Below are 70,489 nucleotides of genomic sequence, written 5' to 3' on the forward strand. Positions count from 1 at the left end.
TGTCTTTCTTTTCACTGATTGGCAGAAATGGAAAGCACAATCATGGATGGCATCACACTTTGATTCAGAAGCTTACCTGAGACATGGGTAAGCTGGCCACGACTTGGGTACTGCCTGTTTTCCCTATTTAGTTTATGTTCAAGGTAAAACACATCAAAAAATGAGTATGGATTTCTGTATCCTGGGATACGGAAAGTGGCGGGATCCCAGATCCCTTGGTGGTGATGGAGGCTGCACATTGCAGTGGTTTGGGAGCTGGTGAGCAAGCTCTGCTTGTAAAGCATGACTTGACTGAGGCGGTAAGTGACCACTGTTCAGCGGAGCAGCGGTGGCCAGAGACCCATCAGCCGCACGTACAGGAGCAAACTGCTCCTTCTCCATGAGGCCGTGTCTCACTAAGTGTAAGCACAGCAGCTTCAGCGGCCATTAAAATGGTGGAATGTGCAAATTAATCACAATATTTAGAAGACAGTGTTCAGCTAATCAATCACAGCCTCTTTATTTTGCATACTGTAATTGTCTTTTTGAGAAGAGTTAGAGCGACTACAAAATCAAATCACTGCAGCCCTGGTTGTAACTGTACTGTGTGGTATTTTGATAACTCTTTCAAGGGAATTCCATCTCAGAGATTCTTCTTGTGCTTTTTGATGGCACATTAGTATATACCACCCCTATTATTTGCTAGAAGATCAATCCCATTGGTATTCCACCCACAGATCACCTCTGAATTTTGGTAAAAAAGCATAGCAAATTCCCAGCGTCAGTAACCTGGTGGCAACTAAACCCGCACCAAAGACTGAAGGTTACTCATGGCCCAAGTTTTGGGATCAAAATAACATGTTAGCATTACTGCTGTCCTGGCACTGGCAGTGCAAATGCATGTAATGTCTAGAGGGTCATTACATAGACAGTTGTCTGCTTTTGAGGACATTAATTCCTCTCACAAATGCTGGAGGTCCATTTGTTCTTATTCCTTGTTTCTTTCCTACCATTGTAGGTAGAGATACACATCCACTTCAGTGAAAAAAGCACCATGTTTGCCTCTACACTCAAAGCTACCAGTCCTGGGGCTTCTTAGAGGCTCTGTGTCACTGTGAAGATCTGTAATACCTGCTGCACACCCTCTCATAGAATCACAGAATGGTTCGGGTTGGAAGGGACCTTAAAGATCATCTTGTTTCATCCCCCCTGCCCTGGGCAGGAACACCTCCCACCAGCCCAGGCTGCTCCAAGCCCCATCCAACCTGGCCTTGAACCCCTCCAGGGATGGGGCAGCCACAGCTTCTCTGGGCAACCTGGGCCAGGGGCTCACCACCCTCACAGTAAAAAATTTCTTCCTATTTTTCTTTCCTATTTCTTCCTAAAGAGTTTCTTCATGACCCTGCTTCTACAGAAACATCTAGAGATGTAGCTTAGCGGCACCCACAAACACTCCTGTCCAAGCAGCTTTTGACAGGAGCTGCAAGAGGCTGTTCCTGACCATGGTCCCCAGGTCCACCTCCCACGTCTCACTGGCACACAGGCCAGAGAGACACAATGGAGTCAAGAGGACAGGTCTTTCCTTACATCTGCATCCTGTAGCGTATCCCAAGACTTCCTTTTGCTGTCCTCAGAAAAGGAACTGGTATTCCAAAGGCAGCAGGTTTTCCTGTCATCACCACAGGCAATTTTTGAAGGTTGGTTAGCAAGACCGCGAGGTCGCTGCTGCACATATTGCCTCTGTAGGAAGAGCAACCCATGGATCCCAAGCTTTTGTTACCCTGTGGAGTGGAAGGGGAGTCAGGACCAGGAGCCAGACCCACGGTGCTATCTAGCTGGAAAGGATTCATAATGGAATAAAGACGGAATAAAGTTCTTCCTGCCAGGAAGATCATAATGAATGTACCCCTTTCCAGGCGCTGCACCCAATACTAACAATATCTCAATTCTGAGTAGCTGATTCTCCTCTGAAGTGTGCTGCCTCAGCCTTCAATATCTCTCCTCGCTGTGCCACCACTGGGAGAAACTCAGGTATCCAGTGGGCTATGTGGCTGGTGGCTGCCGCAAATGGAGTTGCTGTGTTTTCTTTCACAGTAACTGTGATGACGGACTTTTGTCCCAGCACCTTCCAGCCTGTTGCACACTTCATCCCCTGTCCGTTGTGGTCTTGTCTTACTGCTTAATGAGGTCATGCCTTAATGGAGAGGCCTTGATAGCCTAACTCCAGCCTGGTGGCTGCCGTGGTAGGGAGGGAGCTGGTCACCACCGGGTGCTCCACAGCTGCCCAGCAGGTAAAGGTGCCATGCTTGCTCGCTCTCTCACACAGACCCAATCCCTCCATCACCCCCGAGACACGTATGTAGAGCCCTGTGCTAGGGCAGGGTGGACACGGAGCCAGCAGATAATGGATGAGCTGTAAATGGGACAGTTCCTATCGGAGTGGAAATGCAAATGACCAGCTGGCACTGATTGCTTGTAGTCCTGAGGAGGTGACAAAGGCATAGTTTAGTCCGAAAAACCACAATGAGATTTAGCAGTTGGGGTCTTGAGCAGCTGCAGCAGTGGAGCACAGGAGCATTAACCTGAAGCAGTGCAAAAACCCCACGTCTCCAGTGGGGTGAGGATACTGGTGACAGCTATCGCCTGGTCCCCTGCACTGCTCCCGTCACCCACTGCTTTGGCAGCTCTCCTGCAGAAACCGACCACGCTGCCGCAAACCAGGCACAAGCCTCAAAGCGAACATGTTCCAGCCACAGGAGACAGAGGAGAAGGATTAAACTGCATCCGTAGCTTGTCTCCCTTTCAGGAGAAACCACATGGATGCCAGTGTATGGAATTTCCCTTCCTTAGCTCTTGGCATCAAAGCAACACTTTCATCTCCCAGAGGCAGAGTCCATTCAGGGTGTAGCTGCACACAGTTTGTGACCCACCTTCAGCTTTCAAGCAATTTTCTTTGCCTCCATGAAAACCTTTCAGAAAGGTGTGGATCTGCCACAGAGGGAGCCTGGGGAACACTGGGTGAGATCATGTCCCACATCACCCGCTGGTCCACAAGGGTCCCTATCTTGCACAGCCCTTTGGCCACTGTGGCAAGTTGTGCACGTGGCAGACGGTTCCAGTGGCCACCTTGTCCCACGCTGAGCTCCAAGTCCAACTGTGTCCCATGGACTCCTGACTTTTTATTTTATATCAAATGACTTCTTTATATCTCTCCACTGTCACACCAGTTTTACAGCTGGTGTCTATATTAACCTGCTAACTTTCTCTCTCATAATGATTTTTATAAGTATTTATATATGTCCCGTTTATTGGTTAATATTAATACAAATGCTATAAAGCATCATCATTGACATTTCGATATAACCCCTTACATACATTCCTCCTAACGGTTTGAGAGTGCACCAAGGCGCAGAGGGCATCTGTAAACCTCTCCCAGAGCATGGAGGGGTGCAGCACCGGGAGTGGGCCAGTGTTGGTTTTCACCTCTCCTCCCTGGGCTCCCTCTGGGGTCAGATCATCCTTTAGTCAGGTCAGCAGCAGATGCAGGTAAACCTTCTGCCTTTTTTTCCCCTGTGAAGACCAGGGGAGTGCTTTTTGCACAGCCCATGCAGGATGGGCACAGCGATGTCCGTGACCCGCTCTCCTCTGTGCCGGTGTGGCGGCAGCACGGCTGCTCGGCAACGCTGCGGGTGGCGGAGGGGGACCGGCTGCCTCTGCCCTGTGTTGCCACAGGAGGTTGCCCAGACCACGTGTTCTGGTGAGTGATGACAGGGTACGTCTCGGACTGCAGCCGCGTGCGTGGGGCTGGCGTGCTCCTTTGCTGTTCCCGTGGCTGCCTGTTACGGTTTGAGAATACCTATAACTATTTATTGTCATTCAGACAGTTATTCTGTCACCCTGTGATCCCTCCTCACCTGGGAAGGGGAATCAGGGAACACAAGAAAACATGAGGGTTGAAATATAAATACATTTAATAGGATAAGGATCCCAACACCAATGTAAAATACCCCAGGACTATACCCGGCCCATTACGCCTTCAGGAGCCGTGCGCTCCCCGCAGGGACAGCCGGTGTGGGACCCTGCCAGCGCTGCAGCTGCGGGAGGAAGGGAAGGGCTCAGGGCTCCGGCACCGGGGAGAGGAGTGCGCAGGACGGCAGCCAGCACGGGAGAGAGGGAGGGAGAGGGGGCTCCTCAGCAAACTTTCTAATTTCTGTTGGATGTGCCGTTCATGGTAGGAAATAACCCAGTTGGCAGCCTGGATCGAGTGCCCGGGTCTCGCTCCTCCTCATCCCCGCACCTGGGGAGCTCGGAAACACGGAGACCTTGAATCCCACATAGCCTCGCTGTCTATAAAGTGAATATTTTCCCAAATTCAGATATTAGAGCCTTCCAAAAATGGAGTTTTCCCCAGCATTAGAAGATAAATTAGTCCTGTGTTGCTCAACCCAGGACACTGCCCCGAGCTGCAGGTCCTATGTGGGGCTCACAGCTGCGAACCGCAGCATGGCAGCGTCCCTGCGCCCACCGTCTCTGCGCCTGGCGGAGAATCGGTGCATTGCTGTCCCTTCGTGACACTGAGACTCCACTGCGCTGGAACAGGGACCTGTTTTAAAGGTGTCAGGGCTTGGGCCGGGTTGGCCGATGCTGTCCCCCACCTCCGTCTCCAAGCAGAGGAGACAGAGAGAGATATAAAGACATTTATGAGCTTAGAAAAAACTAAACTATTTCAATGAAAATATTAATAAATTAATAAAATAATATCTATTTTTTTTAATTAAATATATACAATACATACGAAACGGTATCAAGCTCCCAGAATGACGATCCCATCACCGGCAGCACTGGGTAAGTCCCAGACTGGACTCAGCGATGGACGGGAGCTGGATTCTGCATCTGGATTCAGGAATGCATGGATTGGGATTGAAGGCAGATGAACAGACAGAGTCCTCCTCAGACACAGGCCATTGAAGAAAGAGGCCGACCCTCTGATCCCTCAGCTTTTACACGGAGGATGGGGCAGATGGGATGGAAAACCCCCTTGGTCAGTTTGGGGTCCCCTCTCCTGTCCCCTCCTCCCTGCAGGTGAGACCCCTCTGTGCTTTTCTGCTTCCAGCCCTCCAACGGGGCAAATAATTATGTGACCTTGGTTGTTACAGCAATAAATATAAGCAGGAGCCTCTCTTCTTACCATCCCTTGGTATAATCGGGTCTTACCACTCTGACAGCGAGCAGTTTCTGCACCATACACTGTTAATTTCAGAGAGTTTAGTTGGTTAGAAGAGACTTAGCTAAAAAGTAAAATTACAAATCAGAAATTTGGTTCTGTTTTACCACAAACTAGGACAATGGGAAAGTTATGCTCTGTATCCTGCTAATCTGGCCTTGCACAGCTTGGATCCTGAAAGGAACCGAGCCTTCCACAGCAGACAGGTTTGCAAAATTTATTTCCAAAGCCAGTGTTTTCAGGGACGGGGAGAGGAGTTTTCATCTTTCAGTGCTGCTGTATGCAGGTCCCGGGGAAGAAGCTTGTCATTGTGTTGGGTTGCTGGTTTTGCTGAGCATGGACATGAATTTTTGCAAAAGTTTCAGCTTCCTTCAAGCCCACTGGCATTGCTGGCATTTTATTAGAAGAGCGTGTGGTGACCCCAGTCAGGACAGGAATGGCAGATGCCATGGCCGAGCGCAGGTGCCAGGCCGAAGCTTCAGAGGAAAACAGAAACGCCCCTTCGTGCTTGGCCTGTCCAAGGCAGCTGGGAGACGATGCTGGCCTGCTCTGGGGAACCAGGCATGTCCAGGTGCTGCAGAGGCAGAACAAAGTGAAAGACTTCTGCTGGCGGCGATTAGTGAAGTCTTTTTCCCCTCTGCAGCTGATAAGCTGGGCTGGAGCAGGGGGGAGCAGGGGGGAGGAGAGGGAAAGGCTGGGACGGGAAGGGGGTCTCATGGGTGTGTTGGATCCTCCGCTGTGTGCTGGGAACAGCTTGTGGCACTCAGTGTCGGAGTAAAGGTTCCAGTCTTCGGCCCTGAGGTTACGCAGGCAGCTCAGCGCTCAGCGCACAGTGCCAGGCAAACACTTGCCAAGACTCGTAGCTGAAAAGCAATACGCACAAGTGTTTCTTCCCTTGCTATAATGTCGATCAGGAACAGACCTTAACCCCTTCTCTTTCCTCACCTATGCTGAAAATCAAACCGTAGCTGGATTAAAGCTGACGGATATTCTTTGCCAAGTCCCTTGGGAATGGAAGAGGTCTCTGCCACATCATTTTCAGTGCTTGTGTTCACAGGTTTTTCCCCGGGAGAAAGCGGAAATCTGCCTGTCGATGCCACCAGTGATGCAGATGGGTACCTGCAGACCTCATGGCTGTCAGCTTGGTGTCACCCAGTTCCCTTCTGTCCTTCCTCTTCTTATAGGGTGCTCGGGGCTCACCACCTGCCCCGGGGGTTGCCCAGGCACAAGGGACCGCTGGGTCTCTGCCGTGGGCTCCACCATGCTGGGATGCTTGGCAGGGCAGCCCCAAGTGCGTGCTTTAACTCGTCTTGTACAGCCTTTCTGCCCCCCTCCCAAATTAACAACATACCCCCATTAACTCTTTCCATGTTGGTCCCTGGTTTGCTGATTTTACACCCTAGCTTAGCCATTTTGGCCCAAATGTCTCTGGCACACCGCAATTCCCACAAGACCCCTAACCAGGTATATGTTATTTAACGTAAATATTCATGTTTTATAAATACGTAATGTCTGATATTATAATATCGAATATATAAATATATATTTCTAAAAATGTGTATATGTTAGTATTTGTGTGTGTGTGTTTTCCAACACGCAGACAAAGCACATTCTCCTCCTGTTAATATTATTTTGACAATCGATAGCCTATGCTGTTCTTGTTTCATACAACAAAACTTTCCGATGCTCTCCCTGCTGTCTGAGAATCCCTGGAGCCGTCAGCACATGTTGCCTTTCCCTACCTACCGCTCCTCCTGTCCCTCACCAGAGAAGTCACACACGGAGCAGCTCTTAGAGGGACTCCACAGCATCCTCCAGGCAGCTCCGGAGGGAGTCCAGACCCGTGCTACAGCTGGGAAAAAGGCTCTTCGGTGCCTAGACCTGACTGTCTGCTCTGTTCATCCATGATGACAAACCCTGGTCCAGCCACAGCTCCGTGATGGGGCTGAACCTGATGGGGAAGGGCAGCCCAGCACATGGGAGAGATTTTGCTGTTAATGAGAGCTGACGAGGTTGTTCTCACGGGATGCTGATGGGAGAAGAGCTCTCACAGCAGACAGGGTCGCTGGGCAAATTGCTTCTGGGGGACAAAACGCGGGGTCACCACAAGCAGCCTCCATCCCCCCGGAGCCTCTCTTCCCGAGCCATCTCCATTCCCTGCCTCCCTCCCTGTCCTTCCCTCCTTCCGCCACCCCCGGGTGGGTCCCAGGAGCCTGAGGCACATGTGGAGGCTCCCGGATCTGGTCACCCCGCGGGGGCCCTGCATGGTGGTCCATCACGGACCCTCCATGCTGGGAAGCTGCTGGCCTCCAGGGAGCTACCTACCGCCTGCAGGTCTGGCGCTTTTATCATGCACACTAAGAGGAGACATAATCAATTCCCCAGTTGGCACTTTGCACTGAATACCCACTTTTTCAGTCTGATAGCAAGACTAAATTAGTTATTTAGCAATGAGACCCTAATTTAAAGTGAGCAACTGCCCTGACAAGGATCATTGTTCAAGGCCGTCCCCCCTTTGCTTTCAGATGAGAGGCCCACCAATCCCTGGAAGGTGATAAATAGACAATTAGAAAATAGATATATTTTGTTAGTTCTACAAAGCTCCCTGGTGCTGTCAGGCTCACAATAAAGGGGGCTCCGGTAAATTGGTGGGCAATGAAAGCCAGCTGTACGGTCATCACTCCTACAGACACAAAGCCATATGTGGCCATTTACAGGACATCCCTGAGAATAGATGGAGCCAATAAGACCAGAGGGAACTAAAAATACTTGACAAAGTTGGCTGCTCTTCATTTAACAAGAATAAAATATCTAATGGAGTGTAATGGAAGCCATCAATCACCCCTGCGTAAAGCACAGCTTTAATACTCTACTTTTAACTATTAATGCAAGTTTTTATTCATCTGTAATAAGTCAGAAATGAGTATCTCCTGTGTGCAGCATGATGATGTTGTGCAAGGGCTAACAAATGGCATGGGCCCAGCACCACTGCCGTGAAACAAACCCAGACCTGAAAACTTGGCAGGGAGAACACAAAGAAAGAGGACTGAAGGCGAAAGCAACCACGGCGTCAAAGATAATGAGAGATCTGTGAGCCCTGCCAAGGAAATATTCCATTTCATCTTGCGAGCCAGCTGCCGCTTCTTCTTTTTACTTATCAGGCTCTTTCTAGGCAAGGAGATAGGAGTAGGTGTCAGGGGAAGTCCTTCAATTATCTGCTTATTAGGGAAAAATATTTGAAGTGCTTCTCCTGGAAGCAAGAATCAGAAAGTCGGAAAACTGCTGGCGCACCCTCAGTTCTGCGAAGCGGGATTTCAGTGCGGAGCTCAGCACTGGACCTGCGCGACCTCATGCGGACGTTGGGCGTGAAATGGAGCCAGGTCCCACCACAGCCTTCAAGGCGTTCACAGCACGTGCATGGCACAGTCCAGTAATCACGGCAATTTGAAGAAGCTACTCCTTAATGTAAGCAACCGGCCAATGAAAAGCCAAATTTCATGAAAATAAAACAAAAAAAATTTAGCATTGTGTTACCATGGCTATAAAAGAAGACTGATTGCTCCATCTCTTGTTTGTGGCCAAGAGGCAGGCAGGCGAAGCTGCTATGATGTGTGGAAACCCGTATTTACTGACCCCAGAGCCCTGTCACTTTCACGAGCTAAAACCATGCATCAGCAACTCAAAAAGTGGTGGCCACACACAGGAGTGTTCAGACTCCCACCCCCATGAAGCCGGTGTCTTCACCTGCATTTAGAGATGGCATATGCTGCAAGGTAACTGCCTGCTCTCTCTTGCCTATTTTTAGCTGCTCTCACAGGACAAGAACCATAATTTATTTTGCAGAACACCAAATGTCACATCCTATGAGTACTTTGTTGTACAAAATGCAATATAGTAGCTGGAGAAAAGTGACCTTCCATAATGGAAGTGTCCTATAGAACTAATAGAAAATGATAACCAATAGGTTTTACCAGATAATTATATCCCTCTTCTAGAACAGTTTTTAAAGCCAAGGACATCTCTCTCCATAACATTGTGCAGTTCAGGCTTGTTTGGTGTGGGTTTTTTTTTTCGCTCTCTGAATTCCATTAGAACTAAATTCATTTAATCTCTGGCCGTGTCTAAGAAAATTCCCGTTGGTGTTATCAGGGACTCAGACGCAAGGCTGAACCCTTTGACTCCGATCGACCAGCCTGTCCTTTCTGCACTTACCACAAGCTTACGAGATCTACGCAGTCTTCCAAATCTAGCTTAACTCATCTTAAATCTATTATGTTTAATTTTCACAGGATTTGCTGACTGGGTAACAAGTACAGACTTCTTTATATATGGCTACAGCCACACATGAATGCAGACTTTATATCTCTTCTACCACTGTAGGGTGCCATCCTGAACCCAAGCCTCTTTTGTGAGGCCTTTTTGGTCTTTTTCTGAAAGGTTTTAGCAGCCATATGTGGTAACGATATTGACTGAAGAGCACTCTTGATGCACAATTATCCATGTCAGCACAGACTAGTAATTTACTCACCGTGAAGGTGCCAAACACTTTTAGGGAAAAAAAAGCACTGTTTAATACACAGCCAATGTTGGACCCCGCTGCATCTACTGAAATAGTAAACGTGCCTTCGTGCTGCACCAGAAGGAGGACGGAAAAACCAACACGCTCACAGCATCATGACAGAAATGGGCACTCTGGATTCGGCAAGCTTAGCCAGGGCTTATAAACAAATTCCCATCTAGACTTCACTCAAAGTGTTTGAACAGCTTCCAAGTAAGGGCCATAATAATAATTAAAGATAACATGTGTCAGCAGGCCCATTTTTCCAGCACAAATGTGTGCATGTATAAGACACGGAGTGGCTCCCGATTTCTGCCTCACATTTTCACTTTTTGCATGATACTTGGTCATACTTTGTTTTGGAGGAAAGAACATTGTTCTCGTAGAGCTACCAAGTACCACACGTACACATCGGCTTTCTGTCCACAGCCTCAGTTAGCCACAAGCTGCCCCGTTCCTGCCTGAATCAAGGTTTTTCCATCGCCTCAGAAATCCCATTCCTGTTATGGCCTCTCTTGTAGGATAAGGTAAAACTTTCCCTAAAGCTTTTTCCGTGAAAATCCAGGCCAGGACCTCAGAATGCTGGAGGTTGGAGAGGACCCCTGGAGATGGCCCAGTCCAACCCTCCGGCTCAACCTATGTCACCTAGAGGTGATAACCAGTTGGGTTTTGGACATCTCCAAGGATGGAGACTTCACAGCGTCCCTGGGCCACTGCTTGGTCACCCTCATTGTGAAAAAGTGTTTTCTGGTGTTCAGGAGGAACCTCCTGTCTTTCCATGTGTGCCCAGTGCCTCTGGTCCTGTCACTGGGCACAACTGAAGGAAGCCTGACTCCCTCATTTCATTTCTCCCATCAGGTATTTATACCCATGGATAAGATCCCCCCTGAGCCTTCTCTTCTCCACCCAGAGCAGTCCAAGCTCCCTCAGCCTGTCCTTGTAGGAGAGATGCTCCAGCCCTTCATCACCTCTGTGATTCTGGGAGGCTCAGCACTGGACACGACACTCCAGATGTATCTCACCAGCACTGAGTGAGGAAGGCTCACCTCCATTGACCTTCTGGAGACACTCTGCCCAGGATGACGACCTTCTTTGCTGGCTCCCAGTCAACCTGGTGTCCATAAGGGCCCCAGGGCTATTTGTGCCATCTGTTTTACAGACAGGTGGTCCCCAGCATATACTGGTGCCTGGGGCTGTTCCTCCCCAGGAGCAGTGCTTGGCTTTTCCCGTTGCTGAACTTTAAAAGGTTCCTCTCCACCCATTTGTCCAGCTTCTTGAGAGCTAAACAGAGTTTAAAAAAAATCTCTACAGAAGGATTTAACAACAGGAACTTGTGTTTGCAGCAGCCAGCCATGCAGAGATTGTCTTACCTGAGGTGCAGCTCCCTGAGGATGGGACAAGAAGTGTCAGTTTGCACACTCAGGAAAACACACTCTGAGCACGTGCCTGTGTGTGCTCCTGTGTGGACAGTGTATGGTCAGCGCCTTGTCACAGCCTCTCACAGGCCTGTTGTGATACACGCTCCACGTGTGTCCTCTCTCCTCCATCAATGCTGAAGAGCAGACGAGCCTGCCCAGCTCCACAGGAAGGAGTAGGGAGGTGCTGGTGCCGTCGTCTGGGTGGGAAGCCAAGACAGAGGGCGGTTGAGAAGGGTGCCTCCGACCACTCAGGAAGCAGAGGAGAAACCAGACCTCCTCTTCTACCAGCAAGGTGTGAAACAGGCAGCTTCAGCATTTTCCTACCATTTATACCAAGAGGGGTCCCAAACATATGTGTTTCCCAACAATTGACACATGTGGAGAAGTGTCCTCTCCCAGACGGACCTTGACTGTGGTCTCCATCCATCGGCCTGTGCCCAAATCCTCTCTACTTTGCATGTTCAGAGCTAAAACTGGAGGCAGTTCCTGGTGCCAGAAATGTTAAGAACCAACCTAACACTTGGCACAGTTAGGTTTACTGTTGGACTCGATGACCTTAAAGGTCTTTTCCAACCTAAATGATTCTATGATTCTAAGAAGGCTGGTTGTTCAGCTGTGGTGCAAGAGAAGCCCATACCAGCCCCTGGTGAGCATCATAGGAACAGAGAAATATTAAAAAAAAAAAAAAAAGAAAAAGTTATGGTCCAGGAGAAGAGATTGCAAAGGACGTAGGAGTTGCATTGCCTTTTGGATTCTGGCACAGATACAGCTTCTAGAGATGAAAGACCATTGCAAACGATTTGTATGGAGAAAAACTGCAAATTCTAGCCTTCAGGAATCTGGACTTTTGCCGACCTGTCCCAGCAACCTCCAAGTGATGCACAGGACGGACAAGGAGTGAGAAGAGCTGCCTCGCCCCAGGTTAAGGGTGAGATGGGTGGGAAGAATGGAAAGGTTCGCACAAGCAGTCATTGCCTGCGGAGAGCTTCATGCAGCACCGGGAGAGAGAGATGTCGTTGCGGGGGAACACTGAGATGAAAGGTAAAAGGAAGGAAAAAAGCAAGAATTAATACAGGCAGGAGAAAATTTCTGAAAGGGAATCTTGGCAGGTGTGGTCCTGCTCTTGCAGCCCTAACAGCCCCCCTGATGCCCACCCCAAACCCTGCCCATGGCACAGGACCCAGTCTCAGCCCCCCAGGGGCCATCAGCCCCTTCCCCAGCGAGCCCCTGGGATGCTCCGTGGTGCTGCACCCTCAGTCTCAGGAGAAATCACCAGCCATGGGCTGCTGTGAGAGGTTAGAAAAGAGCCAGTGGTGATGGAGGTGCTTCTGGGAGAACCACAGCCAACAGAGCAGTGGAGGCCTCTCAGAGAAGCAGGAGGTGCCCATGGTGGTCCCTTGCCCCCCTGCCCACCACGGTGGTCCCCAGCTGACCAGGAGCCTCTCCAGCCTCAAGGGTCCCCAAGCGCGTGCATGGTCTGACTGGCCAGGGAGGGACAGAGCACCTGGAAATGCTGATTTTCTCTTGTTGAAAAACCTGACCAAAAAAATGTAAATCCATCGTAACTTCAGATGTGACAAAATCCTGGTTGGCTGCTTTCAGCAGTGGGCTCAACGCTGAGATTAGAGAAGCTGCATCCAAAGCAATATTCAGATAGCTGGTTGCAGAAAATACAACATCTTCCTCGGCATCCTTTGGGGGAAAGGTTTGGCGCACTGCTGTTAAATGGAGTTCTACTAATTATTTACAAGGCATATCCTTAAAGATCCATTCTATGATTAAATTAACATGAGATGTATTAATACATGAAAATCACCAAACAGGATGTATTTGCAAGGGATTTTTTTTTATTTTGTTTACATTTGATAGGACATAATGAGGCCATCTTGGTGCTAATTGTGTCTCTGCTAGAGACATGATTCAAGAGCACAGCCTACCATTGTTGAATGAAATTGCCCAGAAAAGTAATTGCTTTTCAGGATGAGCTTGTGCTCATTTATATGATTATGATTTGTTGATTAACCTTTTTTTCTTTCTCTCTGTTCTGTGCATAGTAAGCAGGATCTTCTCCTTTTGTAACTTTATCATTTTAATAAACCTTGGCATGCCAGCAGCAACCCAGAGATCATCGTGACCTGCCCATGACCACCTGAGCCCTACTTAATCAATTTAATTAATTTACCTTACACAATCCTTGATATCAAGTTTAATCAATTCCATTTGATATACGAAAAACTCACTGGCCACTCTTGTTACTCTTTGTGTGGGGCTTGTAAAAGCTCTTAACTTTGTCTTTTCAAGAAGAAATTAGCTTTTTCTTTAAAACCATTGCTAAATGAAACTGTATACTTGAAAAGTAGTTAAAATAACTTCTCCCAGCAAAGGAAGAAAGGAAGAGCAGCCATACGGGTCCGTTCAGCCCATCTGGCTGTGATCACTATGGAAGTCCAAGGAAGAGTATAACAAGATAGCAATCAGTTCATTAAGATTTTATCTGAATATTCCCACTAAGTAATGATTGACAGTTCATGAGCTTCAGCCACTTTATTTTCAATGAGAGCTCCAAGTCAGGAACACGAGACAGGGATGGGGATACCCCGGTGATCCTCGAGTTTATAAACTGGTTGCAGAAAAATCATAGGAAAAAAGGAAAAAAAAAACCCCCAAGCTTAACATCTGATCAAAATTGCGAAGTCATAGCACGTTAGAAAAGGGGGATATGAGACGTGACAGCCACTCAGGCGATGGAGGCCCCGTCCCCAGCAATGTGGTGCGTTGGTCCCACGGTGTCACAGCAGCATCCGCAGGAGGGAGACAAACTGCCCCCCACCCTTCCCAGAACCAACCCAGGTCTGCAAGGCGCTCTGTGGCAGAGGAGCTTTCTTTTAAATGTTTTCATGGTCTGACTTGTTTGTTTTTTTTTTAAATCGCCCTCTGTAGGTACGTTGAAGTGATTTCTCTCCACTACTACCACGCCAGCTCCTTGCGGAGGGGAAATCCGTCTGAAAGCCAAGATACACATTTTGCTTCAGGTTGAACAAACCATCTCCTCTGACCCTGAAAACAAAGTCAATAAGAATCATGTTCTGCTTCCACCCAGAATGATCTACAGTGGCTCCTGTCTAGCTTTTCACGGGTTATGGAGACCAGCAGACCCAGCAATGGAATTACCTGACTGGAGCTGCTCCTGCGCCGGGGAGGACGGGCTCCGTCCACACCTGGGAAAACCCTGCCAGGGAGCCACTGCCGACACTGGGGGAGCCCAGTGACCTGCAAACCCCCTCACCACTGCTTGCCACACTGCATGGTCACCCTCCGTCCCACCGCAGCCCGAGCGACCAGCGTGCAGGATGCGTCCCCTGCCACTACCACCATCCCCAGGCTCAGCAGGGACAGGTGTGAGCTCAGCATTGATGACCACCTCCCTGAACCCTGTCCTCACGCCAGCTGTTGGTGGCTTCGATGGCTGCAGGCCATGCATCAGCAGGGCTGGGTGGCCACGAGCTGCCAGCATTAGGGGCCACGTATTTGGGGTTGAGGGATACCGAAACTTGCCACTCTGCACCTCGATGGCTTTGGCACAGCCTGCCCCATCTCCTCGTGCACGCTCAGGTGCTGAGCTCATGTGGGACCCCGTTGTCCCCAAGCACCGTCGCCACTGGAGGAGCCACCGGCCCCTTCCCCGTGCCCAGGGACAGCTCGCCCAGGGCCAACAGCACCTGTCTCCCTTTGTGGAATTTGGGTAATGAGGTGAAGTCTCTGTGCTCAAATAACAATTCAGACTGGCTTTGCTATCTCTTGTACAGCCAGAGGAGTGAAGGTTCGTCTGGCCATTGCAGGACATACAGAGAAGCAGGAGGCCTTGTGGAGCCAGGACAGCCCTGCTTTTCATCAACAAAGACAGTAAAATCAAGATAACAGGAACTTGTGTAGCTCTTTGTTTCCTCGAGAGTCTCCCATGCCCGATGACAGACCTTTGCCTCATTACCTGTGAAAGGCATATTAAAGTTGACACCCCTGTGTATGCTAATGAACATTTTAGAGATCATGCTAAACTTCTATGACTACAGCACTCATGTCTCCACCGAAATCATACTACACGTCATCTAGGGGAGGGTGACCTTGTAATTTTGGGGATAAAAAGACGGAGAAAATGACTTAAATTGGGAGAGAAGGTACTCGATACCTTGACGGAGCAGCTGAGGGGCTGTGTCCTGTCCCTCCGCCCCAGGCAGGCACGCCATGCTGCGTCAGTGCTGCGCCTTCACCCTCTGGGGAGTGTTACCCCAGGGCTGTTGTATTGTTATTAGTTTCGCTAGCAATATTAACCTTAATTAGTAGCACTATTGTCATTAGTGAATTTATCAGCAGCAAACTCGAATCTGTTCTGCCACTCTCAATAAATACATAACTTCCCTTTTTGTGAATCTGACTCAAAGTCCTTTGCTGGGACTCTGACAGACAAATCAGTGAAAGTCCTGGGACGCTGACAGACAAATATTGAAACTACATTCCTTTTTAATGCGACACTCCCGCCCCAGGGCCCTCACCAGCACGGCCGTCCCCAGCCCTTCCCTCCGGTGCCTGCGATGGGCAGAGCAGAGGGACCGCGTGTGGCACTGGGCAGCAGAAAAGCAGGGGTCTGCTCCCAGCTGCGGGGCACCCCCTTCTCCTCCCAAATTTCCTAAAATGGCTGTGACCCCCAGGCAAGGGGAAGCCTCCACAAACCCCCTCTCTAGCACAATCTCCTGTGGGGGGTCCTCACTGCTGCTCCTGGGTCCAGCAACCCCCACCCCAGCGCGTCCCGCCATCCTTCGGGGATGCTGCCTCCGAGCCTGCATTGGCTCGGGATGCCCCGACACACCGTCCCCTTCCCTTCCTTACACACCCAGAAATCACCTCTTGTAGAACCATTTCTCTAAAATCGATAGGTCTCTGTGGCGGCTTTCTAGTTGGCGTTTTTTTGCTTTACAGATTTATTGTGTAGGATTTTATCTAAGCAGCCCAGATCCTAACATTAAACCTCTTTTTATCCCACAAGTTAAACAAACCTGAAAATCTACTACTACACAATTAATTAAAAATAGATGAGTTTCTTACTGCTGAGCTTTGAATTAAAAGAAAACCTGTATTACCCTGAACAATTGCATTAGGAGGCTGTGAAGTACCACTGTGCAGTGATACTGAGAGAGTTTGGGAGATTTGACTGCAGATGTCCACGTTTCAAAATGAAGATGCTACTACCAACAGCAGGAAGGCGCTTTACTGTTCTCCATTTGGGAGCTTTGCTTTATCTTAGCTGAATTTCCCTTTGCTAGCACTCAAAGCCCACACATCCAGCAACTCAGTTATATTTTCCCAGCCTGGCTGTGAAGCTCAAACCCTGAAGATGACGGCGGGAGCAAGGCTGAATGTTTTCCATTACTTCCTCCTTTGCCAGATAGCTAAAAGTTTTCAAGAATACAAGCTTTGATGGGGAATTTCAAGTTAAAATTTAATTTTCACAATTGCTAGCAGCATTTTGCAAGGCAAATCTTGATTATCAGTCTACCCTGAGAAAAGGTATATTCCCTTTCCTTCTGCTGCAGGGGCATCTTCACATGCTTATGCCGGTTTCTGTGCTTACTCCTGTACTCCTCAAACTCGTGAAGCTCCTCAGAACTTTCCTAATGTTTCCCAAGCCCCGTGAGCTCCCTGCCCAGTGCTGACAGGCACCTTCTGTGAGCTTGAACGAGGGGCACCCTCCCTCTGGCCAGACCTTCACAGGGAGACACAGATCCTTCGCTCCAGGAAAAGGCCTGGTAGAGGTCAGGAGAGGTCCCAGTCCTGGAGGTCCCAAACCTGCTGCTGTACCTCACCAGTTCCACTGACATTCATCTCCCATGTGTATAAGCAAGACGCAACACACCATGGCATAGACAGGGCTGTTGACACGTGGTTTTATGAGCATGGTGGTGCATGCCACAAAATAAAGCTGTAATACTGCCAGACAACAGCAGTGTGACATAGGAATCGTCTCCTGTAGGGAATCTTGGAGTAGCTGGTTTTATTTTTACAGCTTCTTATGACTCACAGTTCTTCCTTGGGATTGTGATGTCTTCTGATGATCTGAAGGTTCAACGTCATCTTGCAGTTGAATGCAACAGTCTGTCTGACTCAGCAAATTCTCTTCCTGTCAGCAGAAAAAACTGAGATTTTTGCTCCGGGAAGGGTGGTCATTATGTCACTTTTTTTGTGTTGTCTTCAGGAAAAGTGGCAATTAATACAGAAGATTCAAGCCTGGACCAGGGGGATGGGCAAGGGGAAACTGAAATCCATGAGAAGTGGCAGAGGACACAGAGGGGATGTAGGATGTCAGCAGCACCCAGAGAAGGGAGGTCAAGAATGTATTCCATGGGAAGGCTTTGGGTCACAGAATCACAGAATGGTTTGGGTTGGAAGGGACCTTAAAGCCCATCCAGTGCCACCCCCTGCCCTGGGCAGGGACACCTCCCACAAGACCAGGTTGCTCCAAGCCCCGGCCAACCTGGCCTTGAACCCCTCCAGGGATGGGGCAGCCACAGCTTCTCTGGGCAACCTGGGCCAGGGTCTCACCACCCTCACAGCAAACAACTTCTGCCTCAGATCTCATCTGAATCTACCCTCTTCCAGTTTGAGGCCATTACACCGTGTCCTATCATTACAGTCCCTGCTCCAGAGTCCCTCCCCAGCTTTCCTGGAGCCCCTTGAGGGACTGGAAGGGGCTGGAAGGTCTCCCCGGAGCCTTCTCTTCTCCAGGCTGAACCCCCCCCAACTCTCTCAGCCTGTCCTCACAGCATATGTCCTCAAAGACTTGTGGAAGAAAGGGCAAGCTGATGGAGCAGGCAGGGAGGAGGAGGAAGGCCATACAGGTCTTCAAGGTTTCAAGGGTCTCAAGGCTGCAGGGTTGGCTTTGTTTGGAAGGAAAACTTTCTGTGGGTGAAAAAAACCTAAGGGTGGAGGGTGCTAAGGGTGGAGAAAGGCAGACTGTGGCCTCTCCAGGGCTGCAATCAGTGACATTACCTCAAACCCTGCTGAGGACAGGGCTTTGCAGGGCTATCTGTCTCGGATGGATTTTGAAAACCAAGATAATCCCATGTGAAGCAGGGGAAAAAAAGAGCTTCCCTTGGGGGTCTTGAGCTGGGACGGGCGCTGTTTCTTTTTTCACCGTCCCCTGGGGCAGCCCAAACCAAATCAGGATGGGGGTGGTCCAAGAGAAGAATGACTCAATTTCTTTTTGGGGGGTTGTTGGGTAAAGCTTTATTTTATGTCACAATGACTGAAGGTGGAAGGGCGAGCTAAAGAAGGACTGCTCATTAAAGCATGACTTTTTCTCCTCTGCTATGGAAACACAATGAAATCTACCCATTACTCTTAGTAAGAGATTTTTTTCCTTCCCTTTCCTTCCGCAAAAAGAAGTTCCTTGAATTAAAGTCATCTCAAAATATAAACACATTTTATTTTCCCAACACTTGAATAGGCTTATTGTTTCCACCATTTATATTTAACATTAAAGTTTAATCATGAAGTTGTTAACCATAAAAAACTATTAAATGAGTACAGAACATTAAAAAAATTAGTAAGTATTTCAGAATGAGCACTTGAAAAGAAAATTTATGCATAGAAACAATGGAGAATTACAATTAAGAGCTCTAGGGATCTGAGAATGATTTGTCCAGCCATTACACAGTCATTTCAATTTAAATTAAAATTGTAACTATTTTCTAGTCTACTAAAAATATGTGGTGTCACATTAAGAGTTTTAATGGAGCTTTCTCTAGGGAATGCAGAAAAGCTAGTTAGTAGCACATAAATAACTATATATTGGAAACTGAATAAATTCTCTGCCAAAACCCTAATATGATAAAAACAAAAATGACAGTGGATTATTCTATTTTCTCTAACAAAGCGCAGACCTCATATTAAACCAAAAAAACAGTTCACGAGGTGTCTGAGTCTACGTGGTTTTGCTGAAGCTGACCGACAAAAATAAATAAAAGTCTGCCTGACTCATTTTTTTTAACTTGGTGAACCCCTGTGTGAATTTCTTCACAAACTACAACAGTGTTATCTAACAGTACAATCCCGTCTCCTTCTTCTCCTGCAACACGCAGAATAAGTTGCTGTGCTCTATCCAACACCTCTGACGTCAGGAAAATTGGCTCAAAGTTTTGACTGCTGCAAAACATTCTCAGGAATAAAGTGTTTTAGTGAGTGGTTTTATTCAAGTCTTCTTAAAGACAAAGTTCTGACTGAACAAAATGCACACATGGACCAAGTCAAAACCAGCTTTCATGTGGACCTGGGTGGCTTTTGCATTTCAGAAGGTACTTGAGATCTGGGAGCGGCATGCCGCTCTGCTGGAAGTGAAAGCCAGGTTTAAGAACAAAGAGGACAATTTGTTTTGCCTGCTTTGCTCACCAGCACGCTGCTTAGATTTCAGAGGAACACAGGGAATCTGGATCTCACCGCGTCTGACCCACAGCAATCCAGGAGGGGCCTCGGGGTGCTCAGGGATGGGAAAAGTACCTGCCTTGACCCGCTCTGCGGAGCACAGCCCTGAGAGAGATGCTGCCCACCTGTGCTCCCAAAGAGAAGGATCTGCCTCCTGCTCCTCTGCTCAAAACATAAAGGAATGCACCCAACTATCAGGTCTGTAGGTGCCTCCGTACCCGTCAGACCAAGCTCAAGACTGGTTAGGGGGGTGTCTCTTCTTGTACCATCATGGGTGGATCGGTGTGGGCCACAAACAAGCACCCTGCAGCCCCGTGTAATGCCCACGCCCGCATGAGGATGCGATGCACCGTGTGGGACGGATGGCAAAACCCACCTGTGGATGTACGGAGGTATTTTGAGGTCATGGAAAACATCTCACAGGTGCTAGGCAAGCTTTGGGGACAGGACAGTATAATGCAAAGCTTTTTTGAAGTCAGTTTACTGTTAGAGCTCTCAAGCACCCAGAAGTTAAAGCTTTAGGGACCGGCAGCTACTGCCAAACGTCTTACTATAAAGCAAATAAAATTTTCTTATCTGTCTCTCCCAAGAAAGGTTGGTGGCATTTAGACATTTGAGAAGCTTTCCATATGGCATTCCTAGTTGTTTTTTCAACTCTTCACTATTTTCAAAAATTAAAGATGTCAGAACAGTAATTCTCTTAGTTAATATATTGACTTTAATTAAGTAAAACAAAGGGCAAGCAATTAGACTAATAGCCTCAACCCTGACCGAGTCTGGAAAACAAGGCTGTGCGTTTTTCCCTTGTGTTACGTCTATACCAAATCTCACTCTATAGACTTAATAACTAGCTTAGTTTCTATATGTAAACATATTTTGATTTCCCCTTCTCCCCAAAACTTAATTCCATTTTTGTTTGCTTGAATTACACAGATCTGTTTTAATCTTAACACAGGCCAGTTAAAGTTTGGGTTTCCTATTACCGTTGCACCCAAACCGGCCACCTGCCTGCTCCTCCGCAAAACCATCCCGCAGGACAAGTACTGAAGAAAAGAGGCAGGGAGAAGAAAAGCAATGAGGGGGTGATATTCATTAGGAAAAATATCTTCCATGTTACAATATTAAAGCAGCAGCTTTATAGAGAGTGTTTACATCAAGCTTTGAATGGAAAAATAATTTAAACACGTGAACAGATGTGCTGTAGGGATAAAGCAGGAAAGGTTCGCTGCTGTCTGTCCTGCAAAATAAAATCAACATGCAACACAGCTTTGACAAAATACCAAAACTAGTCCAGCCTATGGTTTTCTAAACAATGCATAGCAGAACTGATCTGCACTCCTGAAGGGCACTTGATACTACAACAGATAGGAAATACGATTGCACTGCGAAGGATGGGGATCACTCCATGAATTACAAAGATAAGGGAGCCAAGGAGATGGAGGGTGATCTGCTGAAGAGTGGAGAGCTTCTAGTTGGTTTTTCAAGCATTGGCCTGGGACTGCTCTTGTTAAGTATCATTATTCGTGGCCTGGACACAAATTGTAAAAGGTGTTACGGAAATTTGCTGATAGCACTAAGTTGGAGCTGACCGAAGAAGGAGGAACTGAGAACAGGTGCAGTGGAAAGAACGTGAAGATCCATAGCACCAAGTGCGAGGAACAGTAGTTCTGGTGGAAAGAGGACAAAGAGTGTTGCTATTGCATGAGGCCCTTGCAGGGACTTACAAGAAAAGGGACCATTTGACCAGCTGCTTTAAAAGGAAGACGAGCCGAGATCAGACGGGGGAGTCCTCGACACCAGGATGATGAAATGGAGAGCCAAGAGGAGGCCACAAGAGCTCGGCTAATTCAATCTCAGAAAACACATGTGGGTAAGTCATGGTTACTCGTATACTTGGAAAAACATGGAGCCATGGAGAGGGAAAACAGAAGCTTACATGAGAGCACACTCATGTACAAGGAACATAAATTAACTTTAGACTCTAGAAGAGGTTCCCAGCCAAGGGAATCGAGTTCAACCAGGCCAAGTGCAAGGTCCTGCACCTGGGCCACAGCAATCCCAGGCACAAATACAGGTTGGGCGGAGAATGCCTTGAGAGCAACCCTGAGGAGAAGGACTTGGGGGTGCTGGTGGACGAGAAGCTCAACATGAGCAGGCAATGCGCACTTGCAGCCCAGAAAGCCAACGCATCCTGGGCTGCATCAGAAGAAGCACGGCCAGCAGGGTGAGGGAGGTGATTCTGCCCCTCTGCTCCGCTCCGGTGAGATCCCAGCTGGAGTACTGTGTCCAGCTCTGGAGCCCTCAGCACAAGAAGGAAATGGACCTGTTGGAATGGGTCCAGCAGAGGGACACAAAGATGGTCAAAGGGCTGGAGCCCCTCTGCTGTGAGGACAGGCTGAGAGAGTTGGGGGGGTTCAGCCTGGGGAAGAGAAGGCTCCGGGGAGACCTTGGAGCCCCTTCCAGTCCCTAAAGGGGCTCCAGGAAAGCTGGGGAGGGACTCTGGAGCAGGGAGGGGAGCCATGGGACAAGGGGGAATAGTTTTACACTGAAGGAGGGGAGATTTAGGTGAGATATTGGGAAGAAATTCTTTGCTGTGAGGGTGGTGAGCCCCTGGCCCAGGTTGCCCAGAGAAGCTGTGGCTGCCCCATCCCTGGAGGGGTTCAAGGCCAGGTTGGACGGGGCTTGGAGCAACCTGGTCTGGTGGGAAGTGTCCCTGCCCAGGGCAGGGGGTTAGAACTAGATGATCTTTAAGATGATTTTCTAACCCAAACTATTCTATGATTTTATGACAGCCTCCTAAATGCAGCATACCATCTGATGTCACAACTGACTGATACACATGACTTTATAAAACCTGGCTGTTGCAAGAAGAGTAGTCTGAGTGCAGTAGTCTGAAACTCCCTGGCCCTACATCCTCTGCTTGGAACAACAACCCATGCTCCCTGTTATCCACACAGCTCCTTTCCCTGTTAACCCTTCGTTTTGCCTCGCTCAGAGTTCCACCTGAGATCAGCTGAAATAGACTTCCAGCAATCTCAGTAAAAAGAACTGCTGATAGTGTAGCAGCAGTTTGGTTTCAGAAAAGGCACAAATGAATCTTTCTTCTTGCCCGTTCTCTGATTCCTATCACCAGATGTCATTCATTCACAACAAGGAATGTTGAACAATTAGCAAAAAAAGTCAGGACGGTAGCCTACAAAGAGGAACCCTATTTCACACATCAGAGCCTGTAAGACAACTTGAATCAATTATCTCCCAGTTGTTTTTAGCTTAAAAAGAGGGAAGGAACAAGACATTTTAATTACCGTTTGTCCTTTCATAACATCAGTCCTGTGACCACAGGGAGGAGACAGTTACTCACAGAGAATGTGCTTCTCAACAGCGGCAGTTCGGGTATTTCAGGATACTTCTGTAGTCACTCCTGAAATTAAAGCTCAAAGAATGCCAACGCAAGCCAGCGTTCCAATTCTTCAGCCCTTGGGCTTTGCAGTTGTGATTGGTGATCTAAAACACACATCATGGTACTCATTAGCTAGACTGTTATCAATATGCCTCGTTCAATCAGCCCTTCCATCTTCTACCTTTATTTTAATTCAGACCAAGTTCCAGGCAGAAGCCAAATTCTCAGGGAAAAGTTTGTATTCAAACAACAAGCAAGTGAGCAAAAAGCCAGAGCTCGCACAACCCTGCAGCGCTGCTGATACGCATCAGCTACAGCCCTTGGCGGCACTGCCGGCAGGCTTAGACGATTTACAGCTGATGTTTAGCAGACTCAAATTTCAACATGCAAAAACCAAACTGGAGTCTAATATTGCAGCTAGAGGAGTCAGGCACAGGAAGTACTTAAGTGCAGATAGGAGGATTTAAGCACTAATTTGTTAGAACAATAGGTCAGGTGTGCCTTTCTCAACCCAAACCCTTAATTCATGTGCCGTCACACACACTTTTAACACCTCCTGCAGTGTCTGCACATCACCATTTACATTTCTACATTGTCCGTGAAGGGATGTCAGGAGCGTGGCTGCCTCCTCCAGCACACACAGTTGTGGGTCCCCCTGGCATCCCGACCCGGAGCAGACAGCCTTCCCAAAACGAACGTTAGCACGTTCCATGCACCCTCATCAATTAGCGTGACCAACCAGGTCTGCCTCTCATACCATCCGTCAGCCACGTTTGTGTCATTCTATGTTCCCGATCATGTTGTCCCTCTTTTCTCACTATCCTGTTCTGCATCTGAAAGGTTCTTGACCAGCCACTTAAAGGAGCAGCAGCCCTCTCCTTCCACATACCCCCGCAAACACTTCTGCCATTTCTTGACATTCACTAAAAATTTCCCAATTCCTTTACCTGCCTAGAGAGCAGCAAAGGGACAACTTGGCACTGGCAAAAAACAAGGGACGTGTCTACCTTGACCAGTAACTGCTTTAACAAAGAAATCCTAGTTACGTTATCCCTCTAGTTAAATTAAGGGATAGTGAGCAAACAGTTTTAACTAGCAGAGGTGGGGGTCGGGCTCTTCTCCCAAGGAACAGGCGACAGGACAAGAGGAAACAGCCTCAAGCTGCACCACGGGAGGTTTAGGACAGATATTAGGAAAAGTTTCTTCATGGAAAGAGTTGTCAAGGATTGGAAGAGGCTGCCCAGGGCAGTGGTGGAGTCGCCATCCCTGGAGGGGCAAACGTGGTGCTGAGGGACATGGCTTAGTGGTAACTTGGCAGTGATGGGTCAATGGTTGGACTCGATGATCTAAAGGTCTCTTCCAACCAAAACGATTCTATGACTGCCACTGGAAGCTTCCAACACCCCACTGTCCACCTACCCAGCCCTCCCATGGGTGAGCTTTAGGCTTTAGTTAAGGGGCAATAATGTGGGGTTTTCACACAGCCTACGTCATAGTTGCCTTCATGTACCTTAAGATGAACGTGCAGCACATTATCAACTTATCTAGGTATTACTGGACACCTTTGCACAGAGAAAGACTTCAACATATCTTCCCACTGCCGCTGCTTGGATTTATCCCAGTATCCCCGGCTACTGAAGCACGGCTAAAGGCATGAATAGGACAGACACCACCAGCGCTTGGCAGACACATACCTCTTCCCAAGGGGAAACCCTAACACCCCAAACAACTCTTACGTGCACTTACTAGTCCTGTATATTTCAAATTGTACTTTTTGTTCTGCGCCCGGTACCGTAAAGGTATCCCTCCGAGCTCCTTGTAGACAGCCGGGGTTACAAATGGCTTCTCCACTGACAACAGTTCAAAGGTGCTCTGGTTCCTAACACGACGTTCTGATGATCACTTAACACAAGAGCATCAGAAAGTACACACACTTGTTAAGCATCAGTGAGGCTTTGTAATGAGACACAGTAACGCTTTATATGGGATCATAGTTTAAATCCTAGCCCTCTTGACTTCACATTTATTGAAGACAGTCCCATTTTGTACAACACTGAGCATATAGTGTAACTCTGGGAACCACAGCTGTGACTTAGTTAATGATCTCAATAAATCCTACTTAAGCAGAGACAAGAAGAGAATTATGCAAATGACTATTTCTGTACCACACGTACTTGATAACTGAAGACATACCAAAATAAGCTGGTTCAGCATACAAACACCAATACTTTTTTAACCCGCATATGTGAAAAATACGCAAGAGGGGGAACAGCTTACAGAATTTTATTTCATAAGAGTTGCACAACATTATTACAAAGTAATGTAAACATACAAAAGCCTCAAGTACAAAACTGCTGCTTCCTCAGCACATGCATCAGCCAGTCACAGCTGGCAGCTGGACAAAACGTCTTCCACCAGTCTCTTGTAGGCCCAGGCATCACCTTTAAGCCGTTGTCGCCTGATACCCACCAGTTCAGTTTTACTGAGCTGACACACTTCTAACTCAAACTTCATAGTGACTTCGCCAAAATCCGACCGCATTTGACATTTCAGGGTATAACTGTACAAAACAAAGGGAAAACAGAGTAATCGCTTAACTGTTTAATGTTTCTTTTGCAATGCAATTCTGAATTAATAAAAGCACTTTACAGACATTATCCCATTGCTATTCAGAATATTGGGAAACAACACAGAATTTAGTGAACCAAGGCTTTGAGTTTTCAGTCAATATATTCACCAATGACATGGATGAGGGTACAGTGTCCCCTCGGCACGTTTGCTGATGACACAAAGCTGGGAGGAGTGACTGACACAGCAGAAGGCCGTGCTGCCATTCAGCGAGACCTGGACAGGCCAGAGAGTTGGGCGCAGAGGAACCTCATGGAGTTCAAAAAGGGCAAGTGCAGGGTCCTGCCCCTGGGGAGGAATAACCCCCCGCACCAGGACAGGTTGGGGCTGACCTGCCTGAGGAAAAGCTGAGGGATTTGGGTCTTGTCAGTCTGGAAAAAAGACAGCTGAGGGGGATCTCATCAACGCTTATAAATACTGAAAGGGGGGGTGTCAGGAGGATGGGGCCAGGCTCTTTTCAGTGGTGCCCGGGGACAGGACAAGGGGTAACGGGCACAAACTTGAGCGTAGGAAGTTCCACCTAAACGTGAGGAGGAACTTCTTCACTTTGAGGGTGGCAGAGCCCTGGCACAGGCTGCCCAGAGAGGTGGGGGAGTCTCCGTCTCTGGAGACATTCCAAACCCGCCTGGACGCGTTCCTGTGCCACCTGCTGTGGGTGACCCTGCTCTGGCAGGGGTTGGACTGGGTGATCTCCAGAGGTCCCTGCCAACCCCCATCATTCTGTGATTCTGTGACATGTAGCACCAACGTCCCACCCAGCCACAGGCCCTCATTCTCCGAGTGCAGAGCTGGAAGTCTGGAGACGTTCCCACAATTTTTCGTAGACAAAACTGCTCTCCTCTCTGCAGAGTCACGGCTGCCAAGAGGCTGGTTACAGCTCAGCTGGTGTGACGAGTGGAGAAACTGAATCTGAAGTTTAAATCATTACAATGGGAGGAGGCGCCTCTGTGGAGTTCACTATCCTTCCAGATTTTGAGCTTGGAAATGCATCAGAGGTTAAAGTGTACTCTGACATTCTACAATGCCTATCACTCACATATTCAAGAACTTTAGAAAATGCATATTCGTAAGTGAGCACAAGAAGATCAGAACTAGGAACCAATCCTAGTCTCAGTACCTTACTCTAGTTAGTAGATGCTACAAGTTACAATAAGGTTAGACAAAGGTGTAGATTCTGTGCAGCTTTTAAAATATACTGATCTCTTGGCTAAATGTTTATGTGTTTTACCTGCCAAGAATGAAGGTTAGAGGTACTCGCATTATCTCCCAAAATCATCTGTTTTGGTCATGTGACTGTACCATAACAAACCTTTTGTATTTACAATTTCACAAGAGACAGATAAAATTGACATCAGCCTTTCAGAGCCACCTCACTATTCCCAGCTGTCAGCTGCCAAGCTCTATTAGAGCTCACTTAACATTGCTTTGCATCGGGTGGAGAAGTCTTACGGCATACCTTCATTTAGCGCTTTGTACACTTTCTATAAAATTATTATATTTTACACTGCGAGGCTGAGAAAGTTTAAATACTTCACTTTATCAAGGATTGGAGTACTGATTATTTAGACAAATACAAGTTGAAGTCATCGTCTTTTACACTTACCCCTTCTGAACATATTCCACATGCTTCCTTGAAAGAATAGCAATTATTTCGTTCAACAGTTGGTCTGGATTCAGCAGCTGAGTGGTGGTAACATTATAGTGAGCCTAAAAGTAGTCAGATCATTAAAATAAGAGTCAAGGGGGAAAAAAAAAAATCTTTCTCCTAAAACTGAAGAAATTACAAAAAATTTTCATAAAGCAAGCTTTGGAGTAGCAAACTTGTGAAAAATGCTTCAACTTCCCAATATTATCATAACTAACACATTGCAGTAGCAGCAAGAACACCAAACAATTAATATTAAATCATGCCCAAACTACAATCCACCATAAAATCCGAAGTGGCAGCGGAGGGCCGGGGCAGACTGAGAAGGCAGACACACGACTGTGCCTCGGGCGCCCTCCTGCACGCTCCACAGCCAGGAGATTGCTGATGGTGCATCACCGAGCCGAGACCGAGCACTTCTGATGTGCAAGGAACAGGCATGGCGCCACGAGGCTTTTGCAGGACTAAACCATCGCCATATTTAAAGAGAAAAATGTAACTTACTACTCATAACTTTACTGTTAATTCTTTTTAAGTAAGATTTTTTCCAGCAACCTTACCTTAAGTTTCCTTGGACAATCTCTAGCGCATCGTTTCTTTTTGCTTGGTGTAAGCATTGTGATCACTTTATCTAGGCCTCTTTCAAGACTTCCGAATACTTTGGCTTTTCTCTTCTTTTGGCTGCGACTCACATGAGCAACGTTGAGATCTAATTCCCCTGAGTGACACCTGTTACATGAACAAAATTAATTAGCTATTTTTCCTCGGTGTTCAGAAATTAGTCATTTTGGATACATCACTAAAATATTACCAGACCTGTTGGAATGAAGAAAACCAAAGCAAGTGCAGTGTATTATGAGAGTTTCTGTTCGAAAGTCAGTTGAGATTTAAACCCAGAGATGTATATAGAAACTGCAGCTCTCTGGGGAACTAGAATAAGAAGGAACTTATATTATGGAAAATAATATATTCTGAAGATAATTGAGACATAGTTTTAAAACTTTTCTCTGCCTTCAGTGTTTTCCAGTGAATGTAGAAAGGGTTTTAGGAAGGTTCGTACCAAGAGAATGGAAATAACTACTTGCTGTTGTAACAAGGCTCCCTAGGCAGTACATGGATTAAGGTAGTCCTGCTTTAAATCAGAAGTGTACACAAATAACTGGACATTTACCTCCTTTTGGGAAGAACCTCAGCTGCTGTCAATTCATCTGTGTTTGTTGGGTTTGTGGGTTTCTTAATTGGGGTGACTGCAGTGAACTGTCTCTCTGAAAGAAAGAATCCAAGCCAAAGCAGGTATGTTTTTGCATAAAGGATTTTCTTTTCTTCAGCAAGGATTTCTCATGATTAATAATTTATTTCTAAAATCGCCCCCCCTTTTCTATCTCAGGTCTGTATCTTCAGAATGATAAAATACGTTTTTAATATAACAATACTACCCCTACTTTACAAAGAAAAACTGTGACTGATTTCCCCAGGGCTCTACAAGTCAAGCCTTAGAGCGACCAATGCAGTTCAATATCAGAAATTTGGAAAGGAAGAGGATTAGAATTTCTTTCTTGCTCTGCCACTAGTCCCAGAATAAATAGTGAGCAATTCACTGCGTCAAATAGTTATGTTCTTCACCAAGCCATTTCCCTTATAGGAAGGGTGTGAGCTTGTACAGCCACGTTTAATAATACACTCTACGTAACAGCCTAACAAGTTCTACTAATCACACATTGAGAGTTCTGCAGAGCATGGTTTTGAATGTGCAGAAGCAAACACCAAGTGAAACAGTGAGTTGCTAAAATTAAATTCAACTTCAGCATTTAAAGTTTCAGCTCTCTGGAGAATTGCACCTGGCCCCAGACAATGATGATGTCAAAATTTCCAACAGATACTTCCACTTTTCCACCTCTAAGAAAATATTAATACTACCTTTCCTGACCCAAAAGTCTTTCAATGAAACAAAGAATTAGCTTTTCATTGTTTAATCCTCAGAAATATCTCACTAAAATGAGCAGAAACAGTGTTTCTGCATTTCCCACTTCAGAAAGAGCATCTACTTTTGTGAAGTCAAACTTCACAAGTTCTTCACATACAACCTTAAGAGAAAAGAAATAAAACTCATATAAACAACTAGTCTTTGCAGCGCACTTGCTTAAATGCTTTACAAAGGATGTCACTGAACAGCAGCATGTCCAAGATCCCTTGTAACTTGAATCAGCCTACAAGTACTTACTGTTTCTGAACAATGTTCCTTAGCATCTGGAACAGAAGAGTCTCCTACTGGAAAGAGTCCTTGGCATTTCAAGGACAGAGTTAGCATTTACAGTATCAACACCAAAACTTTTATGTTAATGGTTGAAAGGAACGGTAATGTGTATACAGGATCCATCCATTTTCATAAGAATGGACTAGACAGGCTGAGGACAGAAATTTCTGGTAACTCGGAAAAGCTAACACAATTTAGCCAGATTTCTGTGGTCCATCACGTAACTGTAAGATCTATACATTGTTAACGCAAGTGTTTTCACTGCCACAGCGGACTGTTACTATGAAAACACTGATATGCAAACACACAAAAAATTCTCTAAGCAGCAGTAAAAGCAGATTTGACTAAAAGTACGCCTTTATTTTCCACTCAAAGTAATATCAAAGAAAAAACAGAGTATTGAGGAAATTGTGTTCTCAGCCTTCGTGGAAGAGTGGAACCAGATACAAGTTTTAGGAACACATCACTTGGCTCCCTGTCAGAGCGCACCAAAAGGCATGCGCGTGTGTTACCGTAAGCAGCAGTGACTTCTGTAATTAACATACAAGTAACCTGCCCCGATGTATGGTTAAACCTCCTTCAGCACCTTACCGATGTACTAGAAGAACCAGGCTGGTGAATACAGCAAAAAAGGTTAAGTCTTCCAGAAACAGATGTTTTGGATACACAAGTATTGTGATCGTATTTTAATTTACAATAATTTCTAAGCGACATGTGTGTTCTAAGTTTTCATTAGTTACATTCAACGTACCTTTGAAGACAGGTGCCTGAAAGGGTATGGTTTGTACTTGCGTCTCAATCTGACTCTTCGCAGAAGAAGTCGTTGGAGCAGGAAGCGCAAAGGGCATTTCATTTCTTAAAGCTGACTCTGTATCAACATTCTCTTTGTTTTCATGCTTCTCTGATGCCACTTTTCTTGTCACTGGAGTTGACAGTGTGAATTCTGTATCGTACAGTTGAGCATCATGCCTTGAATGCTACAAGAGATGTAACAAAAAGAAGACATCCTTTGCTGTATTCTGATCACATTCAGGAGTGTTACAGACAAGGAAATTATAAAATTGAAGCAGCTTAAAAATACCATACAATGCTTGCCTATCGAGCGAAATAGTTAAAAACTCTTCAATACTCCTGATTCCATCTATAACTTGCTAATAAACATCTCAAGTCATTTGCCAGTTCTTTATCTGCTCTTCCACATTCTTCAGCTTGCACGTTTAAGACTATTCCTCACCAGCTCATCTAAACACAGCTAAGAATTTTCATTTGGTTTGATTGTGTAATTGTAATTGCTTCATTGGATTTTCTCGTCCGATACAGACAGGTGGAACTTCTTCAAAGACTTGTCCAGCTCTAGCCTGGCTCTGAGGTCTTGTTTGCTGTACCTTATTGTTTTCCTCTCCATTTTAAAATCCTCACTGCCTCATTTACTCATTCTCAGTTGAGATTCCACTGCACTACTAATAGCAAGATTTCATCAGAGAATTGTCACAAAATCTTACTTCTTTCTAAGTTCTTAATTATGGCTAATAGCTCATGGAAGTTCGCATGACCGAGACCTAAGTTTTATATGACTTTAACATTGTCATTATGGATTTATCATTTGTATCAAAAGCAGATGGGAAATTATTCTCAAGCGTTACAAAGTCATCTTTCATGATCTGCATCAAGAAGAGAAGTGAGTCACAAAAAATACCTTCCTTTGATTTCAACACAAGCTCTTTGTAACAAAAGTCAAATAATAAGCTGGAAAGAAACCCAAGAAAAGAATGCAGTAAAATCTGAAAGGGGGATGGATAAAGGTAAACACATGACAACCAAAACCTGTGATTATGTAATCTGCAACAGTACTTGAACTGGCATTCAGAAGCCTTCATGTAATTGCTAGCTCCAAAAAAAGATGTCGTTTCTTAAATCACAGGATTCATAACTTCAGCCAAGACTGCTACCCTTCATGGCTCACACCACATACAATCAGATGCGTACCACAGTACCCTTAGTTTCTAACACCTTTTGCTATTTTCAGGAAACTCTTCCCAAGGACCTGTTTCATACCACTTCAGCGAAATTGCAGGTATTCCAAATTATCAGTCCTCGGTTGGAATGGATCCCATTTTAGGAAGCTTTGCTCTGCTGGCAGGTAAGTTTCTCTTGCTCTATGATGAAGGATATTGAAATGATCAGATCTCTCATTACTACTGGAAAAGAAACAGAACTTCCTGGTATGCTACCAGACCTACTACGATGACTTACTAAAAAGGCCTTACCGGGGGCTCCTAGTACAGCAAGCAAGCTAGCAGCCCAATACTGTAGGTGAAATCACGTCCCATTACAATACGAATACCTGAACAGGATTCCTTGGCTACCCTGCTCCAGATGAAATTCAGGCCATGGTGAATTTTTTTGGAATATCCTTCTACATCAAATTGCTTGAAACAAGGCAGTACCACGTACAAGCTTGTGCCACCAAATTCAGAAACTGGCTAAGTTAAAGGTTATGTTTGCTTGGTTGTCTTCACATTAGACCAGCTCTAGCTAGAGAACTTTGCCAGTTGGGCATTTCAGCAAATTGAAGTGATACTCACTCACAGTATCTACACGCAGGTAAGTTAAATATGTCCTGAGAGCTGTAGGAGGACTACTGGATTGTTGTATTGTGTGGACATGGTTTTCACAATCATCTGTGAAGGCATAATGCGTATGTTAAATAGTAGCATTAGCCAGATGAATTTACCTAGGGCACCACTAAAGATGAAGTAACTTCACAGCATCAGCGCTACTGAACCTAGAGAACCTCCGACTTCAAATCATCTGAGTGTGGAAGACTAACCCACCATGATCATGGAAAGCACATTATGCATATTCATCAACACTTATGATTCATGATTTGTTATGCAGCCCTGGTAATCTTAGAATTCTCATCTGCGTTTCAAAGCAGTTGTATGAGTGAACTGAAACGATTTACATGCAATTGAATCGGGTGCATAAGAAAGTATTTATTCTGAGTGCTTGTCTCTATGTAGAGAATAGCACATTCAGATAGCTAGTTAACAATTTTACACCAATGTCTACAGTTCAAGGGGGAACGGTTAATAGGAAGTCTGCAATTTTATTGAATGTTTTTGAGTTTGTCAAATACAGACGAGCATCACTGACATCACATATAGCTGCATATTATATATGACATTGCAAGCAATTTAGCAACTGTAGAGTGGTTATGAAGTGCCCTATCTGCAATTTGCTACCAAACCACAGGAACTGAAATTACTGTAAGATATACAAGCCCACATGAGAATGCAATTAATCAGAAAAACATCAGCAACATTTTTCCTTTATTAAAAATAAACAGAATCCTCTCTGGGATTGTGTTCTGAAAGGAAACAGATGAGGAAGGAATGGGTCTCTCTCCTTTGATCATCATCAGCTCATGTAGTGTTCGTGTCATCTCAAAGTAGGCTGCCCAGATGACACACCAGGATATTTCAAAAGACCTTCCTTGCTAAGCCATGCTAAACGCAACTAGCAAGGTACAAAAATATTTACACACAAGTGTGAAAAAGCAGAGTAAGAAGTTAGGCATCACAGAGGAAAATCTGGAATGATCACGTAGGCCAGACACTGGGCAACTTTAGTCCATTTCTGTGAGTAGCCAAGGGGACGTTCTGTGCAGTACACGTAACACACCACGTCCCCGCAGACAGTTATTCCAGTAATACCAATTCAAGAAGCAGCCCTGCTTTCAAAAACATGTTAATGAGGAGATTGAGCTGTTTAATGACCAAGACTTTGGCTGACTGCACACATGGTCTCTTACTGACATTGTCATGGTTTAACCCAAGCTGGCGACTAGGACCATGCAGCCACTTGCTCACCCCTCCTTCCCCCAAAAATGTTGCAGGGAGAAGAGAGAGAAAAGGAGGGGAAAGGGAAAAGGAAGGCAAAAAAAACCAAAACAAAACCCACACTCGTGAGTTGAAGTAGAGTTAAATAGAACAATATCAGAAAAGAAAAAAAAATACCAAAAAGGATAATAATAATAATAACAACAACAACAACAGAAGTCACTCTCACACCCTGGTAAACTGGTACCACCCCGCGCAGTGATCGCGGATCCCCCCTCCCACCCAACCCCCACTTATACACTGAGCATGCCGTCTGTGGTAGAGAATATTCCATCAGCCATTCCCTTGTCCTGTCTGTATTCCCTTCTCAGCTTCCATGGGAAGCTGAAGAGAGTCCTTGAAAAGCATAAACATCGCCTAGCAACAACTAAAACAATATGTATTGTTGACGTTCCCTTCACAGCAATCACTAGAAAGGAAATTAACTCTTTCCTGGCTAAAACCAGGGTGTAAGTTTAGGGCACCAGTCTGTTTTTCTAGGCACAGCTTTGTTAATGCAGAGCAGCATTTTAATCAGTACTTTGTCCTGTTGAATTCAAAAAACTTACCTCGAGGCCTGCGGCTTGTGATGTACTAACATATTCTGTTAGACATGGAACACTTAAGCGAATACTCTTGCCACGAGCCTTCTTGGACTGAAGCATGAGATACGTTGCTGACAACTGGTCATATTTCCACTAGGGGGGGAAAAAAAAAAAAATTAATCTCCTCTTTGGAAACATTAGGAGAACAAAGCAAGCTCAGCCTTCTGAAAATTTCTGCAAGATTTTCTACCTGATGTGCACCCTAATGTTTGATGACATAAGTGTACTTTCAGACTTCAGTTGGTTCACAACACATGTCTGAGATCAAGAAACAGGCTATGGTTGTCGTTCTTTGCACGTTACTCTGTAGTATGCTCACTAGCATGAAAACCAGTCCTGGGGCCAGAATCTATCTACTGAATAAATGGCAAAGCTATTAATTCAGTTTAGCCAATATTTCAAGCAGAGTCTCAATTTTTTGGAAGTCCCTCCTCATTCTTCCTCCACGAGTGGCACCAACTTTTTGCATGATTTTTGGCAACTCTGCTTGTGTGAGAAACACGGGTACAAAGCTTGACAGGTTTGCAGCATAGCACAACTAGTTTGAATTAGTTATAAGGGATTAGAAGTACTGCCATAAAGGACTGTGCAAATAACACAAACCTACTTGGAAGGACTTTTCCCCTTGTAGACAGATTATTTCCTATAACTGAAGAACAAGTAGCATTAACTCCACAAATGCATCTTAAGTATCACACATATTTTAAGTCCGTTTCTACTACAGTTATGTGGAAACCCTGACAGTTTTTCCAAAATGAAGAACTATGTCACTGTTACCGTGTATAAAAAAGGAAAAAATTTAACTTCCAGGACGAATTTTCCGATTCAGGGTAAAGCTGGAGTATGCATCACGTTTTAAGTCCCTTCTACAGCTTGCCATGTCATTGCATCTGAACATTTGTGCAGTTCTTCTAGAACTCAGTTCAACATTTGTCATTTTTATTCCACTTTTAAAAACTGCGAATAGTAACTCTCAAAAATGTATTTTATAGTCTGTCTGGGTGATGCTCTGATATTTTTTTTTCTTTCTTTTTTTTTTTTTTTTCTCCTCTTACTTATTGAACCATTTCAAAGCAAAAGCTAGCCCAGGAAATGGCATCTGTTTTTCAACTACGAATTTCTTTAAGTCTATTTTGACTTTAAAAGATTATGAAGGATTTTACCATGCGTAGAAATAACAGTAAGGTTTAGGAACTATCACGAGCACAATTAGAGGAAAAGGAAAAAAAAAAAGTTTGAACTTCAGAACTGTAATTATAAGCTACAGTTAGATTCTGGAGTTCGGCACGGGCTCCTCAATTCTGGAAAGTATTAAAAATTTCATAACTGAGAATGAGTGAGCATTAGCCTGTTAATACAGTAAGTTTATTTACTGTATTACTGTGTTTAATTACTGTAAATTACCAATATATACTTCTTACCTCTGATATTAATTTTGATATAGTCTCCCTGCTCTGTTTATGAAACACAGAAAGCTCTGTTACGCAGTCTTCATCAAGATGTCTCAGCTGCAAGAACATGACAGATATTGAAGCATGAGGCTTTCAAGTCGTCTCATAATCCATATCCGACTGTGATACTGTCGTGAAACTCAGTGGGCAGCTCAATAATCAACTATGATTTTAGACCTTGTATTTTAAATAGGTAGCATCACAGCTAAATACTGTAGGGAATGGACTGAAAAAGTCATACAAGTTCAACAACTTCACAGTCTGGCCCCTCCTTGGTGAGAGGTTGTGAATTCAAATAAGCCTGACAGCAGATGAGATTTTTACTTGAATGGAAGCTACACTTTCATCTCTCCTTAAATATTCAAAGCTATCAGACATGCACATCTTTTCTACAGCCCTTCAGAACTGATGCTGCAAGCACAGTACGGCTGCTCTTTATCCAGAGAAACAGTGGCATCCAGTGGCCAAAGGGAGGCACCGGCTGCAAACATGCAGGAACTTCTCAGTACTTACTACTGACAGCTAGATTATTTTGGTTTTTCCCCTCTCCATACTACCTTAGTCTCTCACACAAGTAAAACAAGTGATAGACAGGATGAACATACTTTCAATGAGGTCGAATTTTTATTCAATCTAGAAATTTTCAGTGCGGACTAGACACAAGATAAACCATAATCATAATGAACATGCTCTTGAGAACATTTGCCTTTTGCCCGTAAAGTATTGACCAACCAGCCTGGAGAATCAACTGGTCACCCACACGCAGAAATACTTCACATTTTTATGAGAAGTCAGTTATTTTGCGAATTAAGCATCAGTTGCAGAATGCAATGAAAACACATTTGAAATTCCTCCTCAAGGGAAATTTAGAGAGAGTAGCAACATTTTGACAGCAAGAGGAATCAGAATGGAACTATGGCCATCTCAAAATTCGTCTTTGGAGAAACATCTTCCCACCCCTGTACTGTGAGGATGGTACTAAGCCAGTAAAGATCACGTTAAATACTTAATTAAATCAAGTATTCATCTGACAAGTGTACTTACTGTGTATTTACTTTGCCACTGAACAGCATCAGAATAACCTTGCATGAGCCAAGGGTGACTTAATAGATGTTTAACCGTAATCCGCTTCTTTGGGTCCACCTAGTGGGCAATAAATATTAAGCTGATGCTTAAATCATTGAGAAGAACTGAAGAAACAGTTTGTCTTCTACTCAGAATTTTAGGGTGGTTACAAGCTCAAACAGAAACCAATACTGCTTTGTAGCTTGAGCAAAAGGAAGGTCAAACACGTGCGCTGTGAAGAGCAGTCACAGAACCTACAGTTACAATAAATATTCCAGGAATATTTAGCACTAGCTAGATTGCTTATGTAGCCCAAATACATATCCAGTATGTTTAGCTTCATTTATAAAACAGATTATTTATAAAACACAATTAAGAACAACCAAATGCAGGCTGCTTGAAGACTCTGTTTGATTATTTGAACTTTGCTTAGTTATTTCTATACCAAATCATTCAACTCAAAGAATTTTCAGCAGAAGACAACATTCACCTTCTCTTCAAAAATTATAAAACTTCAGGTTTAAACACTGAATATTTTAAAAATATTTCATCGATGTAATGTTTTGACCTATGCAATAGTACTTTATAGACCTGTTGAATAGAAGCAATTCCTTTACCTGCAGCATTTGGTTAATTAGTAGTGTACTGCCAGGAGAGAGCCACTTTGGAATACTGTATTTTCCCCTCTGCAGAAAAGAAGACTGAGAATGAACCTTGAACAGCTAGCTCAAAACGAACTGTACATTACTTGGATTGTACCAACATCTGTATTCAGTCAAAAAGGAAGAACAGCAGGCACATGCAAATGTAGCTTTAAGAATAACTTGAATAAATTAATGGTAGTACCAAAATCCAGATGTGTCAGTAAGGAGAATGCTACGTTTGAATTATCAGATGCAGTTTTCACCCACTCAGCTTGTGTGATGTCCCTCTCAGCCCATTTTTGCAGCTAACCTGCTCCTTACCTACTGCATCATTTCATCATATCAAATATGATGAAATGAAGTTTTAGAAGCGCAAACAATGTTGGAGCATGAATGACTGATATTAGCACTTTGAAATTGTAATGTTCATTGAAATCACTACTTTTCAGAACTAAAAATAACACATCCTCAACATTTAGCTATCTTTTTTTGAATAGGTCACATCTAATGCTACAGTTTTGATCTCTGCTCATACCGCAGACAGGGAAAAGGTTACAGATCTAACAGGTAAGTTTCTTTCAATCAAATTATTTACTGGGGGTTTTTTAATTCTTGATTAGAAGAAAAGTGAAAATGGCTTTCAGATTTGAGGTAAAACAACAGTACCTAAAAAACAAACGAATTCACCATCAAGGATCATTTACTTGTCAATGAAAACGGAGGAAAAAAATAAATTAAAATCAGTAAACATTGTGAAGCAACATAACTATCAATTTTTCACAGCAGGTTTCTTCCTACAAATAAATGCCTCAATAACAAAACAGGTGGTATTATATGCAACGTACATTTCTAAGGAGAGCATGCATTACTTTGACATCACAGGTTAAAGAAGTTAAGTTACATCTTTACAGACTACACTAATGTGCTATTTATGAAGAGTTTGTAGCCTGTTTCACAACACAGCTTTACTCTGAAACTAAGCCAAGTCAAACAAAACGTGTAATCTGCATTTTGTTTTTATTTTATTATTATGTTCTGTACATTACATTACATACAGAACATTATTATGTTCTGTATTGCTACAGAACATGAGACAAGGAAAAATGAAATCAGCATCTACTTGACTGTGGGCAATGGTGGAAGGTAAATAGGTTGCAATAGCTACCAGATGCAGAAAATCACACCAGAAATAAGTTGGTTTGGGGGACTTTTCGGTTTTTTTGCTTGCTTGTTTTTTTGTTGGTTTTTTTTTTTTTTTTTTTTTTTACCAGAAGTTCCATCACATGCTTGATTTTTTCACTCAAAAATTAAAGGAGTTTATTGACGTATTCTCAAATTAAAAGTTGTGGAACATTCCAGGGAAAGAAACATTGCACAAAAGTCATATGATCCTAATTAGATTCAAGTAGCAGATTATTACATTGCCTTGAAACAAGAGTTATGGGTTGAGATTACAATAAATTTCAGGTTCTATAATGTGTGAAATTAAATTCCACAATGGTGCATAAGTGTCCTCATTTCAAGCGATTTTCAGTTCACAACCATGTAAAATTAAGACAAATTCAGAGTGGAAATAGCAAGCCTGCATCTTAACACCTGTGACATGATCAGTTTCCAACTGCACCCAGACTGAGTTTTAAAACTTGTCTCTCGGTTCACTTAAATACGTTTTCACTGGCCAACATTCTGTCAGTCCAAACCGCTCAGCTCCCAGTTCCCGTTAGACAATTGTAACTATGCAGAAACTGCCTTTGATGATCTTAAGATCTCTGCTCACGTTTCAACTACTGACAAGTTTAAGAGAACGAATGCCTTAAGCACACTGATCACTGACCAAGTTCTGCATCCTGGCATAACGACCAGCATAAAGGATTTTCTGTCATCCTACAGAAGTACACTTAGAAATGGATGAGTTCTCCATGTATAGTGACTCAACGGTTCAACAACACAGTTCACACCCCAAGCAAAGAGGGAAGGGTAGCTAAAGGCTGTCTGACAACCTAGTTGATTCCCATTTATAGCGATTTTACTGAGAAATTGCAAGCGCTTGCCAACACTATCTGGATGGACAAAGCTCTTACTCACACCGTTTTAGGTAATCCTGCGAGGAGCAGGGAGTTGGACTCAACGATCTTTATGGGTCCCTTCCTACTCAAGATATTCTAGATTATTCAAGTAGGAAAGTCATACCATTTCAATGGTGACTCATCTGAATATCGGCACCTTTACGCGATCTCTTTGGATCAGTCAGCTATTGTTTTTTGGTTTGCTTGGTTGTTGGGTTTTTTTACAGTTCTTTACAAAGACTCATACTGAACTTCCTATATATCTTCTGTCAAGGTACTCAAGTCCACTCCAATTCCAGGCTAAAAAGCCACGCCCTTTGATGAACTGATCCTGCACCTTGTAGAGCCCTGATTGTTATGCCCCCTGAAAACACTCCCTGTGTAGATCAGCTGTCAGTTGCCTTCTGCCACAGCAGTCCTTGGACGCTCTGCTCTCAAGGAACTTTGGGTTGGGTTTTTTTTGTTTGCTTGTTTGTTTTTTTGGTTTTTTTTTGGTTTTTTGTTGGTTTTTTTAAGACACATCAGACTCTGGGTGAGTCTGATGGCAGCTGAGAAGTGGTTGGCAGAGGTGTATGTATGATGTGGAACAGCAGCTGTTTAGCTGCATCAGGAGGAAAATACAGGGAAACAGAACCAATCACTGAATTCTATTACTTACTATTTATTCAACTTTCTGTTGATTATCATGTCCTACATTTCCTCCTCATTTTGGAGAAGGAAAGCTTAACAACAGATGCAGAACCCTGCTTTTGGTAGACATGAGAACGGTCTTCTTCCACTTGGAAGACCATGGCATCTGTCAGCCCTGCACCCACCAGTTCTGATGCAGCTTCCCAGATGGATCTCTTACAGGAACATCCTGCCACACAGACGTCTGGCTGCAGGGTGCGCCCTGCTCTTACACTGGTGGCAGACGGCAGTGGTGGGCACACCTCTAGGAGATGTGCCCAGGTAGAGGAGCTCCTCTGCTTAGTGATGGAGCTCAGGGGGGAGGTAAGCAGGTTAAGGACCATCAGGGAATGTGAGAGGAGAGAGAGATGCTTGGAGTCGCTCCCTGCCTCCCATGGCAGAAACCAAGCAGGCAGACAGAACCCCTGCTGCAGAGAACTCTGTCCTCTCTCCGCCCGACAACGTGGTGACTTGAACAATGGGAGACAATGGCAACAAGAAGTTCCTGCCCGGTGCAACAGGCACCACAGTCACATCTGCCCAGCGACTATCCCACCTTCCCAGGTGTCATTTTATAACAGGTACAGTGCTCCGTAAGGGAAACTGGACAATGATGAGCAATGATAGTTCTTCCAGCTTGGAGGTGTCAGCAAGGTCTAGCCACATCACCCCCTGCATCAAAACCTCTGCAGTGAAGAAGAGACAGGTCATTGTCATAGGCGACTCACTACTGAAGGGAGCGGAAGGAAGGCCTGATACACAGAGCAGACCTACTATATAGGGAGGTCTGCTGCCTCCCTGGGGCCCAGGTTAAGGATGTGAAGAAGCAGCTTCCCTCCCTCGTACGGCCCTCAGATTATTACCCCCTTTTGATCTTTCAGGTAGGCAATGACAAGGTAGCGAGCAGTCCGAGGGCAACGAAGGGAGATTGCAGGACCTTGGGACGACTGGTCAAGGGATTGGGAGCGCAAGTTGTGTCCTCCTTTACCCCCTCCAGTTGCGGGGAGTGATGACGGGGTAAACAGGAAAAGCCAGCAGATGAATGCCTGGCTCCGAGCCTGGTGCTACTGGCAGGACTTTGGGTTCTTTGACCACAGCTTGATTTAGAAGAATCATAGAATCATAGAATCATAGGGTTGGAAGGGACCTCTGGAGATCATCTAGTCCAACCCCCCTGCCAGAGCAGGGTCACCTAGAGCAGGTTACACAGGAACACATCCAGGTGGGTTTTGAATGTCTCCAGAGTTGGAGACTCCACCACCTCTCTGGGCAGCCTGTGCCAGGGCTCTGCCACCCTCAGGGTAAAGAAGTTCCTCCTCATGTTTAGGTGGAATTTCCTATGCTCAAGTTTGTGCCCATTACCTCTTGTCCTGTCCCCGGGCACCACTGAGAAGAGCCTGGCCCCATCCTCCTGACACCCACCCTTTAAGTATTTATAAGTGTTGATAAGGTCACCCCTCAGACGTCTTTTTTCCAGACTGAAGAGACCCAAATCCCTCAGCCTTTCCTCATAAGAGAGGTGTTCCAGTCCCATAATCATCTTTGTAGCTCTCTGCTGCACCCTTTCCAGCAGTTCCCTGTCCCGACAGGGACAAGACACCAGGCCTGCTGGTGGGAATAGCTTATCTTGCAGGGGGAAAACAGTCCTAGGACAAGAGTTATCAGGGCTCATTGAGAGAGCTTTAAACTAGATTCGAAGGACAGAGGGGGATGCAACTGGGCTTGTCAATGAGGCACCTGGGCGTAGTAGCTCAGCACTTGTGGGACAGCATGCCAGTATTTTTTAGAACCAGAAGGCCCACCACCCCTCAAGGGTGAAAACTACACACAAAACTCCCTCTCTGAAATGCTGATACACCAATGCACACAGCGTGAGGAATAAGCAGGAAGAGCTGGAGGTCTGTGTGCGGTGGCAGGGCCACGATCTCACTGCAATTACTGAGACATGGTGGGACAGCTCGCATGACTGGAATGCTGTCATGGATGGCTATGTCCTTTTCAGGAAAGACAGACCAGCGAGGCAGGGTGGTGGAGTTGCACTTTATGCGAGAGAGCAACTGGAATGCACTGAGCTCTCCCTGGGGGTGGATGAAGAGAGAGCTTGTGGGTAAGGATTAAGGGGCAGGCAAATATGAGGGACAGTGTTGTGGGTGTTTATTACAGGCCACCTGATCAGGATGGGGAAGCTGATGAGGCTTTCTACAGACAGCTGAAGGTAGCCTTGCAATCACAGGCCTTGGTTCTCATGGGGGACTTCAATCACCCTGATATCTGCTGGGCAGACCACGCAGCCAGGCACGCACAGTCCAGGAGGCTCCTCCAGTGTATTGATGACAGCTTTTTGACTCAGGTCATACAGGAGCCAACAAGGAGAGAAGCCCTCTTGGACCTGGTACTGACAAACACAGAGGGACTGGTGGAGGACATTAAGGTTGGGGGCAGACTTGGCTGTAGTGATCATGAGAAGATAGAGTTCGGGATCATGGGTAGTATCCACAAAACAAGCAGGACTGCAACCTTGGACTTCAGGAGGGCTAACTTTGACCTCTTCAAGAAACTTGGAGAGATCCCGTGGGCTAGGGCTCTGGAAGGTAGGGGCAGCTCAAGAGAGCTGGCTGATATTAAAATACCACTTTCTCCAAGCTAAGGATTGGTGCATCCCTAAGAGCAAGAAATCAGGCAAGGGAAGCAGGAGACTTGCATGGTTGGGCAGTGAGCTTCTGAAAAAGCTCAAGTGGAAGAAGGAAGCTTACAGCACATGGAAGAAGGGACTGACTGCTTGGGAAGAGTACAAGAATGCCATCAAGAGTATGCAGGGATGAAACGAGGAAAGCTAAGGCCTCCTGGGAATTAAACCTGGCAAGGGATGTCAAAGTCAACAGCAAGGCTTTCTTCAAGTATATTGTAGGCAAAAGGAAAACTAGAGAAAATGCGGGCCTGCTGTTGAATTAGACAGGAGCCATGGTGACAGAGGATGCAGAGAAGGCTAAGTTAGTGAATGCCGCCTTTACTTCAGTCTTCACTGCACAGGCCAGCCCCCAAAAGTCCCACACTTTGGAGGTAAGAGGGAAAGTCTGGACAAAGGAAGACTTCCCATTTGTTGAGGGGAATCAAGTTAGAGATCAATTAAGTAAACTGGATATCCACAAGTCCATGGGTCCCAATGGGATGCACCCGACAGTACTTAGGGAGCTGGAAGAAGTCATTGCTGGGCTGCTCTCCATCATCTTTGAAAGGTCCTGCAGTACAGGTGAGGCCGCACGTGGAGTGCTGTGTCCAGTTCTGGGCTCCCCAGTTCAAGAAGGACGGGGAACTGCTGGAGAGGGGACAGCAAAGGGCTACCAAGATGCTGAGGGCACTGGAACACCTCTCTGATGAGGAAAGGCTGAGGGATTTGGGTCTCTTCAGTCTGGAAAAAAGACGGCTGAGGGGGGGACCTTATCAACACTTACAAATACTAAAAGGGGGGGTGTCAGCAGGATGGGGCCAGGCTCTTTTCAGTGGTGCCCGGGGACAGGACAAGGGGTAACGGGCACAAACTTGAGCATGGGAAGTTCCATCTCAACATGAGGAGGAACCTCCTTACTTTGAGGGTGGCAGAGCCCTGGCACAGGCTGCCCAGAGAGGTGGTGGAGTCTCAGTCTCTGGAGACATTCCAAACCCGCCTGGACGCGTTCCTGTGCCACCTGCTCGGGGTGACCCTGCTCTGGCAGGGGGGTGGACGGGATGATCTCCAGAGGTCCCCGCCAACCCCTGCTAATCTGGGATTCTGTGATGAGAATAGCTGACGTGCAAGAACATTATTTTTGGCAAATCAAATTACATAGTTGCAATTCTATTCCATACAATAAAGGGAGAAGCCAGATCAAGGCTCGGACACAAAAATCCAGCCCACCAGCAAGACAATGCTTCTCCTGAAATTCAGTTTCCTACCTTCTTACAGGACCCAGCTAGAGTACTGCAAAGGACAACTGAAGACAGAAACAAACCCACAAAATATTGATAGGAAAAGTAGCACAGTGTAACAAGATGCAGCAGCTATGCCTTTTCGCACGAGGCACAGCTCAACAGGTTCTGCCATCAGGAAAGCAAAGACCTCTTGTAATGCTTAGCAATGTCTGTTCCCAGCGTATTCCAGCACCAATACCTACCGTGATCTTCCTGTAGACTGCCATGAGGCTGTTATCATCAAAGGGGAGAAAGCCACACAGCAGAGCATACAGCAGGACTCCCATGCTCCAAATATCCGCCTACAACATAAACGCAAGTGGAAGTTGCGAACATGATCTATCCAAAACAGGGTAGACAGGTAACATTGTCCCCCTTTGGCAAAGCCCACATGCAGCTCATGAGAAGCAGGCTCCTTAATTCTGGACAGAATGCTTACATTCCAAGTGCGAGCGCGCAACCCAAACTCCATTTTCCATTCACTCAAGCTAGAGCACCAGTAAAACAAGTATCCTCCCCTTAGGTCACTAAATTGCTGCATTACCTTCAATCTACAAGGATTTCGCTGGCGAAAATGAAATCCAACTAGGAATGGCACGGGATTTCCTATGGTAACGTATTGCGGATGACAGCCGCCGCCAGCACAGGTGCCATCAACCTGAAAACCCTGCTGCTTCTTCTCTGCTCGTAGAGGCACGACAAGGTCCACATGCCTCATACCGCCTCATACCGTAATCCCCACTTAGACCATAGATAAGGAGGCTCGCAAGGCACCAGACTTCACGCAAAACAAGAAAGAAAGCAGGAGTGAGAGGCTGAGGACAGTGGTGCAAGAGTATGCAAAAGGAAAAAAGACCGACTCCATCCCACGGCCCAACAATTTAGGAAGTTTGAAGGGATTGCAACGACAACAGTTTGGATAGATGAACAAAGGCGAGTACCACGTTCTAGACATGGAATCAAAGCTGGATAAACTCCACGGTTTTTCTCTCTCAAATTTTACTACGCTGCACAGTATGAAGAGAGCAAGTTTCCATACAAGAATTTCAAGCCAAAGACAGACCTGGTAAAGCACACAAAATACTGAAACTGCATAAAACTTGGCCACAAGAGCTGGATAATTAACAGAATAAATCACTGCTCCACAGAACGTGCAGCAGAAGGAAGGCATTTAAGTTACTGTTTTGTAGGGCACTAAAATACAGAGCAACAAATGGCGATAGCGAAGGACTAGTCAGAGACAAACCAGCCAGTGACACGACCTGCGGCCAAAAGCACTACGTGCTGTTCCAGGCTGTGACTGTTGAGGCCAGACACACAGCTTCCGAAAACGATCCAGGCAATGTTATCCAGTAGTAGTTGAGAGAGAAACCAAGTGAGCACAACTGAACTTCACCACCTTTAAATACTTAAATACCCGGCAGGGGGAGGTGGCGGAACCCCCCTAACCCAAACCGGTGCTCCATACCTCTGAGCCAATATAGGCTTTGCCCTGGATCAGCTCCGGTGCTGCATAAGCTGGGCTTCCGCAGGACGTGTTCAGACGGTTGTCAAGGCCACCCTAGAAGAACACAGAAAAGCCATCACACAGAAGCATCGGCTTTAACACAGCGTAAGTCTTCCACCCATGCCATATTAGAGGCCTCAGAGGCTTCATCTTCCTCTGCCATGCATCTGCATCCACCTGACGTTCGCTTTGGTGCAATATACGCTTCAATAGCAAAGTTGTCTAAGAGCACGAGGACCCTATAATCATTCAGATCCCAAGCTGCTCATTCACCTATTATCCTAGCAGCCTTTTCCGCAGCTCCTCCTCTGATAAGAATACTTTCCTTTGCAACTGCGGAGAGAAGAGAGATGGAACTTGGGAAGAAGTGATCCAAGAGCTACTGGGCATGAGGCTAGCTGGTTATTTATACCAATATTTAAGACAATAACTTCACGAAGAACAACTAAGACGACTTCCTTGTCAAAACCACATTATGACTTTGCCTGGGCTGTGTTCCAAGCAAGTCAGAATAAGATGACATGACACCACCGAGACGGTGGTCTAACAGAGCATCTTGCAGGGAATCAAGACTAACTTGAGTTAAGTAACACGATCTGAGGACAAGCAACTGTCTTTGGATCTGTAAGACCTTCTTGCCACTAAACCATTGCTTAACAGCACCCAGCTCGCACGTTAAGCTGACAAATAGAAAGGCCTCCTAGAAACCGATTTTAAACTCGGGAAACTACTCAGCACAAGCACGTGGAACCAGAGGATTTGTAAGTGTAACTGGAATAAACTATTTGACCCGATCCACATCTCCACGTACACACAAATCTTTTGAAAAAGACAGACACCGTTGAAACTCATTACAGAGAAATGCATGCCAACATCAGCTTTATATTATAGGTCTTTGCAGGGCACAGCAGTGCGACACGCACAAGATGATCTCTGCCTTAACTTATGATAAAATGGGAAATGTAAGAGGAGAAAATTATCTAACAGTTTGGTCGTAACACGCAGTTAACTGCTCTCTCACGCAGCTAGCCCCCTACCCCGTAATTAGTGACCGGACGACAACTACGCAAACAGCTTGAATTTAGGATCTTTGGGCGAGTCTCTGCATTGCCCTCTGAAGTCAAACGCGCGGTTTTTATGTGCGTGCAGCAGCTAATTTAGCCCTACTCTGGGAGAGCAACTGATACTCTTACCTTTGGCTTGGCACAAAGTCCGAAGTCTATCAGCTTCAAATTATGCTCCTTGTCAATCAGCAGATTTTCCTGGTAACAGAGAAAGCGGTAATGAGTGCTTCTATAACCTAAGTATCCAAGGGAGCACGTTTTCTTTCGCCTTATTGCTTCGTGTTGTTAGCAGCTAGAATTTACCTAAATCTCTCCTCTGGAGATTTTGATCGGTTGTTACCAAACATACCCCGTATTCCAGATGGGGAATCCCAGTTCCTACCCGCTGAGAAGGGTCTGGGGGGTGGGGCAGGGCTGATAGACAGCAACCTGGATGTGAGGCAGCAGCCTGCTCTGGCAGAAAAGGCAGTCGGCAGCGTCACGGACTGTGTTCAAAGGAGCACAGCGAGTCGGCTGGCGGAGTCACTCCAGTCCTCCGTTCAGCACAGCGACAACAGCGCAACCAGCTTCTGCCCCCCGCGCAGGAAGGCCATACAACTGAAGTGAGCTCTGGGGATTGCCAGCAGTGTGCTCAGGGGGCTGGAGCGCTTGCTCAACGAGAGGCTGGGGGAAAGGTGTTCCTTCAGCCTGTAGACGAGCAAGCTTCAGCGGAGATGTCGTGGCAGCCTTTTAATACCTCCCCGGAGGGCAGGAAGACAGAACTCGCCTCTTCACAGCAGCGCACGGTGGGAGAATTGACAGACAACAGGCATGGAGAGAGGTTCAGACTGGAACTAAGGAAATGCCTTTCTCCTCATAAGGACAGTGAAGGGCTCAACAGATTGCCCAGAGAGATCGTGCTGCCTCATCCTTGGGAGAGGTCGAAGATGTGACACGGATAAGGCCCGAGAAGCTTGGTCAGACACTGCTTTGAGCGGAAGGTTCCAACAGAAGCCTCTAGAAGCCACTTCCCACCCGAGTTATCACACAGGCCTATGAATCCGTCCGCTCGCCAACTGCAAAGCCAGCTCCTTCACAAAGGTACATACGATGCTTTGTTTGGGGAGAAGTTCTTCGGAGGCAAAGATTTCAGGAGCTCTCTAGGAAAACGCTTGTGCGCTAAAACAGTTGCTTTTCTCAGAGATGCCAGCAGCTGTAAAAATGCAAATTTCTAACCCCGTCAAGGAGAAAGGGACTCAGGTCTTCCATTACCTACACTGATGCTTAGGGATGATGATGCCCTAAACCCTGCCATGACAGCAAAGCCACAGGATGGGTCCAGTCGCATGCAGCTCCCCCTGCACCTTCTCTCTAACCACCGCTTGTTTAAATTATCCGTGTCACTTTTTCCTTTGGGCATGCAAATACAGCGGTTTGCACAACAGAGTGGCACCATAAAGTCTCTCTACAGGTACAAGCTGCAACGAAGGGGAGAACAAAAACGTCTAAGTAACATTCCAAGTCACATTCCTCTCTCCGCTCCACTCACAGCTGAAGCATGTTGTTCTGCTTCCCTTTCAGAGGAAGCCGAGGGAAGCTCCTTCCTCAGATACAGACACATCCAGCTCAGCTGAGGAACACAGTAGCAAGCCGAAACAATGCTCTTTCAGAAGACACTAGATAAAGAGCTCTAAGCACCAGAGAACAGAGAAGGCATAACTTACTCCAGCTCCTAATGGAGAAATGAAAGCGAGCGTTCGTTATCACTCATGCAAATCTAGCTACTCTTCAGGCTTACTGGTTTGAGGTCCCTGTGGGCATATCCCTGGCTGTGAACATAAGCAATCGCCGAAACAATCTGCCGAAAAAACACACGAGCTTCCTCTTCTGAAAGGCGATCCTTAGAAATGATGTAATCAAACAGCTCTCCTCCAGGACAGTACTGCACAAAGACAGGAAAAAGAGAATACCTTGAGAATACAGTAAGGAAATCCAAACAGCAGTGCGAGGACGCTCTTCCATCCCTCTGCGTTATCACGGTAGCGCCCAGGTGTCCCCCAAACGTGCCCTCAGCCGGCATCGCAGCAGACCAGAGCAGCCGAGGAGCCTGACTATTGCCTGATGCGCTGCGACAGATACATCACACTAATGGCACAGCCATACAAACTGCCCAGGAGGTGACAACCACGCCGGAGTTCCGGGGCCCTACGTACCCTCCTGGTGCTCTTTTAAAATAACTGAAGCACAAGGTAGCAATTACAGTTATTTCACTTCTTGTCAACAGCAAAGAGCGGCTTTTACAGGAAGAGAGAACATGCACATCATTCAGGGAACTTCCTAAGAATTGTTTCGTTTGAACTCTGTTATCAGCTACTGCTACAGCGAAAACCAGGAACCTTTGCCACAGGAGAAACACCGTTGCTTACCTCTAGGACCATGAACATTTTCTCAGATGTCTCTATCACGTGATACAACTGGCAAATATGCTGGTGCCTTAAATTCTTCATGGCATCAATTTCTATTTTAACACGAGGCAAGTCATCCTAAGAGACCACAACAGCAAGCCATGAAATTGCCAGCTACTGGGAAGGCTTGTCCATCACAGTAAGCACCAGACTACCGTGCAATACAAAGTTCCACAGCGCGAAGATGACAGCACCCGATTCAAGTGCCCAAATTCAACCCAGCAGCAGCTCTGCCGTTACTCTCCTACAATTCCGGCACATTGATCAGCCGAACCCAGAGGGGCAGCCGAAAAACAGCCAGTATTCTCACCAGCGTTCTGTTCAAATTACTGTAATAATCTGTAACTTCCTCAATTCTACAGCCAGAGAATGTCGCCCTCCCCACAAGAGGCCACGAGATTAATATTCTTTCAAGACTACAGCATCCACCAATAGCCCAAAGGGCAGGCAGGCTGCCTTTTGACACGTCGCACCCCTGTGTTCTCAAGAACTCCGCAAGGGCAGCGGAAGATCCCACCAACTTGTAAGTATCTCATGGCTTACCCCCAGAGCAAGTTTGTCCATGATTTTTATGGCAACCTTCTCACCAGTGAGGAGATGGCGTGCGAGTTTCACCTTTGCAAACCCACCTAGGATTGGAAAAAGAGACGTTGAAAGCTCAGCGTGAGGACACGTTTTCTTGCCTGTAATCTCACAGGGGCAGCGGATGTGTCACACACACAGCAGGCAGCGTCTTCACTAGAGCAAGAAGCGATCACTGACGCCAACTTTCAGTGACACTGCCAGAGCTCTGCCACGCAAAATACACAACAGAAACGTGCCCCGTGCCTTCGACAGCAACAGTTAACGTGTGCTTAGGGAAGCACGAGAGCGGTCAGACAGGGCGCGCGCATCGGGTTGTGCCCACGGATCAGGCCTACCTGTTCCAATCGTTTCATGTAATTCGTAGCACTTGAGAATTTCCTCATAATCACCTAAAGCCATTCTGAGAGGAACGGGGACCCGGCAATTCTTCTCAGCCCCTGCGAGGAGAAACTGCAGCCGGCCTTTGGGCTTCTCCACGCTGAGCAGACTCTGGAACGGAAAACGCATTTACTGCAGCCCAGCGCGGGCCGGGGCGGGGGGCGACCTGCGCTGATGACCAAGCGCTACACCCCCAGCGGGAAATTCACCAGACGGGGCAGCCCGAGCGCCCGCAGGCCCCGGGCACAGGCGGCTACCGTCTTACGGCGGCTCCTGACTAACGCTTGCCAGCGAGAGCGGGCGACTGCGCTGCCGAAGAGGCAAGCACGCCCGACCCGGCGGTATCCTCCGCGGGGCAACGAACGAGACCCAAGGAGACGCCGCGGCGGCAGCCTCCTTTCGCGAGCCCGCCCGCGCGGCCCGGCGAAAGGCGCCCAGCCCCCCCAGAGTCCTGCCGCCAGCAGACCCGCCGGGAGCCGCTAACGGGCTGCGGGGCAGCGGGGCCCGGAGGGTACGCTCACCGGCTCGGCAGCCGCCTCCCGGGGCGGCCGTTGCCGTTCAAATCTCTTGCCGCGGCGCCCGCTTCCGGGTAGGACGCCCGAGAGGCCAATCACCGCGCGGCGCTGGGCCGGAACAGGCGGAGACGCGCGGTGCATGACGGGAGGAAGGTCGAGGAGGAGCTGGGCGTGCGGGCGTCGCCATGGCGGGAGGGTCTCCGCTGCCCAGGCACCCGGTCCCGACAGGTGACGGGGAACGGCGCCCGCTCCCCCCGGGAATGCTGCCGCTCCCTACCGCCGGTGGGGGCTGGCGTGGGAGCCGCGCCGCCGGGCCTGCCGCCGCGCACAAGATGGCGCCCGGCCTACCGCCCCGGGGAGACTACGGCTCCCAGAACGCTCCGCGGGCCCGCCGTTCCCTGAGGGGAGGCCCTTCCCGCCGCCAGGCCCGGCCCCGCCCGCTCCGCTCGCGGCACCGCCCGGCGCCGGCCCCGCTTCACCCGGGAGCAGCGTTGGGCAGGCGGGGAAAGCGAACAGAAAGACGGGGGTTGCTCTGTTGAGTCCGGGCGGGGGCTGACGGTCTGCCTTGGCTGCGGGCGGCCATTCCCCTGCCAGGCCTCTGACGTCCCTGCGTACAGGCGTGTCGGCCTAAAGCCACAAGCGGAACAGGAAGAAGAAAAAAAATAAAAGAAGCCTGGTGGAACATGTGACTTCTGTAGAACGTTTGTCCTTTGGAAGCCTCCCGGACACATTGCCTGTTTCCTGAAGAAAGACCTACATTTCTAAAAGAAAGTTTCAGTTCTCTCCCGAATAACAAAGGCGAAGGCGGCTGTTTCGGGGACAGAGAGAATGGGGCCATTCTTTTAGGGCAAGACAAATGGTATCTCTTCTATTTGGGGCAGAGCCAGCGGTACCCATCGCAGAGCACTCAGTGCAACGCTTTTTCCCTCCCTCTCTCTCTCAGCTACGTGGGAGCCCCTTCTTCCCGTCGGAGATGAGCGACTTTGTCCTCGCCATCTTGAAAAACATGGCGGACCCCAGGGTCTCTGACACCCTGCTGGTTGCCAGGGTGCTGGAGCTGGTCTTGAGAGGCTCGTGCTCGGAGCTATACGGGGTAGGCAGTGTGCAGCCGGGTTGCCCTGTGTGCGTGGCACAGCTAGGCAGGGCAGCGCGTGCCGCTCTGCCCCGCAGCACGCAGACAGGCCACCTGTCCCGGCCCTGCTGGGATCAGGAGGCGTGATCAGCAAGCCTTCCACCTGGAGAGGCATCCAGTACACCTGGAACTGACTGCCCCAGGGGTGCAAACACAGCCCTGCTGTTAGCAAAGCACATCCCTGAAATGTTATTAGTAGCTAGGGTTGGAAGGCCTTACGGGAGTTCTCACAAATAATGAAGATTCTATCCCCGACTTTATCAGGCATGAGCTAATTAAAAGAACTCCTCATCAAGGGAGGCAAGTAGTGCATCATTCTCCAGGAAGCACGTGGAGCGTAAGGACCTTGAGGATGGTACTAATCTCCGTGTTTTGAGACGTTTAGCCGACTTGTCAGGAAAGTGAAAATTCTTAGTGTCCCAAGCTGAACTACCTTCATTAGAATACTAAAAATCACGCCCATAGGTCAAGACAACCCTTGCCCAGGTGAAGACCCTTCCCTTGAGCATGTGTGGTAGCTGTAACTTGACGGTGTAACTGTATGTGAGTTACTAACCAATCAAATAGGGGTGGGAGGTACTAACGTTCTAGCGATGTTGTAAAACGTGTATAAAAATCACACGGAGAGTTCTGATGGCTGTGCATGACAGGAGGAGGTATCCCCCATGCACCCGGTGCTGTAAATAAACTAATGTCGGCTTTCTAAACCCCAGAGCTGGTTTAGAGAGCGATAATTTCATTATGGATGTAGATAACCCTCTATTTGCCATGGCCCGATCCAGACGGCACTGGGGAAGGGGGGAGCTGCAGAACACCGGCAGTACGTCGATGACATCATTGTGTGGGGTAATACAGCAGAAGAGGTTTTTAAGAAAGGTAAGAAGGTAGTCAAGATTATTTTGAAAGCAAGTTTTGCTACACAAAGAGCCTGAAGTAGCCAGTTCTTAGGAATCGGGTGGCAGGATGGGTGTCGCCAGATCCCAAGGGATGCCATTAACAAAATAACATCTATGTCCCCACCTACGAACAAAAAGGAAGCACAAGCCTTTTTAGGTGTGCCAAGGCTTGCTGATCACGCCTTGGGTCTCCAGCCGACGAACCAGGTTCCGGATGGGAATCGGGAACTCTCGGCTGGTGCGATACTGTCGCTGATGCACCCCTGGTACCATGAGCCGGTGATTAAGGACTCTCTAAGACTCGGTTTTGGAGTGTCAAAGGAGGCATTCTTTATTGCAGCGCTGGGCGCACAGGGGATCGCTCCGCCTAGAGCGCGCGCCGAGTTGCTCAACTACAAAGGCTACAAGCAATCAGAATATACATATTAATTACATTTCCCAGAAATGACTAACATACTCCTATTAGCACCTACAACTCATTAATATGTAAATGTCCCTGATGCATGCGCATCCGTGTCCGTTGGTGGTCTTCCAGGGTCCTCTGGTGGTCGTCAATAGTCTTCCTCACCGTGTCTGCTGGTTGAACTCGGGTACAGTTGCACCCGCGCACACTCCGTTCGTCTTTTGGCTTAGTTTGCAACTCCAGTTCTCACCAAACTAGCTTATTCTAGCATCTCTCCCATCTGCTCTCCTCAAGGATACAACGTCTCAAGACTTCCTTGTATCCAACTAAACCCAGCAGACGTCTAACCCATGCGCTTACAAAGCGTTTCAAACTTAGCTACGTTACTCCAGTAAGGAGGGAACCAGATGTTCTTTTCAACCGGGTATCAGTGAGGCCTGAGGGGCTTTCCACCCCAGCCTTTTGTGCTGTTCCAGGCTACTGTATCACCAGCGAGGGTATCACCCTGGCAGCAGCCACTGGGTGTTCTTTCACCTTCTTTAACCTTTAACCTGTTCTTTAACCTTCAGCAGTCCCGCCACAGAAGGGTCAGCTGAAAGACCAGATAAGGCAGGCAGCTGTGTCATGTCCTCACTCCCTCCAGCTGCCATACCAAAAGCCCACCCATACGCTTTCGGGTCTTTGAAATACCCTCTCTTGAGATAGTTTACGCCAAGGATGCGCGGAGCGCCTGGGCCAGTCACAACGGGGTGCATCTGCCATTTATTCCCAGGCCGGCTCACTTTGGCCGAACTACAGTCAGTTCTTGAGACCTGTCACACCAGAAACAGCAACAGATTTTGTTCCTTTATGATTCAATGGCAACAGGGTACACTGTGCACCGCTGTCCACCATGTCTTTATGCTTTTGTGGCTCTAATACGCGAGGACATCGAATCCACAGAGCCCAATAAACTCGGTTATCCTCTCCTCCTCCTGGCTGGAGGCAGGGCACCTCTGATGTTGAGGACAACACCTACAGTTAGCAGATGAGTTCCGACCCGGACTACAGAACTCCTCCCTGGGCACTGGAGCAGCCACCCTCCTGGAAGAATTCACAGAATCTTCACGATTCTTTCTTCTATCTGTTTTACCTTGCAACTAGTGCCTGTTGGGCCGAGGTAGGTCCTTCATCCCACTTACTCGCGTCTTCTCCTAGTCACAGAGGTAAAACCACAAGGTATCTCGTAGCGTCTTCTTTTTCTTCCAAGTGGGTCTCGTAGGAGGGCATCTTCTCCTAACGGCTGCGACATGGGTCCGTGCAGGTGACAAGCGGGATGTTTCTTCCATACTAGACGGTTTCTCAAACAGTTTCTCATTTTTCTCAATCATCCTCTCAGTTTAATCAGCTTCCCCACTGCTGAGCCGGCCAGGGGCAGCGGGCAGGGACCGGGGACTCCGAGGGCAGCAGGGCCGGGACAGGTGGCCTGTCTGCGTGCTGCGGGGCAGAGCGGCACGCGCTGCCCTGCCTAGCTGTGCCACGCACACAGGGCAACCCGGCTGCACACTGCCTACCCCGTATAGCTCCGAGCACGAGCCTCTCAAGACCAGCTCCAGCACCCTGGCAACCAGCAGGGTGTCAGAGACCCTGGGGTCCGCCATGTTTTTCAAGATGGCGAGGACAAAGTCGCTCATCTCCGACGGGAAGAAGGGGCTCCCACGTAGCTGAGAGAGAGAGGGAGGGAAAAAGCGTTGCACTGAGTGCTCTGCGATGGGTACCGCTGGCTCTGCCCCAAATAGAAGAGATACCATTTGTCTTGCCCTAAAAGAATGGCCCCATTCTCTCTGTCCCCGAAACAGCCGCCTTCGCCTTTGTTATTCGGGAGAGAACTGAAACTTTCTTTTAGAAATGTAGGTCTTTCTTCAGGAAACAGGCAATGTGTCCGGGAGGATTCCAAAGGACAAACGTTCTACAGAAGTCACATGTTCCACCAGGCTTCTTTTATTTTTTTTCTTCTTCCTGTTCCGCTTGTGGCTTTAGGCCGACACGCCTGTACGCAGGGACGTCAGAGGCCTGGCAGGGGAATGGCCGCCCGCAGCCAAGGCAGACCGTCAGCCCCCGCCCGGACTCAACAGAGCAACCCCCGTCTTTCTGTTCGCTTTCCCCGCCTGCCCAACGCTGCTCCCGGGTGAAGCGGGGCCGGCGCCGGGCGGTGCCGCGAGCGGAGCGGGCGGGGCCGGGCCTGGCGGCGGGAAGGGCCTCCCCTCAGGGAACGGCGGGCCCGCGGAGCGTTCTGGGAGCCGTAGTCTCCCCGGGGCGGTAGGCCGGGCGCCATCTTGTGCGCGGCGGCAGGCCCGGCGGCGCGGCTCCCACGCCAGCCCCCACCGGCGGTAGGGAGCGGCAGCATTCCCGGGGGGAGCGGGCGCCGTTCCCCGTCACCTGTCGGGACCGGGTGCCTGGGCAGCGGAGACCCTCCCGCCATGGCGACGCCCGCACGCCCAGCTCCTCCTCGACCTTCCTCCCGTCATGCACCGCGCGTCTCCGCCTGTTCCGGCCCAGCGCCGCGCGGTGATTGGCCTCTCGGGCGTCCTACCCGGAAGCGGGCGCCGCGGCAAGAGATTTGAACGGCAACGGCCGCCCCGGGAGGCGGCTGCCGAGCCGGTGAGCGTACCCTCCGGGCCCCGCTGCCCCGCAGCCCGTTAGCGGCTCCCGGCGGGTCTGCTGGCGGCAGGACTCTGGGGGGGCTGGGCGCCTTTCGCCGGGCCGCGCGGGCGGGCTCGCGAAAGGAGGCTGCCGCCGCGGCGTCTCCTTGGGTCTCGTTCGTTGCCCCGCGGAGGATACCGCCGGGTCGGGCGTGCTTGCCTCTTCGGCAGCGCAGTCGCCCGCTCTCGCTGGCAAGCGTTAGTCAGGAGCCGCCGTAAGACGGTAGCCGCCTGTGCCCGGGGCCTGCGGGCGCTCGGGCTGCCCCGTCTGGTGAATTTCCCGCTGGGGGTGTAGCGCTTGGTCATCAGCGCAGGTCGCCCCCCGCCCCGGCCCGCGCTGGGCTGCAGTAAATGCGTTTTCCGTTCCAGAGTCTGCTCAGCGTGGAGAAGCCCAAAGGCCGGCTGCAGTTTCTCCTCGCAGGGGCTGAGAAGAATTGCCGGGTCCCCGTTCCTCTCAGAATGGCTTTAGGTGATTATGAGGAAATTCTCAAGTGCTACGAATTACATGAAACGATTGGAACAGGTAGGCCTGATCCGTGGGCACAACCCGATGCGCGCGCCCTGTCTGACCGCTCTCGTGCTTCCCTAAGCACACGTTAACTGTTGCTGTCGAAGGCACGGGGCACGTTTCTGTTGTGTATTTTGCGTGGCAGAGCTCTGGCAGTGTCACTGAAAGTTGGCGTCAGTGATCGCTTCTTGCTCTAGTGAAGACGCTGCCTGCTGTGTGTGTGACACATCCGCTGCCCCTGTGAGATTACAGGCAAGAAAACGTGTCCTCACGCTGAGCTTTCAACGTCTCTTTTTCCAATCCTAGGTGGGTTTGCAAAGGTGAAACTCGCACGCCATCTCCTCACTGGTGAGAAGGTTGCCATAAAAATCATGGACAAACTTGCTCTGGGGGTAAGCCATGAGATACTTACAAGTTGGTGGGATCTTCCGCTGCCCTTGCGGAGTTCTTGAGAACACAGGGGTGCGACGTGTCAAAAGGCAGCCTGCCTGCCCTTTGGGCTATTGGTGGATGCTGTAGTCTTGAAAGAATATTAATCTCGTGGCCTCTTGTGGGGAGGGCGACATTCTCTGGCTGTAGAATTGAGGAAGTTACAGATTATTACAGTAATTTGAACAGAACGCTGGTGAGAATACTGGCTGTTTTTCGGCTGCCCCTCTGGGTTCGGCTGATCAATGTGCCGGAATTGTAGGAGAGTAACGGCAGAGCTGCTGCTGGGTTGAATTTGGGCACTTGAATCGGGTGCTGTCATCTTCGCGCTGTGGAACTTTGTATTGCACGGTAGTCTGGTGCTTACTGTGATGGACAAGCCTTCCCAGTAGCTGGCAATTTCATGGCTTGCTGTTGTGGTCTCTTAGGATGACTTGCCTCGTGTTAAAATAGAAATTGATGCCATGAAGAATTTAAGGCACCAGCATATTTGCCAGTTGTATCACGTGATAGAGACATCTGAGAAAATGTTCATGGTCCTAGAGGTAAGCAACGGTGTTTCTCCTGTGGCAAAGGTTCCTGGTTTTCGCTGTAGCAGTAGCTGATAACAGAGTTCAAACGAAACAATTCTTAGGAAGTTCCCTGAATGATGTGCATGTTCTCTCTTCCTGTAAAAGCCGCTCTTTGCTGTTGACAAGAAGTGAAATAACTGTAATTGCTACCTTGTGCTTCAGTTATTTTAAAAGAGCACCAGGAGGGTACGTAGGGCCCCGGAACTCCGGCGTGGTTGTCACCTCCTGGGCAGTTTGTATGGCTGTGCCATTAGTGTGATGTATCTGTCGCAGCGCATCAGGCAATAGTCAGGCTCCTCGGCTGCTCTGGTCTGCTGCGATGCCGGCTGAGGGCACGTTTGGGGGACACCTGGGCGCTACCGTGATAACGCAGAGGGATGGAAGAGCGTCCTCGCACTGCTGTTTGGATTTCCTTACTGTATTCTCAAGGTATTCTCTTTTTCCTGTCTTTGTGCAGTACTGTCCTGGAGGAGAGCTGTTTGATTACATCATTTCTAAGGATCGCCTTTCAGAAGAGGAAGCTCGTGTGTTTTTTCGGCAGATTGTTTCGGCGATTGCTTATGTTCACAGCCAGGGATATGCCCACAGGGACCTCAAACCAGTAAGCCTGAAGAGTAGCTAGATTTGCATGAGTGATAACGAACGCTCGCTTTCATTTCTCCATTAGGAGCTGGAGTAAGTTATGCCTTCTCTGTTCTCTGGTGCTTAGAGCTCTTTATCTAGTGTCTTCTGAAAGAGCATTGTTTCGGCTTGCTACTGTGTTCCTCAGCTGAGCTGGATGTGTCTGTATCTGAGGAAGGAGCTTCCCTCGGCTTCCTCTGAAAGGGAAGCAGAACAACATGCTTCAGCTGTGAGTGGAGCGGAGAGAGGAATGTGACTTGGAATGTTACTTAGACGTTTTTGTTCTCCCCTTCGTTGCAGCTTGTACCTGTAGAGAGACTTTATGGTGCCACTCTGTTGTGCAAACCGCTGTATTTGCATGCCCAAAGGAAAAAGTGACACGGATAATTTAAACAAGCGGTGGTTAGAGAGAAGGTGCAGGGGGAGCTGCATGCGACTGGACCCATCCTGTGGCTTTGCTGTCATGGCAGGGTTTAGGGCATCATCATCCCTAAGCATCAGTGTAGGTAATGGAAGACCTGAGTCCCTTTCTCCTTGACGGGGTTAGAAATTTGCATTTTTACAGCTGCTGGCATCTCTGAGAAAAGCAACTGTTTTAGCGCACAAGCGTTTTCCTAGAGAGCTCCTGAAATCTTTGCCTCCGAAGAACTTCTCCCCAAACAAAGCATCGTATGTACCTTTGTGAAGGAGCTGGCTTTGCAGTTGGCGAGCGGACGGATTCATAGGCCTGTGTGATAACTCGGGTGGGAAGTGGCTTCTAGAGGCTTCTGTTGGAACCTTCCGCTCAAAGCAGTGTCTGACCAAGCTTCTCGGGCCTTATCCGTGTCACATCTTCGACCTCTCCCAAGGATGAGGCAGCACGATCTCTCTGGGCAATCTGTTGAGCCCTTCACTGTCCTTATGAGGAGAAAGGCATTTCCTTAGTTCCAGTCTGAACCTCTCTCCATGCCTGTTGTCTGTCAATTCTCCCACCGTGCGCTGCTGTGAAGAGGCGAGTTCTGTCTTCCTGCCCTCCGGGGAGGTATTAAAAGGCTGCCACGACATCTCCGCTGAAGCTTGCTCGTCTACAGGCTGAAGGAACACCTTTCCCCCAGCCTCTCGTTGAGCAAGCGCTCCAGCCCCCTGAGCACACTGCTGGCAATCCCCAGAGCTCACTTCAGTTGTATGGCCTTCCTGCGCGGGGGGCAGAAGCTGGTTGCGCTGTTGTCGCTGTGCTGAACGGAGGACTGGAGTGACTCCGCCAGCCGACTCGCTGTGCTCCTTTGAACACAGTCCGTGACGCTGCCGACTGCCTTTTCTGCCAGAGCAGGCTGCTGCCTCACATCCAGGTTGCTGTCTATCAGCCCTGCCCCACCCCCCAGACCCTTCTCAGCGGGTAGGAACTGGGATTCCCCATCTGGAATACGGGGTATGTTTGGTAACAACCGATCAAAATCTCCAGAGGAGAGATTTAGGTAAATTCTAGCTGCTAACAACACGAAGCAATAAGGCGAAAGAAAACGTGCTCCCTTGGATACTTAGGTTATAGAAGCACTCATTACCGCTTTCTCTGTTACCAGGAAAATCTGCTGATTGACAAGGAGCATAATTTGAAGCTGATAGACTTCGGACTTTGTGCCAAGCCAAAGGTAAGAGTATCAGTTGCTCTCCCAGAGTAGGGCTAAATTAGCTGCTGCACGCACATAAAAACCGCGCGTTTGACTTCAGAGGGCAATGCAGAGACTCGCCCAAAGATCCTAAATTCAAGCTGTTTGCGTAGTTGTCGTCCGGTCGTGTATGGAAACTTGCTCTCTTCATACTGTGCAGCGTAGTAAAATTTGAGAGAGAAAAACCGTGGAGTTTATCCAGCTTTGATTCCATGTCTAGAACGTGGTACTCGCCTTTGTTCATCTATCCAAACTGTTGTCGTTGCAATCCCTTCAAACTTCCTAAATTGTTGGGCCGTGGGATGGAGTCGGTCTTTTTTCCTTTTGCATACTCTTGCACCACTGTCCTCAGCCTCTCACTCCTGCTTTCTTTCTTGTTTTGCGTGAAGTCTGGTGCCTTGCGAGCCTCCTTATCTATGGTCTAAGTGGGGATTACGGTATGAGGCGGTATGAGGCATGTGGACCTTGTCGTGCCTCTACGAGCAGAGAAGAAGCAGCAGGGTTTTCAGGTTGATGGCACCTGTGCTGGCGGCGGCTGTCATCCGCAATACGTTACCATAGGAAATCCCGTGCCATTCCTAGTTGGATTTCATTTTCGCCAGCGAAATCCTTGTAGATTGAAGGTAATGCAGCAATTTAGTGACCTAAGGGGAGGATACTTGTTTTACTGGTGCTCTAGCTTGAGTGAATGGAAAATGGAGTTTGGGTTGCGCGCTCGCACTTGGAATGTAAGCATTCTGTCCAGAATTAAGGAGCCTGCTTCTCATGAGCTGCATGTGGGCTTTGCCAAAGGGGGACAATGTTACCTGTCTACCCTGTTTTGGATAGATCATGTTCGCAACTTCCACTTGCGTTTATGTTGTAGGCGGATATTTGGAGCATGGGAGTCCTGCTGTATGCTCTGCTGTGTGGCTTTCTCCCCTTTGATGATAACAGCCTCATGGCAGTCTACAGGAAGATCACGGTAGGTATTGGTGCTGGAATACGCTGGGAACAGACATTGCTAAGCATTACAAGAGGTCTTTGCTTTCCTGATGGCAGAACCTGTTGAGCTGTGCCTCGTGCGAAAAGGCATAGCTGCTGCATCTTGTTACACTGTGCTACTCTTCCTATCAATATTTTGTGGGTTTGTTTCTGTCTTCAGTTGTCCTTTGCAGTACTCTAGCTGGGTCCTGTAAGAAGGTAGGAAACTGAATTTCAGGAGAAGCATTGTCTTGCTGGTGGGCTGGATTTTTGTGTCCGAGCCTTGATCTGGCTTCTCCCTTTATTGTATGGAATAGAATTGCAACTATGTAATTTGATTTGCCAAAAATAATGTTCTTGCACGTCAGCTATTCTCATCACAGAATCCCAGATTAGCAGGGGTTGGCGGGGACCCCTGGAGATCATCCCGTCCACCCCCCTGCCAGAGCAGGGTCACCCCGAGCAGGCGGCACTGGAACGCGTCCAGGCGGGTTTGGAATGTCTCCAGAGACGGAGACTCCACACCTCTCTGGGCAGCCTGTGCCAGGGCTCTGCCACCCTCAAAGTAAGGAGGTTCCTCCTCATGTTGAGGTGGAACTTCCCATGGTCAAGTTTGTGCCTGTTACCCCTTGTCCTGTCCCCGGGCACCTCTGAAAAAAGCCTGGCCCCATCCTCCTGGGGACTCTTGTGATTGGCCCAGGCGCTCTGTGCATCCTTGGCGTAAACTATCTCAAGAGAGGGTATTTCAAAGACCCGAAAGCGTATGGGTGGGCTTTTGGTATGGCAGCTGGAGGGAGTGAGGACATGACACAGCTGCCTGCCTTATCTGGTCTTTCAGCTGACCCTTCTGTGGCGGGACTGCTGAAGGTTAAAGAACAGGTTAAAGGTTAAAGAAGGTGAAAGAACACCCAGTGGCTGCTGCCAGGGTGATACCCTCGCTGGTGATACAGTAGCCTGGAACAGCACAAAAGGCTGGGGTGGAAAGCCCCTCAGGCCTCACTGATACCCGGTTGAAAAGAACATCTGGTTCCCTCCTTACTGGAGTAACGTAGCTAAGTTTGAAACGCTTTGTAAGCGCATGGGTTAGACGTCTGCTGGGTTTAGTTGGATACAAGGAAGTCTTGAGACGTTGTATCCTTGAGGAGAGCAGATGGGAGAGATGCTAGAATAAGCTAGTTTGGTGAGAACTGGAGTTGCAAACTAAGCCAAAAGACGAACGGAGTGTGCGCGGGTGCAACTGTACCCGAGTTCAACCAGCAGACACGGTGAGGAAGGCTATTGACGACCACCAGAGGACCCTGGAAGACCACCAACGGACACGGATGCGCATGCATCAGGGACATTTACATATTAATGAGTTGTAGGTGCTAATAGGAGTATGTTAGTCATTTCTGGGAAATGTAATTAATATGTATATTCTGATTGCTTGTAGCCTTTGTAGTTGAGCAACTCGGCGCGCGCTCTAGGCGGAGCGATCCCCTGTGCGCCCAGCGCTGCAATAAGGAATGCCTGCTTTGACACTCCAAAACCGAGTCTTAGAGAGTCCTTAATCACCGGCTCATGGTACCAGGGGTGCATCAGCGACAGTATCGCACCAGCCGAGAGTCCCCGATTCCCATCCGGAACCTGGTTCGTCGGCTGGAGACCCAAGGCGTGATCAGCAAGCCTTCCACCTGGAGAGGCATCCAGTACACCTGGAACTGACTGCCCCAGGGGTGCAAACACAGCCCTGCTGTTAGCAAAGCACATCCCTGAAATGTTATTAGTAGCTAGGGTTGGAAGGCCTTACGGGAGTTCTCACAAATAATGAAGATTCTATCCCCGACTTTATCAGGCATGAGCTAATTAAAAGAACTCCTCATCAAGGGAGGCAAGTAGTGCATCATTCTCCAGGAAGCACGTGGAGCGTAAGGACCTTGAGGATGGTACTAATCTCCGTGTTTTGAGACGTTTAGCCGACTTGTCAGGAAAGTGAAAATTCTTAGTGTCCCAAGCTGAACTACCTTCATTAGAATACTAAAAATCACGCCCATAGGTCAAGACAACCCTTGCCCAGGTGAAGACCCTTCCCTTGAGCATGTGTGGTAGCTGTAACTTGACGGTGTAACTGTATGTGAGTTACTAACCAATCAAATAGGGGTGGGAGGTACTAACGTTCTAGCGATGTTGTAAAACGTGTATAAAAATCACACGGAGAGTTCTGATGGCTGTGCATGACAGGAGGAGGTATCCCCCATGCACCCGGTGCTGTAAATAAACTAATGTCGGCTTTCTAAACCCCAGAGCTGGTTTAGAGAGCGATAATTTCATTATGGATGTAGATAACCCTCTATTTGCCATGGCCCGATCCAGACGGCACTGGGGAAGGGGGGAGCTGCAGAACACCGGCAGTACGTCGATGACATCATTGTGTGGGGTAATACAGCAGAAGAGGTTTTTAAGAAAGGTAAGAAGGTAGTCAAGATTATTTTGAAAGCAAGTTTTGCTACACAAAGAGCCTGAAGTAGCCAGTTCTTAGGAATCGGGTGGCAGGATGGGTGTCGCCAGATCCCAAGGGATGCCATTAACAAAATAACATCTATGTCCCCACCTACGAACAAAAAGGAAGCACAAGCCTTTTTAGGTGTGGTGGGTTTCTGGAGAATGCACATGCCAGGTTGTAGTCAGATTGTGAAACCTCTCTGTGAAGCGACTCGAAAGAAAAAGGAGTTTACGTGGGCTCCTGAGCAACGACAGGCCTTGGAGGCAAATTCAACAAGAGACTGTGCGTGCAGTAGCCCTTGGAGCACTCCAAACAGGATGGGATGTTAAAAATGTGCTCTGTACAACAGCCAGGAACAATGGCCCTGCCTGCAGCCTCTGGCAGAAAGCAGCAGGGGAGACTCGAGGTCGACCCCTAGGATTCTGGAGTCGGGGATGCAGAGGATCCGAGGCCAACCGTACCCCAACTGAGGAAGAAATCTTGGCGGCATATGAAGGAGTTGGAGCTGCTTGAGGGGTAACTGGTACCGCTCCTCCTGGTGCCCCGATGATCAGTGCTGGGCTGGATGTTCAAGGCTAAAGTTCCTTCTGCTCATCAGGCCGCTGATGCTACCTGGAGGAAGTGGGTTGCCTTAATCGCCCAGCGAGCTTGAATAGGAAACCCAAATCGCCCAGGAATCGTAGAAGTGATCACAAACTGTCCCGAAGGCAGAGACTTTGGAATGCCACCAGAGGAGGTGGTGACCCGTGCTGAGGAAGCCCCGCCGTACAATGCGCTCTCAGCTAATGAGAAGGCAAGTACGCCTTGTTCACTGATGGGTCTTGTGTATTGTCGGAAGGCATTGAAGGTGGAAAGCTGCTGTGCAGAGTCCTACGCGACAAGTCGCAGGAGCTGCTGAAGGACAAGGTGAATGGAGTCAATTTGCAGAGGTAAAAGCCGTCCAGCTGGCCTTAGACATTGCTGAACGAGAAAAGTGGCCGACACTCTATCTCTATGCCGACCCATAGATGGTGGCCAGTGCTCTGTGGGGACGGCTGAAACAGTGGAAGCAGAGCAACTGGCGGCGCAGAGGTAAACCCCTCTGGGCTGCTGAAGTATGGCAAGATATTGCTGACCAGCTGGGGAAACTAGTGGTGAAGGTACGTCCTGTAGATGCCCATGTACCCATGAGGCGAGCCACTGAAGAACATCGAAATAATCAGCAAGTGGATCAGGCTGCTAAGATTTTCCAGACACGTTTGGACTGGGAACGTAAAGGTGAACTGTTTTTAGCTCGGTGGGCCCATGACACTTCAGGTCACCAAGGGATGCAACATACAAATGGGCTCGTGACCGAGGGGTGGATTTAACCACGGATGCTATCGCGCAGGTTACCCCTGAAAACGCGCGAAACATGCGCTGACATCAAGCAAGCTAAACGGCTGAAACCTTGGGGGTGTGGGGGATGATGGGTGAAATAGAAGTACGGGGAGGCCTGGCAAATAGACTACATCACACTCCCTCAGACCCGTCAGGGTAAGCGTTACGTGCTTCCAATGGTGGAAGCAAGCACCAGACGGTTGGAAAGCTACGCCGTACGCCACGCCACTGCCCGCGATACCATCCTGGGCCTTGAAAGGCAAGTCTCGTGGCGACATGGTGCTCCAGAAGGAACCGAGTCAGCCAATGGGACTCATTTCAAACACAGTCTTATAAGTACTTGGGCCAAAGAACGTGGCGTTGAGTGGGTATGTCATATCCCCTGTCACGCACCAGCTTCCAGGGAAGTGGAGCGATACGATGGATTGTTAAAAACTACCTGAATGCAATGGGTGGTGGATCCTTTAAAACTTGGGACAAGCCTTTAGCACAAGCCACCTGGTTAGTTAACACCAGGGGATCCATCAATCGAGCTGCTCCAGCTCAATCAGGCCTTTTACGTATAGTAGAAGGGGATAAAGTCCCTGTGGTGCGTGAAAGGAATACGTTAGGGAAAACTGTTTGGGTTTTTCCTGCCTCAGGCCAAGGCGAACCCGTTTGTGGGACTCTTTTTGCTCAAGGACCTGCTTGTACTTGGTGGGTGATGCTGAAGAACGGAGAGGATCAATGTGTACCCCAAGGAAATTTGACCCCGGGTGGGAATACTTAATTCTGAATCGCATGATATTGTCATATGACACTAACGGTGTTCTATCAGTGTTTTTCAGGGTAACGCAGTAGTAATGAACCTGAACCAACTTCATCAAGTGTCATCCAGCAAAACTCTTTGAGATGGACATGCTACCCAGGGGCATGGCCCACAATGAATTTCATTCATCTTTCCTACCCTGAGAGTCTACTATGGTAGACGAAACGCTACAGTTATGAACTAAATGGACTCAGTGAACTTTTCTGTATAAAGTCAAGATATAACTGAGTAACCTCCGTCTGTCTGTCTGTCTGTCTATCTATCGATCTATGCGTGCGTGTAGGTTTGATAGATGAACGTATCAGTGATCTGAGCACGACGCAAACGGTATGGAATAAGGAGTGGAATGTCCTGGTTTGAGGTAAAACCAAACCAACTGTGCGTTCAGTCATTTTACTTCTGAGCTAGGCCTCTTCTCACTCTGAAATTAACAGCACGTTGTGCCGAAAACGGTTCGTTCTCGGCGCGATAAGACCAACGTTTGCAGCTTGTGCCGAGGAGCGGCACGCAGGGAGGCTCTTGCTTATACTTACTGCCGTAACACCCAAGCTCAGCTCATTTCGTTATTTGCCCCGTTGGAGGGTGGGAAGCGGAAAAGCGCAGAGGGGTCCCACCTGCGGGGAGGGGAGGAGCGGACGGGACAGGGGACCCCAAACCGGCCAACAGGGTATTCCAGCCCACCTGTCCCATGCTCAGTGTGAAAGCTGAGGGATCAAAGGGTCAGCTCGCTCTCTTCAATGGGCAGCGTCCCAGCAGGGCCCTGTCTGTTCGTCGGCCTGGGATCCCCACCCGCGTGCTCCCGGCTCCGGCTCTGGAATCCAGCTCCCACCCGTCGCCGAGTCCAGTCTGGGACTTCCCCAGTGCCTGCCGGTGACGGCATCCTGGGAGCCTGGTACGGCTTTGTATCTGCTGTATCTATTTCATGATTTCCTTTTTATTTTATTATTAATATCACATTAAAATGGTTTACTTTCTTCTAAACTCGTAAGTCTCTTTATGTCTCCTCCTCCTCTCCCTGTGCAAGACGTGGGGGGAGAGCATCTGTCGCCGGCCATCGGCCAATGTGGCCAAAACTGTGAGAGTTACCGACACCATTCCCATCCCAAACCCAAAGCACAGCGCTGCGCCAGCTGCCGCAAGAAGGTCGATTCCATCCCAAACGAAACCAGCACACAGTAACTCGGGATATCAATAATAATAATCAGTAATTTTAATATCAGTAAACATGTAGGTATGTTCGGGTTCCTCAGGCAGTCTCGGACCTGATCCTCCCCAACGATGGGAGGGATTCATGCTCCTGGCAGAGGTCTGGACGTGTTTCTGCAGGTGGGTGGTGGCAGGATGCCCTTTGACCACACAGCCGGGTTTCAGGCCTCAGGCCAAAGGGGCCGCAGAGTACTGCCTGCGGCAGGGGACGTGCGCAGAGGGACCGCAGGCTGCGGCCAGATCCGGCGGTGGGCTGACTCCCCTGGGAGAGCCCAGGTCCCAGCGGGGGGCAGGATGGGCTGCCCCTCCCGGCAGGGGTGGCGGGTCACAATGGGCCCTTGGTGACCTACCCTTGTGACAGCTGGTGATGTCCAGCAGCATGTGCACGGCAGCCCCACAGTGTCCCGGACACTCGTGAAGAGTGGACATGGGTGATCCGGCACGTGCGAGAGTCCCTGTGCGCAGAACGCGTGTTTCCCTGCGACCCCTGCCACGTTCCCCCCCCAGGGCCAGGGTGTCCCGCAGCAGGTAGGAGTGCGGCTCTGGGCCGGGCCAGGGCCACAGGGACCCCAGGGCACCCGGGCCCAGCAGGCCCTTCCGCAGGGGCCGGGGGCAGGAGAGCCGGCGCCAGGGCCGGCTGGGCGAGGGGGGACTGCCCGCTGGAAACGGCGTCCTGCAGGAGTTCCCCCCAGCCCTGCCCAGCCCCTGCCACCCACCACCTCCCTGCTCGGGCCAGGCCGCACCGCGCTGGGGCCGCTCGCCGTGGGCAGCCCCCTCCCCACCCTCAGCCCTCTCCTCTGTCCCGCAGGACGGCGAGCGGTTGCCCTCGGAGCAGCCCTGCACCGGAGGCGGCAGAGGACCAAAGGGCCGGGGTGGCCGCCGAGGACCATCAGCGGCCAGAAAGCCCCAGGCAACGCCGGGTGCAGAGCGAGGACTTGGGCTGCGCCAGCCTCCTCATGCTCCAAGCGGAGGAGGAGAAGAGCCCCGGCATCCCCGCCATGAGTGAGTAGCGAGAGGACCCCAGGGGACCACCTCCAGCCTCGGGGCAGAGAGCAGGGCAGGGAGAGGCCGCTGGGCCGGCGGGAGGCAGCGGTGCTGCCGGGCTGGGGCCTTTCCCGCCCTGCTGCCAGCACCATCCCGGGGGAGACGGGGCATCAGCACCCCGGGCCAGGGCTCGCTGGGAGCAGGGCAGCGGGCGCAGGGCTGGAGAGGGGGCCCCTCTCTTCCCTCTGCCTCCTGCCGCGGCTACAGCTCTCCCCGCGCTTGTTCCTCCTCAGGTGGAGCTGCTTCTGCCTTCAGCTGCTGGCTGAAGGGCGAGGAGAAGGAAGCCCACACCTACGTCTTGGCCTTCCTCGACGGCACCCAAAGGGTAACGGCAGCCTTTGCCAGGCAGGCTCTGCCCGCGGCTGCCAGCCGCGTGCTGCCGTGCCTGCTGCCTGCGCGCGGGCCCTAGGGGGACTGCTGGCTGTGCAGGGCTGCTCCCCCCCCGGCCCCCTGCGCCATCGCTGCACCCCTCGAGGCCCCGCTCCTGCTGGCCCTGCTCTGGCCCTCATCCGCCCTCTCTGTCTCTCTGCTCGCTGGCTGTCAGGAAGAGGCCTCCAAGGTGAGGTTCCTGGTCTCCATCCGCATGCTCTGCACAGCCTGGCTGCAGGGCAGGTACCGGCCCAACCTCAGATCAGTGCAGGAGCTGGTGGAGAAAATGGAGGTGAGGGCACCCAGCGGGGCCGAGGGAGGGGGGCAGCGCTGGCTGAGCGCCAGCCCAGCGGTAAAGACAGCACACGTGCCCTTGGGCACAGGGGAGGGCGAGACGGGCCTCCCTGGGCACAGCCCTGCCTGCCACGGGGCCAGTGCCACGCGAGGGGCTGCCCTGGGGGCCAGTGCCTGCCCTGCAGACTGGTGCTGGCCGCTGGCAGCCCTGCTGCTCCATCCTGCCCGTGCTCTCCCTCTCCAGGCCCTTTGGAAAAAGGAGTCTCCTCACAGCACGGATGCCGTGATGTGGCAGGAAGCCATGCTTGCCATCGCCGCAATGAGGTACCTGCCCCAGACCCTGACCTGGCCAGGGCCCCCCACGGCGTGGGCCTGCTGGCAGCAGGCATCTCCCATCCCGGCAAGACCCTGGCACCACTGCCTTTGGGCCTCTGCTCTCCCTCACGCTTGGCCCCCCATGGGTGCGCCAGATGGGAGGGCAGAGGCTGCCCGGGGGCTCCCCGCTACCTCTTAGCTCTTCCCTGGAAGGGAGAGGCAGGAGGCGGAAAGGGGCTCGGGCTCCCCCGGCCAGGGGGGTCCTCTCCCTCTGTCCCTGCCTCAGCGGCACCGGGGAAGGAGGACGTGCCTCCAGGCATCCCTTCCCCACCTCGTACGGGTACCACCCTGGGGACTGCCAGCCCCGACGCCTGCGACCACCTTCCCGACGTGGAAACCCCGGCATCCAACCGGCACCTTCTCTCCTTGCAGCGAAGACACTGAGGGCCTGGTGCACGAGCACTTCTGCCCCTGCATCCGTGACATCTGCTGTCTTGACCCAGCAGAGAACGGGGACGGTCAAGGCGCTTCCCTGGATGCTGCGGTAAGCGCGGCTTTGAGCTACGGGGAGATCCTGCCACTCAGTCCCCGCACACATTTTCCTAGCCGCCTCTGGCTGCAGGAAGACAACAGGGGAAGGAGGAAGAGCAGGGAGAGCCTGAGGCCTCTCCCGGGCGCAGCGGGCAGTTGAAGCCCGCCTCGGGTGGAAGGCGTTCAAGCCAGCTCCCTGCAAGGAAGAAGGGCCAGGGCAAGCGTGCCACCTGCTCTGTCCTCTTGCAGATCCTGAAGACTCTGAACAGAGTGCTGGAGGTGGTGATGTGTGGTGCTTCGCCGAGTTCCAGCCTGCTGAGATTGGAGATGATCTTGCAGGTGAGGCATTTGCCAAGAGCGGGGCTCTCGGGGTCTCTTCCTTGCCCTACCCGAAAGAGAGGTGACCTCCTGGAGTGTGCACGGCCCAGCCTGGAACCGGAGCAGCAGAAGGAGTCCCAGCATCCTTCCCCGCTCCCCTGCTCTGGCAGCTGGCGCTGCTGCCGCCCGCCCCGTGCCTGCTCTCCTCCCCAGAGGGCAGCAGGGCAGAGAGCTGCTGGGACGTGGCCTGGTGCGAGGGGAGTCCAGCCCTGAAGCTGCGGGGGCAGAGGTGCTGGCACCTGCCTGGGGCAGGCCCCCCTGGGGGTTCCTGTCGTCCCGCAGCGGGGACACGTGGCCATCTCTGGAGGGGCGTGTGGGAAGGGGCAGAGGTGGTTGGGAGGGTGGGATCCGGCTACCTCCCTGACTGCCGCAGGTCACCAGCTGTTGCCAATGGTCCCCGAGGCTGTGAGGTGGCCGGACCCTGATCCAGGCTTCCCCCTGTGCAGGGGAAGCCTCAGCAGCACATGGTGTTAACCCAGCAGGCGCGCGGCAGAGCCACCGCTCTGGCTCGTTTCCCAAGGATGACCATCTGCTTTTGCCTTCCCAGGTCCTGATGCCCCTCATGACATCCCCGGAGGTGGCTAGGCGCCAGAGGGTTGTGCGGAGGATTGTCAACCTCACCCAGTTCCTGAGACTCTCTTGCATGCGGGAGGTAAGGGGCGTGCCGTGCAGGCGACCTCTCGGCACCCCTCACCGCGTCCTGCTGCCCCAGCGTAGCCGGTAGCGCTGGGCTCCCCGCAAGGGAAGCCTGGCCTGAGGGCAGGGTGTTTGGCAATGCTCAGCCCTGCGCCACCATCTTTGCCCTTCCCTCTGGGAGCTGCTCCCTCCCGTGCCTTTTTTCCGGGAGCCAGCTCCGTCCCAGGGCGCAGAAGCGTTTTGCAGGCCCGGCCCTGGCAGCCCTCCCTGCCTCCCTGCCTCCCCTGGGCTTCTGCCCAGCACGCTGCTCGCCCTGAGACGGCTGCCGCAGGCTGGGTCTCCACGGGGCACAGCACAGGGCAGAGCCCTCCAAAGCTCTGGCTACTGCTCCGTCCTCTCTCCCACAGGACTTGCCCTGCGGAGACAGAAGGAGGTCCTTCTTCTGTAGGAAGCCTCTGCCATTCCTGGGGCAGCTGATGGGGCTCCTCACCCTGTGCTGCGCTGAGGAGGACCAGGAGATCAGCGATGGGGCTGCGCAGGCCCTGCGTGCCTTCCACAGGTTCTTCCTGCTGCGAAATGGTAAGAGAGGCCGGGGCGGGCTGGGGCCTCCCAGCCACAAGGACCCAGGCATGGCGCCACACCGCCTCGGCGCACCCCCTCTGCTAGAGGAAGGGGCAGCGAACTCCTGCGAGGCTGGAGCAGGGCAGCAGCTGGGGGCCTGTCCCGAGAACCCTTGGGCTGGAGAGCCTGTGGCAGCGGCACGCCCGGCCTTCTCTCCTCCTCCCGAGCAGAACGCCAGACCCCACGCTCCTGCCC

General features: G+C 49.2%; 2 protein-coding genes across 10 annotated transcripts; one reads left to right on the plus strand and one right to left on the minus strand.

The window, feature by feature from the left end:
• Positions 1-25,329: 25,329 nt before the first annotated feature.
• MELK (maternal embryonic leucine zipper kinase) lies at positions 25,330-51,071 on the minus strand. Of its 5 annotated transcripts, XM_063320913.1 has the most exons (17): positions 50,407-51,071; positions 49,843-49,996; positions 49,466-49,551; positions 48,884-49,000; positions 48,256-48,399; positions 46,608-46,676; positions 45,376-45,468; positions 44,111-44,209; positions 37,198-37,266; positions 36,560-36,658; positions 35,486-35,572; positions 34,029-34,157; positions 30,330-30,555; positions 28,496-28,589; positions 27,885-28,053; positions 27,283-27,386; positions 25,330-25,611 (listed from the first exon to the last, which is right to left on the minus strand). In XM_063320913.1, the coding sequence occupies exons 1-17, from the start codon at positions 50,539-50,541 to the stop codon at positions 25,434-25,436; spliced, it is 2,052 nt and encodes a 683-aa protein (XP_063176983.1). In that variant the 5' UTR covers positions 50,542-51,071; the 3' UTR covers positions 25,330-25,433. The 5 variants fall into 5 exon arrangements, with proteins under 5 accessions (XP_063176983.1, XP_063176987.1, XP_063176986.1 ...); XM_063320917.1 differs by lacking the exon at positions 48,884-49,000; XM_063320916.1 differs by lacking the exon at positions 45,376-45,468.
• A 3,783-nt stretch (positions 51,072-54,854) lies between these two features.
• On the plus strand, positions 54,855-65,270 carry LOC134508903 (maternal embryonic leucine zipper kinase-like). 5 transcript variants are annotated; one of them, XM_063321067.1, is made up of 8 exons: positions 54,858-55,471; positions 55,882-56,035; positions 56,327-56,412; positions 56,878-56,994; positions 57,479-57,622; positions 59,202-59,270; positions 60,154-60,252; positions 64,910-65,270. In XM_063321067.1, exons 1-8 carry the CDS (start codon positions 55,337-55,339, stop codon positions 64,922-64,924), a joined length of 819 nt encoding a protein of 272 aa, XP_063177137.1. In that variant the 5' UTR covers positions 54,858-55,336; the 3' UTR covers positions 64,925-65,270. The 5 variants fall into 5 exon arrangements, 4 of the variants coding, with proteins under 4 accessions (XP_063177139.1, XP_063177137.1, XP_063177138.1 ...); XM_063321068.1 differs by lacking the exon at positions 64,910-65,270 and adding an exon at positions 61,684-61,706; XM_063321069.1 differs by lacking the exon at positions 56,878-56,994 and having other exon boundaries at positions 54,855-55,471.
• Positions 65,271-70,489: the final 5,219 nt, after the last annotated feature.

The sequence above is a fragment of the Chroicocephalus ridibundus genome, chromosome Z, assembly GCF_963924245.1.
Source record: "Chroicocephalus ridibundus chromosome Z, bChrRid1.1, whole genome shotgun sequence".
Taxonomy (NCBI): domain Eukaryota; kingdom Metazoa; phylum Chordata; class Aves; order Charadriiformes; family Laridae; genus Chroicocephalus; species Chroicocephalus ridibundus.

Coding starts and splice junctions, on each gene's coding strand:
- MELK (XM_063320913.1), bottom strand. CDS start 50,541: ATGCACCGCGCGTCTCCGCCTGTTCCGGCCCAGCGCCGCGCGGTGATT. Junction 49,552..49,842: donor ACATGAAACGATTGGAACAG/GTAGGCCTGATC, acceptor TTCCAATCCTAG/GTGGGTTTGCAAAGGTGAAA. Junction 45,469..46,607: donor GACTTTGTGCCAAGCCAAAG/GTAAGAGTATCA, acceptor GTGTTCTTCTAG/GGTGGCCTTGACAACCGTCT.
- LOC134508903 (XM_063321067.1), top strand. CDS start 55,337: ATGCACCGCGCGTCTCCGCCTGTTCCGGCCCAGCGCCGCGCGGTGATT. Junction 56,036..56,326: donor ACATGAAACGATTGGAACAG/GTAGGCCTGATC, acceptor TTCCAATCCTAG/GTGGGTTTGCAAAGGTGAAA. Junction 59,271..60,153: donor GACTTTGTGCCAAGCCAAAG/GTAAGAGTATCA, acceptor TTTATGTTGTAG/GCGGATATTTGGAGCATGGG.